This window comes from Solanum lycopersicum, chromosome 3 (genome assembly GCF_036512215.1).
Source record: "Solanum lycopersicum chromosome 3, SLM_r2.1".
NCBI lineage: Eukaryota > Viridiplantae > Streptophyta > Magnoliopsida > Solanales > Solanaceae > Solanum > Solanum lycopersicum.
This window is the reverse complement of record NC_090802.1, coordinates 35720054-35792142: the sequence shown is the minus strand read 5'-3', so window position 1 is coordinate 35792142 and position 72089 is coordinate 35720054. Positions and strand designations below refer to the sequence as shown.

Genomic DNA, 72089 nt, shown 5'->3' with positions numbered 1-72089 from the left:
TACCTTGTTTATTAATAGGCTATGTATTGTTTGGTAATTGAAGTATGAAGGCAATGAAAGGGCAATAAAGTATGAAGATTGATTCTTCTTGAATTCAATTATGAAATATGATTTAGTTAGATAGTAATGCTTCTATGTCTAATGTGTGGTTGTGATGTTGATAGCATATGTTCCTCTTCCTTAATCCTAGAATATTGAATTGGGTATGAAGTATGCAAGCATGTTGAGATATGATTATGATATGATTGAAAGTAACTTTTCATGATTATGATAAAGTGTTGCCTAAAAGGTTTACTCACTCTTATATGGTTTCGTAAAGTAAAAGGGTAGTTCTCACTTATGAATACCTATGAGCTATTATGATGAAATGTTCACGTAGGGGTCTAGAAGAGATAAATGTCATCTTGTATGAAAATTATTATGACTACTAAAGGGAATAAATGCTTAGCACTGAAAGGGCATGTAAATGAGATAGAGTTCTCATGTTTAGTAGGTTCGGCCTCCCATATTGGTTTCTTTGCATTTAGTAAGTTCGGATTCCCAAGATATGTGTTCTCTCATGAGATGGAAATCTACGCATCTAGCAAGTCAAAGTTTCTAGTAACAATCTCTTTGACCCTTAACTATGTGCCATATAGGACTACAACTTAGTGTATCCACCTAGATAGATATATACGAGCGGTTACATCTTAGGCAAGTGTTAACCATCCCTTTTCAGTATGGGAGGAAAACACCGGATTTCATATAGCTCACATGGTCTCATGTCGGTTATTGCACTTTTTTTCCTAATTTAATAAGGTAAATAAATAATTCAAGTATATAAACTATTATTGGGGCTTCTATTAAAGGTTACTACATAGGGTGAGGGAGTGTATGTTGCTTCTCTTACTCATTGCACATGTGGGGTCCTAAGGGAGGGTCTTAGTAGTACTCTTGTGTGATTATTTAGATTAACTATTATGTATGTCAAGTTTATATGAACTTATAATTAATCATGTTATGGTAAAGTATGAAGTTATGTTGTATTCATGTGGTAAGTGACTTAATGTGATGCTTAGATTTGGATAGGGTTTATGGGGTTCTATTCTTGACATTGCACAAGTATTGCTTTATGTTGGTTATATGTTGGGTTAACATCATGTTGGGTTTACTTATAATGTTCCATATATGTTCATGTTGAATTATTGAATATAATACATGGTTTTGACTAGATTGTGACTTTTCTCATGCATTGATGATTTTATGCATTGGAACTATACTTCGTACATATTTTTTGTACTAACCCATATTTCTTCCATTTTTCTCAAATATTGTAGGTTCCAGACATTGAAGAGATTCTAGGCTACTTTTCAATCATACTTGGACTTTTTCCTTCAAGTAGTTGGTGAGTTCTCCAAGTTCGAGGATGGTGCCTTTTGATCTACCCTAGTAGTATTGCTATTGTATAAAGACATTCGGTTCTTCCCTATTATTGAAGACATTTGTTGTAAGCCCTAGGTGGAAAACATGTACTTGTTTAAGGGTTATGTCTAAATGTTGTACTTCGTTTTAGATGGTTTAATGTGGGACAAAAGATTAGACTAATTCATACGTTTTGATTATATCAACTAAATGAGAAGCCTTTATAAGATTTATATACGACGAGTCTAAGTAAACTCCCTATACGATATGTGAGAGCTCTATGTATGCCTCAGTATGTAAAAAGTTTCAAATTTCTCCATATTTTTGACTAATAAAATGTACTGATGAATGGTAAGGCCTAGTCTAAGTCCTTTTCAAGGATGAAGAAGCCGGTTACATCTAGGGGGTGATATCCGGTTATGACAATGTTAAATTGTAATATTAAGTTTGTAACTCAAGAGATTCCGGGAAGGGAAAATTTAGAGTTAGAAGGGGCGTGCAAGCCTAAGCAAGCTAAGATTATATCCTCCATTTAGGCTAGCAAATTAGTAGAGTAGGGTTATTTAGCTTATTTATCTCATATTGAGGATGTTGAGATTGAGTCTCCATCCATTCCTGTGGTGTCTAAGTTTTTTGAAATATTTCCTAATGACTTGTCTTATATGCCTCTGTATAGAGATATAGATTTCTATATTGATCTAGAGCCTAATACTCTTCGGATTTCCATCCTTCCATATCGTATGACTGCAACAGAATTAAGAGAGCTTGGGGATCAAATCCAAGATCTTCTTAATAAGGTATTTATTCATGCGATTTCTTTTCTATTGGTTCTCTAGCTTTTTGTTAAGAAGAAGGATTGTATCATGAAAATGTGTATAGATTACTGACATATGAATAGGGTGACTATCCTAGACAAGTATCTTTTTTCTCGAATAGATGATCTTTTTGACCAATTGCAATGTGCAAAAATTTTCTCTAAGACTGATATATTATGTTGTTACCATCAATTAAAAATTTGGCCTGATGATGTGCACAAAATGACATTCAGAACTCGCTATGGGCACTATGGGTTTTTGGTTATGTCTCTTGGTTTGACCAATACATCTGCAACTTTCATAAGTTTAATGATTAGGGTGCAAGCCATTCCTTTATTTCTTAATAGTCTTTATTAATAATGTCTTGGTTTATTAAAAAAGTGATGAAGATCCTGTCGACCATCTTCATATTGTTTCAGGTGTTCTTGAAAAACAAACTTGTATGGAAAATTTTCATGCCGACCATCTTCATATTTTTCGATATTCTTGAAAAACAAAAGTTATATGCAAAACTTTCTAAGTGTGAATTTTGGTTGAAATCAATTTAATTTTTTGGGGCGTGTAGTTTCAAAAGAAGGAGTGATGGTAGTTACTCATAATATTGAGGTGGTTAAGAAGTGGGTTCGGCATAGCTTTGTGAAGGAAGTTAGGAGTTTTGTGGGACTTCTTAGCTATTATCGTCGATATGTGAAGACTTTGCTTCTATTTCCATCTACTTGAATAACTTGACCAAAAAGGACATATCCTTTGAATGGACCGAAAAATGTGCGGAGAGCTTCCAAAAGCTCAAGACTCTCTTTACCACCGTACATATCCTAGTAGTACCGGTGGAAGGTAAGGATTTTATTGTTTATTGTGATGCTTCACATTATAGTTTTTGTGTTGTGTTAATGCATGATAAGAATGTTATAGCCTATGCATCACGTCAATTGAAGGTGAATGAGAGGAATTATCTAACACGTGATTAGGAATTAGTAGAGGCAGTGCTTGCTCTTAAGATCACACGACATTAACTCTATGGTGTTAAGTGTGAAGTGTTTACTAGATTATCAAAGTTTACAACATGTGTCCACTTAGAAGGATCTGAATTTAAGTCAGCGAAGATGGATGGAGTTACTTAATGATTATGATATGACCATTGAATATCATTCGAGCAAGGCTAGTATGGCGGAAGACCATTGAATAGCTTGCTTGAGTGTATCCCATCGACCGTTGGCTAAAAAAATTCAGATCTTAGAGTCTAAGTTCATGAAGTTGAGCATCTCAAAAAGAGGTGGGCTGTTAGCTAGTATTCAATTAAGGGATACATTCATGCAGGATATCAAGGCCAAACAATTTGAAGGTGATAATTAGAGAAACTTAGAAATAAGATTGCACTTGGTAACACACAAAAGACCGCTCTTGATGTGGTAGGTGTGCTCAATTTTAAAGGGAGAATACATTTTCATAGAGTGGATGAATTAATTGAGAAATTGTTGACAAAATCTCATGGTTTGGGATATTCTATTCATCCAGGTGTGATCAAGATGTATAGAGATCTGAAATTTTTTTATTGATGGCCATGCATGAAGAAAGACATAGCCAGGTTTGTGATGAAGTGTCAAAATTGTCAACAAGTGATGTATGAACATCAAAGGCCTGAGAATTTGCTTCAAATAATGCCAATTTCGGAGTGGAAGTGGGAAATGATAGTGATGCTTCAGTATATGTATCTTTTTATATTTTGTGATTTAACCACACTAACCTACAATTTGAGTGGATACGAATCGAAGCTAGTAAAGTAAACCAACAAAGGGTTGGGGTTGTTTCATAAAAGAGTTGTAGTGAAAGTTGTAGCTACTTAGAATTTCATTCTAAATAGTGGTAGTTTACGAGATTATCAAATAGTAAAACAAAAAAGGTTAATATGTGACACCAAAGTGTCAAATATCAAGAAGGGGGTTTGTCGCAGGTAGTAACATTAGCAAACACAAAGGAGAAAACAATTATGTGAAAGAGTTCTTGGGGTGTGACCACAATATATGTTGATACAAATGAATGGGTACATGCTTTTGATAGGAAAATTTGCAAGACAATGGTGACTAGGCTAAGCTTTAGGTGAAAGTAAATTCCCCCTCGGACAACTTACCCTATATCGAATGGGTTCTTCTCAGAAACCCACTCGTCTAAACTAACCATCCTACGCCTTATCCACACCCTAATCATTCGATAGAGGATGTTTGGATATGGGACTACGGTAACCCTTTCCGCCTGAACCTTATGTCAGCCCACTCCTTCGGCCATCAGTCTAGAGATCTTGGGTTCACCATCTCCCTCTCGGGCAAGCCAAAAACACATGGGTGTTTTTGTATTTGAAACTACAAACCCATTAAATTAAACAATACCCACTAGGTGAAATCACCATTAAAATGCATCTAACCTTATCAACAAGCAAGACCCAATAATAATATCAACACATATTTGCTAAGACACAACCCAAGAATGGGGGGGTTTTAGCCACACATCAAGCAATAATCAAATATACATATAATTACAAAAATCAATAGGGTATAAGATATTAAACCTAAAAAGTAGAACACGAAGGTAAATGGAGAAGACCCACTTCCAAGATTGGAAAAAGAACTTATTACTTCAAGTTTTCTCAAAACCCTCTCCAAACTTGAGATAAAACTTTAGAACAAAGTTTCTAAAATAAAATATCAAGTGAAGAATATATCACTCTCTAAATTTTATATATCTAATAATAAAAGAGTTCAGTATTTATAACCTTTAGATTTAGTGCTGGTGGATTCATTCGACGTCTTTAGTCATAAGTCGCCGAATGATTCAATGATTTGTCCTTTGTCTGGTTCTTCGCCATTAATTTCTTGACTTTATGCCCATGCATATTGTAACGTTTAGCGGAATAACTCTGTTTCGTGGAACTATTCAGTGAAGTGTCGATTGCTTCTTTCTGTCGCCTTTTGATCCACTTCTTTCGGGCTCACTTGTTGTAACAGAAGGCAGAACTTTTCTATATGTTGTATCGCCAAGTATGCTTGGTGATGAGTAATTTGCATTTTCAGCTCTTTTCTTCCGTTTTGCTTCCATTTTGCGTCTAAGTGTCCATGCTCCTACCAAATCTTCAAGTACCTGAAACTTTGAAGTTTTTATCAGATATTGAGATAAAATACATAATTGAGGACACTATTTGCATCAAAATAATCAATAAATGAGTCAAATTTGAGGACTCACCAACACCCTCAGCTTAAACTTTTTCTTGTCCTCAAGTAAAACTCAATTTTAGCAATTCAAATAGGATGTCTCAAATAGTGATACACAAGACTCAATCATGAATGTACACAACAACACTCAATTACTCATGCATAGATCAATTTTACACTTAAAAGAGTTTAGTTGTGACACACCATTACTAAAGATTCTTGAGTTCACAAAATTTTCTACTAATGCAAGTTCAAGCTCAAAACAAAATCTACATGCCCTCACAGAAAGAATGATTCCTTTTTCACACATAGATTCATTAACTTCACATCAGGAATCTGATGCAACGCTTACACTCACAAAAAGGAACACAATGTATGTCTTTAGATAACTGAAATGTGATCGAAAAAACTTGGTCCTCGCAAGCGTACCATGACATATTGATGGTTGTCATGCCATCCATAATTTGGACTGCCACCGCATATATATGCTGCATTAGTCCTCCAGGTGGGAGTTGTTTAACTACCCCTTTGTTGACCGAGTCTAGGCTCCAATAAAAGTATTGGAGGAGGACCTTATTGGTAAGACCATGTGTTTGGAATTAAAGTACAAGATTTTTAAATCGGTGCAAAGTTTCATGAAAAAGTTCTCCATTCAAATGCTTAAAGCCTTGGATACTATCCAGAGTGGTCATCATCTTCGAAAGGGGAAAGAATTGTATGTTGTAAGTTGTAACTAGTTCCTCGCATGAAGTAATTGAGTTGCGTGAAAACTCATGTAACCACTTACAAGCTTCTCTCCTCAATGAGAAATGAAATAGTCTCAATCGAACTAGTTCCTCACATATGTTTTTGAACGAGAATCGTCTACACACATTCACAAAATTTTGTAAGTTCTCATGCGAGTCCTCGTGATCTAATCTAGTAAAAAGTCACTTAGTTGCAAAAGTTGCAACGTGGTACTAGTTATGTGGAATATTGGTTTCCCTCCGCTGAAGATAAGTGGATGGCCCCGAAACCTCCCATGAGATATGGTTGTTGATGTTGGGCTCATGGACATCGTTCAGATTGCCAATGTCGTCCTGATGGCCTACATGACTTCCATTGCTACCATTGGAACTCATGCTTCCTGGTAATTTTAAACAACAATAAAAGAAAAATAAACATGAAATTAGTGGAAACTACACTACAAAGAACTAACAAGTCTAAATAATTACATCTTCAATGACACCACTCCCTAGAAGCGGCACAATTCTGATGCTTCAATATGTGTATCTTTTTATATTTCATTATCAACGACACTAACCTATATTTTGAGTGTCTAAGAGTAAAAAATAATAAAGTAACCCAACTAAGGGTTGGGGTTGGGGTCGTGTCCCAAGGGAGTGGTAATGAAAGTTGAAGCTACTCAGAATTTCATTCTAAATAATGGTAGTTTAAGACATTTTCAAATATTAAAACAAAACATGTTTAATTTGTGACACCAAAGTGTCAAATATAAAGAGGGGTGGTGGTGGTTGTCACAAGTAGTAAAATTAGCAAAATCAAAGGAGAAAAAAAGTATGGGAGACAGTTCTTGGAGTGTGACCGCAATATGTTTTGATACAAACTAATGGTACATGCTTTAGATAGGAAAATTCACAAGACAATGGTGTCTAGGCTAAGCTTTAGGTGAAATTAAATTCAATCTTGGAAAACTTACCCCATATCAAATGGGTCTCTCTCTCACACCTACTCGTCTAAACTAACCAGCCTATGTCTTACCCTCACCCTGACCATTCAATAAAGGCTGCTTGGACATGGGACTCACCCTTTCGGGCTGAACCTCATGTTGACCTACTACTTAGGCCATCAGTCTAGTGGTCTTGGTTCGACGACCTCCCTCTTGGGCAAGCCGAAAACACATAGGTGATTTTATATTTGCAACTACAAATCCATTAAATTAAACCACAATCACTAGGTAAAATCACTATTAAAATACATCTAACCCTATCATCAAGCAAGATCCAACAATAACATCAACACATATTTGCTAAATCACACACCAACAATGGGTTGTTACCCACATATCAAGCAATAATCAAATATCTTTAAAATGATATAAGAATCAAGTGGATATAAGAGATTAATCCTTAATAGTAGAAAAGGAAGGTATATGAATAAGACCCACTTCCAAGATTGGAAGAAGAGCTTCTTTCTTCAAGCTTCCACAAAACTCTCTCCAAACATGAGAGTAAACTTAAGAACAAGGTTTCTAAAATAAAATATCAAGTGTAGAATATTTCATTCTCTAAATTTATATATATAAATATCAAAGAGTTATATATTTATGGACTTCAGATTAAGTATTGGTGGATCCATTCGACGTCTTTAGTAATAAATCATCGAGTGATTCGATGATTCACCATTTCTATGGTTCGTTGTTATTTGTGACATTCCTTTATATCCATGCATGTTGTAACGTTGGATGAACTAACTATTTTCGTAAAACTATTCGAGAAAGTGCCAACTGCTTCTATGATTCGCCTTTAAATCCACTTCTTTTGGGCTCAATTGTTGTAACATAAGGCGGAACTATGATATACGGCGCATCGCCAAGTGTGCTTCGTGATGCACACTTTGCATCTTTATCTATTTTCTTTCGTTTTGCACCTAAGTGTCCATGTGTCACATCCGGGTTATCCCGTGGACGTAATCGGCGTCGTAGTCCTTTTTAAGGACTAAGACTAGCCTCTTAGTTTCATGTCATTACATTCATAGGTTGAAAAATGTGAAAAAATTTAAAACTTTTATTGTTTCTACTAGGAGGTTTACATAGGCCTCTACATACACAATATATATATTCATATCGAGTATACATAGACCCTTCTTATAGGAAGGTTACATAGCCTTCTACTTTTATTTCCCATATGTATATAAAAATATAGAAATAGTCTCAACAATTGTCTCGTCTCATACCATCTAAACAGATATCACAATATGGGCATAGCCCTTACATAAATTCAACAAGACCATGTATAGGTCATACGAAAGTACAATATTCAAATAATAAGGAAAGAAATGATAGAGTCAATAAGATCATAACAAAATACAAAGCTAGAAGATGGCATTTCCCTCTAAAGTTGAGGACATACCCCGCTTGGATGAAAGGACGAATCCAAGCCTTCAACCATATCGCCTTCCAAATTCTTCAACGACTTGAACCTAAAATGTTTTGGACTAGGGAAGAAAACGGGGTTAGTACTCCACATGTACTAAGTATGAGATCTTATGCACATACACAACCAAAACATGCTAAAAGGGACTTTTTATCAAAGCATGCCATTTTACCCCTTTTAGGGACTTAATGCAATGTCAAGTAAGTCATATTAGTCAACAAAACATGCTTACTATCTCAACAAGCAATACTTATCCAACAACACTTGAAACCATGATTTACTACAACCCTAACATCAAGGAATAATATCTCAAGAATGAATAAGGGTTAAACATATGATAATAAGGAAGACAACTACTCAAAATTCCTTATCAAGTCAACAAGTGCAATGCCCATGCAATGCCCCATAACCTTGCTCAATCAAGTATCCTCAACAAGAAAACATGACTAATGTCCAAGTTTACATATCATAATGCATAGTCTTGTTTTCCATCATGTATTATCACTATAACTCAAAGAATATTCATAAATGAAATAATCAACATATAGTATCAACACTGTGCGATGGACATAATATATACATCATATATTGTCATAACATAAACATACATAAGAACCTCCTCTTAAGACTCCCCTCAAGGCTAACTAGTGTAATGTCTAGGTAGAGTCTCATACCCCTACCTAGACTAAGCTATACCTCTTAGGTAATCCAAGTTAGAGTTCAAGTCCTTTAATTAGTTTAACCTTTAAGGAACATCTTGCCCTAACCGACATAGAACACATGAGCTAGTGTGAAATCTGGTATCATAAAACCCTACACTGAAAGAAGGCAGACTACATGCCAAGGTAGTACCAAAACATAAAACATAGCAACTACGTGGATGCACTAGCTAGTATTTCTATGGGAGAAACATAGTTCAAGAACTAGGAGATTTAGTTGGGACCCTCTTTATGATCCATGCATTATAGTATCCAATATCGAGAGTTATGTAGTGTTCCTACCTTCCCTATGTGGGAAGGGACACTCCTATATCTAGTTCACTCAATCCTAAGCTAGAGTTCCTTTTTGAAATGTCTTAAAGCCTTTAGTACCATTCATAACTTAATTTAGGACATAGGGTCTACCCCATGTATAATCAACATCATGAATATCTCAGTAAAAACTGTATGAGTATAATTCCTTCAATCACAATTCACATAAGTCAGGTTAACACATTAGCGTTTCATAACATATTAAGGCACACTTATAGTTTTCACCATCCTTAAATCACATACACCTAAATCAACCTCACAACATAGTCAAAACAATTCAATTCAACATCATACCACCCTATAGTTTTAGTATAATTTATACTCTAATGTAATATCATGACTTAACAACAATTAATCACAATTATATCAACAACCAACTTAATTGAATGATCACAATACAATATAGGTTAAGATCATTAGCTAGGGTTAGGGATAGAGGATCATATTCTTCAATTTAGACAAAACCATTAATAATTACCATAAAAAAATTGAACGACATGTTAATCTACTCAATATAACCCTAATAATTCAATAACAAATCAATCCATAACTTAAATTTTGTAATTGAATGAAACCCATAAGAAAACTCAACTTCTTAAAATCTCTTTTGAAGGAACCCTTTGAGGAAAGAATCTCAAAGGTGAATAGAACCCATACCTCAATGTTTCTCAACAATTTGATGAAGAATCCACCCTTTTTTCCAGCCCTCAAACCCTAGTTCTTTCTAACTTTTAATGGTGAGTTCATTTAGAGAGAGAAATAAGAGAGAAGGAAGAGAGTTAATTTTGAGAGTTTTCTTTAGGTTAATGAGTGTTAAGGGTACTCATAATGGGGCTTAATTAACTTAATTAGTCTCCCTTTAATCACTAACTAACCCCTAAACCACTTAATTACTTAAATGAAGTCATTTGAAATTTAACAGTGCAATTCGACCCCGATCGACGGTCCGCTGGTGAGTCGACGAACAATCGCCCCTCCGTCCTTCACTCCGTCGTCTCGATCAAAGACTTTGTAGGCGAGGTCTTCCTCCAATTTTTTTTAGTTTGGGATGACGGTGTCCTCGACGCCCCATCGAGCCATTGATGCCCCGTCAACCCCCTTCCGTCGCGTGTAATATTAGCTAGGTAAGCAAGAGCCTTCACAAATCTTTCTAAGTGTGGGATGACGGTGTCGTTGATGACCCGTCGAGACACACACGGACCATCATCTGTCCCATCGATGCACACTGCTAGGCACCGCTGCATCAAGCTGCAGGGGTCCTCGTCTAGGAATTCTTGATTGGTCCTTGGGGAGTTGTACCCAGACGTTTCAATCATGAAACAACTCAAACACCAATTATCTATCTTTCCACCCATTTTCGTACATTTCCGACTCCTAAAAGTTAGTCAAAAGTCTAAGGTTCACTAACATCTCTTCAAACCAACTTCCCGGACGTTTTTGTTCTTAAATATTTAAAATTACATATACTAATTAAAAGTGGACTTAGAAACAATGTTTATACTTTATGACACCTATGTAAGGACTTAAAGTGAGTCTTGGATTTTCAAGGTGTTACACCATGCTCCTACCAAATCCACAAAAACCTGAAACTTAAATATTTTATCAGATATCTAGATAAATACACAATCAAGGACACTATTTGAATTAAAAAAAGGCCCTAGATGAGTCCAATTTAAGGACTCGTCAGATAACCATGGTATTTCTTGGTTGTCTTCCCAAGACTTTGGAAAAGTTTAATTCTATTTGGGTTGTGGTTGAGAGATTTACCAAGCCAACCCATTTTATTCCGGAAAGAATAGATTATAAAATGATTTGCTAAGGTCTATGTGAATAAGATAAAGGGTTTCCATTTATATCATCTCAGTTCGTGGTACCCAATTCACTTTCAAATTCTTGAGGAAATTGCATGATGATTTGGTCACACAACTCAGATTTCGTAAGCCCTCCATCTACAGACAAACGTGCAGTCAGAGAGGACTATTCAAGTGTTAGAAGATATAATAAGAGAATGTGTGATTGATTTTGGTGGGTATTGAGATAAGTTTCTACTTTTATGTGAATTATCTTATAATAATATTTATCACTCTAGCATAGATATAAAACCATTAGAGGTATTCCATAGGAGGGGATGTACCTCACCAATATGATGTTTTGAGGCTGGAGATGTGAAACATTTGGGTGTTGATTTGGTGAATCATGTTCAATATAAGCTAAAAAGTATTCAAGCTAAGTTTCTACCAGCCAGTGTAGACAGAAGAAGTATGCAAACCATAAGGTAAGAGACATGGTATTTCAATCTAGTGAAATGTTCTTCTTAAGTTATAACTCATGAAAAGGGTGATGTGATACGGCAAGAAAAGCAAGCTAAGTCTGCGATACATTTGTCCCTTTATGTTTCTTGAATGTGTAGGTCTAGATGTTTATAGATTGGATCTACCACCTAATCTATCGGGCGTTCATCCGGTATTTCATGTGTCATCATTGAAGATATATCATAGTGACGATGATTACAATCATTAAGTGAGACCTAATTGTGATAGGAAAAACATTCAATATGAGGAGGAACCAATTTAAATACTTGATCATGATGTGCATAAGTTGAGGACCAAGGATATTAAGTTCATGAAGGTTAAATGGAAGCATCGTCCATTTGAAGAAGCCACTGGGGAAATCGAGAAGGACATGCCACACAAGTATCTTAATTGTTCGTTGATTGAATAACTTCTTTATTTCTTGCTTAGCCTGTTTTTCCTAAGTTTGTCACTTCGGGATGAGTGATGGGTAAATTGATATCTATTGTAATGAAGGGATTTCGTTGTTATAGAAAAGCCAACGGTGAGAAAATTTTGGGTTGAAAAACTTTATCGTAGTAACTTGAGATTTCCTAACGTAATCCAGATTTAAATAAGATCAAAGTCATTAAGGAGTAGGGAAATCTAGTATCCGTCGGGAGATTTATTTATAATCTTGATTGAAAGAGAGGATAGATACCTTGTTAAGGAATCCATACGACTTTACAAAATTTAATTCGGGTTAATAGAACTCTCAAAACTGATATTTGCATGAAAGGTATTCTTTGAGTGTCGTTATTTAGAGGTGTTTTCGTGAATTAAGGTCTTTGTATTTTTTAAATAGCTCACTACCTCGAGTAACCCGCTCTGGCGGGGATTTATGCCGCTACAACGGGATAAGGTTTGTCTTGGTGGGCTCGACACAATTTAAGGTCGTTAATAAACCACTAAATGACCTCATCATGCACTTTTCAACTTTTTTAACTAAGGAATGAACCGGAGGCGACTACTACTCTTTTTCACTATTCATTAGCTAAAGGTAAGCTTTCCATATCCCAAATCCATTTTTTGATCTATAAAAAGTAATAGAATTGGTAAATATTGATAGGGGAGGTTTTGCTATAGATTCTATTGTTGAAACAACCCCAAATTGCATACTTGGGATCATTGATATGATCTAGGGTTCATAGAATTGTTAGTTTTTTGGGTAACTAGTGATTGTTTATTGATTCCTGTATTATTATGATTGTTTGTAGACCAAGAACAAGCAAAACGAATCTGAAAAGGGAAAGATCAAGATTCTTAGGGTTCAAGTTTGTTTCGAGGTAAGTTATGGTTGTGATTTTATGATTCTGTGATGTATTATTGTTATTGTCTCATTGTGAGGCATGTATATATGTGAATTTTGCATTATTGATTCACACTTGTTGTAAATAAGATAGATGAATAATTATATGTCATGAATTACTTATTGATTGTATGATTATTGAGAATATAACTTCTGAATGTGATTGTGGTGAGTTGATGGATCTACCGTCATGTTCCGACATAACTAATTGAGATTGGTTGCCATATTGCGATATAAAAATGGGATTGAATTTTCACTTTTTTTGCATAATAATGGGATCGAATATCATGTTCCGGTGCACTAATATATAGAGTTTGGGTTCCATGAGAGGATCAACTATTTTTGATAAATGTGTATTGTTGAAGCATGTGACATTTAATTTTGTATATGTTCGATATATTGCATGCTTATATTATTGTATTAACTTGTTTTTAATACAATACATGGTAATTGTGTACTAATTCTGTACTTGCTTTTAGTTTTATTAAGTATGGGACATCTTCCGGCGGCTATTGATAGATCTCACTTAGAAGATCTGTGTTTGTCAATTCAGATTCAAGGGTGAGCAAGCATTTTCCAAGCTGCTTTGGATTCTTTTGAGTTTATTTCCACATTTCTGACTTAGACTTTTTCTAATTATTTAATTAATTCACTAGTGGGGGTTCTGACCCTTCTTGTTTTAGACTTGATTTATCATTTAGTAATTTTTGTACATTGACTTTCAGGATGTGAAAGTTATATTCTTCCGCATTTATTTAGTTCATAGACTTTTTTTAAAGTTTATGGGAGTTCTATTTATTCCGAGAGCATTTAAATTTCATTCGTAACTTTAATTTCTTAGTTTTTGGTTTAGTTTCTTGTTTGGGTGGTAGTAGTGGCTCTCCCTCGTAGTGTTAGAGCCTGTTTGGATGGACTTAAAAGCTAGTCTAACTGACTTAAAAGTCAGTTTTTGACTCATTCGAGTGTTTGACAATTATCAAAGTGACTTTTAAGTCAAAAATGACTTATTTTAAGTCAAAAGTTAAAAGCTAGGTGAGGAGTGCATTTTTTTCCAACTTAAAAGCCATTGTATGTTGACCATGTATATTACCTTTTTACCCTTAGTTCTTTTTTTATTTTTAATTTTATTGTTATTATTATTATTATTATTATTATTAAAGTATTATTATCATTAATATTTATTTATTATTATTATTACTATTTATTTTATTATTCTTCATTATTATTATATATTATTATTATTATTATATATTATTATTATTATTATGATTTTATTTATTTTATTATTATTATTCTTTATATTATTCTTTATTATTATTATATATTATTATTATTATAAATTATTATTATTATTATTTTCAAATTTATTATTATTATTATTATTATATATTATTATTATTAAATACTATATAAATAATAATAATAATAATAATATTTATTAATATTTTATTTATTTATTATTATTATTTATTGTATTATATTATTATTATTTATTATTATTATTATTATTTATTATTATATATTATTGTTATTATAATTATTATTATTTACAAACAATTTGTGATAATAAATAAATATGTTAATGATAGAAAAATATAATTACTTATGGATGCAAAATATAAATTAATTTAGTTTTATTTTTAAGTATAAAAACCTTAAATTAATCAATTTTTATCATGTTAACATCTTTTAAGAGTATTTAAGACATTTTGAAAAAAAAAGTCTTTACCAGCACTTATTTGTCAAACACATCATCAATTTTTTTACAACAACACTCTTATCCAAACACATAACTACTAATTTTAAAAATATATTTCAGCACTTTCAAAGTACTTTTAAAAGCTATTTTTTAAGCTCATCCAAACGGGCTCTTAGTGTAGGTGCCAATCATGATGGTTTGGGTTGTCAAAATAATTAATAAGGATAAAATAATAAACTCACTATATCAATAATTTCTTTATTTATAGGTGTGTCCGTTCAAAAATGAACAACTAATTAGGGACACAGGGAACTCTTTTCTACGTGCCATGTTGACAATTTTGTTGAGCATGGGCCTTATTGCATTTCTTTCATACCTCTTCTGTTTCACATTATCATTGTCCCTAATTAGTTGTCCACTATTAAGTTGATATACCAAATAAAATAATAATTCATATAGTGAGTTTACTATTTTACCCCTTTTAATTATGAAGTGGATGAATTAAAAACGTACTAGTTTCAAGAAGTTTTACCTTTTTAAAAGTAATTAACGGAGGAAATAATAGGTTAAAAATTGTTATTTCTTGATTTTTCAAGGATAAGTGATTAGGGACAATTGAAAGAAGAAAACTGGACAAGTTATTAGGAACAAAAGGAGTATTAGTTGATCACCTTTTTATAAATAGTTGTCTCATATAAGTTGTCCACCTTATTAAATAAAATGATCATTAATTATTTTTTTCCTATCGATTTTTTTAATTAATTCTTCTTTAAAGTGTTCACATTTGTTTATGATATTTTCAAAAAGGTTTTTAATGAGTTAATGAGTAAAATTATCTATAATATGTAATTATGTGTGTAAAAAATAATCAACTAATACAAGATGTTATCGTAGATGGGTTTTTGAAGCCTTATCTTTCTTTGAGATTTATTGGTCCGACTTTAATATTTGATTATTATATTCTTTGTGTTCTTATTTACTTGTCAATGTTTTGACACACGTGAAAGAAAATAATAATTGACATAGAGAATATATCATTTTATCTCTATTAATTTGTCACATCCGGGGAGCACCCCCTAAGAAGTAACATGGCATACATGACCTCTCGAAGGTCATATACAAACTCATAGTTATCATTCATCGCATTTTTATAGTAAATTTAGCGGAAAATCTAAAACTTTTCATAGCACATCATATGCTAGAAACTTAACATCATATATATAAAATATATTTCATAATACATATTTAGACTCTAAGTCTCTTTGCCATCTTAGACTCAACAACATTAGAGTACATTAGGGATACGACCCTTAAAACATAAGACATAACTAAATAATATTTAATACACTTTATAGTATGTAAACATTAGGACATCCTTGGACTTAAAGAGTCCTTTCTTTGAGCTTGAGAATCATCTATCTAGCTCCTCACCATTTAAAATATCCTTTAAGCATCCATAACCTACACTTTGTGTAAAAAGTAGAGAAGAATGGGATTAGAACAAGAATGCACTAAGTATGGCAACCATGCAAAATCATGCATTTAAAAGGGACATTTTATTGAAATCATACATCATGACTTTTGGATTAAATCTTCATAAAACTTTATATAATAGCATTTATACCATTCACATACTTCATATAGACATATTTAAAGGCCAAACAAAACATAAGATCACATATAGAATTTATGACATTTGCAAGTCACATTATAGTGAGCTAACTTCCCTTAACAGTGAGTATTCCTTTCTTTTATTCACTAACCTCCCAAGTAACCCTATAGTGATACTTGGTTCAATGCATCACCTTAAGGCACAAGGAAACTATATACATAACATACATAAACCAACACATATCATCACACAAGCATAATATATCAAAGACACATTTAGTCAAGATTCCTTTGGCTTTACATAAGCTACTTCCATTTCTACCTATTTTTACTTCTTTTCATATACACCATTATAAGACCTTGTTCATGACCCTAATATTAGTGTATTACTGCAATGCACATGTGAAACCCCATAACCCCACACATGCTTAGTAAACCCTTCATGAGACCACAAACCTTAACATTCAATTCATACATAAATAAGTAAGTGAAGACAACGTTATTCATGTCAATACAAGACCTTCATCATGTAGTCATTTAGAACAACATAATAAGGATATGATCACATATTATAGATTTATACCATGCACATCTTCATAACAAGTAGGAAAATACTACAAAGTCATGCATATGGACATAAGCATAAGCATACACATTAGGTCATCTTCCTAAGACTTCCTAAGGAGCTACTTGTGCAATGTCTAGATGGGTTCATTACTTCCACCTATCCTAAGTAAACTTCCTTAAGTCCTCCTAGTTAGGATCATATTCATTTTCTTCCATTGTCCATTTTACTTTAGGGAAACTATAGCCTCAACCAACATTAAAACCATGGGTGCTAAACAAGGAATTTTGTGTTGTCCCCTCACACCAAAAATACGGAATATTACTTTCCAAGGTAAGACATGAGTATCATAATATCATATTAGGTGATATCACTTACTAGATGCTATGTGGCAAACATAGTTTATGGAAGTTGGATGTACATGTGAAAACCCTTTTTATGCCAAGATGGGGCATTATGGTTATTCACTTATGGAAACATCATTCTAACACCTTTTTGGTTCATGAGGCTATCAACCCCTTGAGGTTTATGGTGACCTACCTTCCCACATTAGGAAGGGACACACACTCATATTCAAGTTCACTTGGTGCTAAGCTAAGTCCCCTTTATTAAAAGCCTTCATTAACATTACTTTAAAAAATATAGAATTAGGAGATTCATCCCCTCATGTGCTTATCTCATAGGTCATAGATGAATGTTCATCAACCTAAAGTATGTTAGAAGATCCTTTTACATGTACATAGCATAAGTATTAGCACTATCTAGTTTAGGATACACTTTAACACACCTTTCAAGGCTCCTCTATTGACTAGATCATCATTTATGTGTCTGTGTACATATATGTGAGGAAACCTTTAACATAACACATAAAGGTCATATATGTTCATATATAAATGCATAAATCTATATGTGTGCCTATATAAGCAATTCTTTCATATTAACACTCCAAGAAAGTATGCAAATTCATACTTCACCATATCATATACTTAATCATCATACAATATAATTCATATTCATAACACGTTCATATAATCCTCTGCATGTCCTTAGAAGACCAAACTAGGAACTATCCATCAAGGTGTCATATGCAATGCACAGTCAAAGTACCATACCCTTGCCTATGCTAGTACATATAGCAGTTCATCCTAGTGAATGATACGTCACATAACATCATAGAATGGTTAGCATAGCATAAGACTCATTTATTTAAGACTTAAAACATTCTTACAGTAAGCTTTAGTCTTTATCTACCTATTTAGTTTTACATCACATATGGAATTATAAAATCTCATCATAGGCATCAAGTACATATAACCTTAACCTAGACATTTACATGCTCATAACAATAGTAACATCATGTAGATTCACAACTAGAGAAGAAGACTAGGCACAATTAGACATAAGTTAATCATCATATATAGGGTAGTAGCTACATGTACTTTAATCATAAAAGAAACCATATAAAAGTTTCTACAAGATCATCCAATAACATAATACAAGGCATCTCACATGTACTAGAGGGTAGAGAGTCTTGTATCACTTACTAATATGCTTTTTGTTTTGGTTACCATAGATAACACTCATAATATACCAATAATGCCAACTTAGTAAGTATTTAAAGTCATAAAGATCACGTCTAACTCATGCTTCATCAAACGTAGAACTTAGATTTCATCATGTTCATTACAACATTCAAATTGTAGGCTGTAAGAACTTAGATCAATTCATGCCAAAACATTTTTTATTTGATAATCAAGAGTTAATACCCACAATTCATTAATATCATCAATATAAGGCAGTAGTTAAGGACACTATAATCTACACGAAATCCTACTACAATTTGGTATAACCTCTAGATCAAAGTTAACATGTTATTTTAGACATCAATGGAAAATAGAAGAATCATAAGCTAATCGACATTGATCCACATGAATAACTTATTTACAATTCATCAATAGCATCTAAGTAAGGAAGTAGATACAAACATCCCTACACAATCGAATTCGACATTAACTCATTAAAACGTCAATGTTAGAGTTAATCATGGAAAACTAAGCTAAGCATGTCCAAACCTTTATATATTGATACACATCGATTTTTCATCATCAATTCAACATCAATTCACGTAAATAACATGATATATAACCACTTCAACATAATAGAATCACAATTCAATCGATAACAAACCAAGATCACAAAGCCCATGCAAGGACTAAATCGTTTTAGGGAGGGAACATGGGTTCATCATGCAATTGGATTAAAATCATGTTCAAAACAATACATTAACATAAATTTATCATGATTTAACCATTTAAAACATTTTTATAAATAACCTATGGATCGATTGAAGAAGAAGAACTTTGATCATATTTTCTCTTTGAAAACTTTGAGATTAACTCTAAGGATAACTAGAGATGACGGGTCACCATACCTTTATCTTCATGAAGACCTTAAAAAATAATGAATAAATCATAGGAATCCATGATCCAAGCTTTTCTTAAGCTTCAACAATGATGGAGGTTTCTAGGGAGAAAATTTTTGGAGGGAGAGTTCAATTTCGTGTAGAGGGAATCGGGAATTGGTTTTTCACGTGTTTGATCCCTTATATGCACCCAAATATAGGTAAATTAATCAATTAGAGTCAGGTTAGGACGTAAGGTAAATTTTCCGTTCACCCCTTAAATAAAACAATCATAATGCAGCAGTTACAGGCCATCATTGACGAATCACCATCAACTGGTCATTGTTATATCAACTGGTCGTCTGTGGCTTCTTTCAATTGGATCTTGGCCTGTTTTTGGATTGAGACTTGACCAGGTTAAGTTTCCATCGATGATACCTCATCAACCGGACATTGGTCAACCAAGTGGCCGTCGTTTGGTTCATCAATTGACACTGCAAAGAGAGTGTCTCGACCAGCCTTGGGTCCTTCTTGAGGGCCCTTTTGTGGGGACTTTTAGAAGTTGTACCCTGACGTTTTCAATGTAAATACAAACCATTACAAGTTGTAGACCTCCCACATCAGTTTCAACCAAAAAAATACACTTAACACATCTAAACAGGATAGGCCACATCAAGACACTTAAGGGCTAACTTTCGAACGTCTTGGATGTTTGACTTCAAAACTTCTCTAAACCCGATATACAATATTTAATGATCGTTATAACTCATTTATAGGCTTCATAATATCATGACATATTATATATAAGCATGTATAGACACATGAGGCACATAGGTAACTAGTCTTCGAACGTCTTGGTTGTCCTTTGACGTTTGACTTCCAAATCACCTCAAACTTTACAGACTGCCTCTAAACCATATTATAATTCATTTTACAACCCTGTAACCTTAAGAAAAATATGTTAGGCTCTAGACACCCTAACTTATTTTGGGGGTCTTACAATATCCCCCAGTTGGGAACATTCATCCTCGAATGACATTTAGAATACTTAAATCACAACAAGGACTTCAATGCATCATAGGGAAGTTAATCAAATTTATAACATCATCAAATCATTTTAGCACTAAATGCACACAAGCAAGCAAAAATTTTATTCGCTCACTCTTTAATGCATCAAACACAAAGGCTCTTATCATGTTCATAGGAGGAACATCCTTCTCCTAATCATAACATGGTCATTACACTTTGATTCGTTAAGAGCTCATTTTGTAACTACTCTTTAAGTCACACTTAAAAAGATTTCAACAACACTCAAGAAGCAATTAGACACTAATACTTCAATGCACCTAGACTTGAGTGAATTGAAACAACAAAATCTTTATTAGTTAGACCTAGTGCCATGACGGTCCTACTCAACCATACCATACTTAGTGGTATCCATGGAGGAATATACTTCTCCTCAACACACTTTCATGTATCATGAGTTCACACCTAAGAAAAATACAAGGTCAATTTCCTCTTGAAATGAGAAATTCTCAACTTTTAAACCAAGGCATGCTCATGTTTCCTTCCTAGTGAAGTCTAAATGATAAGTCACACCAAGCACATCATAACAAATAAGAAGTAGTTTCACAAAATGTCAATTTCTAATATAGTACTCACCTTCACAGTAAGCATCATTTTTAAAAAACAATACAAATCGTACGCACAGACATGAATACTTAGCTACACTTGCTTTCATCTTTTAAGAGTGAGACTACAATCATGCTTCCCAAACCATAAAAGTCATATAATTTTCAAGATACTCAACATATTTCATTTTAAAGAGACTCAACTTTTCATTATAAGGCTAAACATTACACCTCACAAGTGAGTATTACCATGTTTCTTATCTTATCTCACGTAGTCAAATGCATAACTAGCATATCAAGTTGCAAATCAAAATAAGAAAACATGGATTTTATCAAATTTTTCTTTCATTAACTTTGGAATCTTCAGAATATCTTTAAGGTGATGTCAATCAATACATACCAAACATATAAAGGTCATGCAATTCATAATTTATGCAAGACTATATTCATGAACAAGCTTACTAAGAACTCATTAGTTTTCATTTTCAAGAAAAATAGAAGGACGGGGTAGAATAATATCTACAACCTTACTACTCCATCACCATCCCCCACTTAGGGTAAACCCAATTAGGAGAAACTTAACCCAAACTTAAAAGGATCTTAACCCTTCATTTTCATCACTTAAAAGTGATTACAACTTTAAAAGCAATTTACAGTAAATTAACCAAGGAATTCTAAACCTTATCATGTTAGGAAAATTATCCTCCAATTATCCAGTTAGGTCAAACCATTTAATCACATAAGGTTTTTACGCAATACAATAGACACCATGGTCATACATCATTAGGGGAAACAATAGAGGAGACTTAGTCTTAAGGACTCTTTCTTTTCTTTGAACACTAAGGTAAGGTAACTTCTAGGTCAATCAAACCCACATAATTACACTAAAAAGATAAGAATACAATCCTCAATTCTAAAGGGAAAACATCAATTCCACAACATCTAGGGAATCACAACACAATAAGAAGTTAGAAACAAATCTACAACTAATCATTCCATAAGAATCTCATTCTTCATCCCAAATAGAAAATCTCCTTGTTACATTCATTATCATGTTCAAATGCATCAATTCTACACATATATTTCAACAACATCTATTCAATGAACAATTTAGTTGATTTCCCAAAAATCTTACAGTAAGCTGCCTAGCTTGAAGTGAACATGACTCAACATTCCAAAAAAAAAACACTTAGGCAATTGATGGGAAAAGCATGACAATATGATATAGAAGACTTTACCAAGACAAGAATACTACCATCACACCTAGGATCAAGTCTATACAAAGGACTCCAATCCATTCTAGGCTATTTATCAACGACCACATTTATACAAAGAGAAACATTGAACACTTTTAAGCATATATTCTTAAGGTAGCATGCCTCCATAGGTTGTCACTAAACATTTCAAGTTCAAATCATATCATTAGGCTACCATCATGCAAAACTGTATAGTAACACATTATTTCAAAAGAAACTCATGTCAACCATAATAAATTCTAACATGCTTTAACTATATCATGACATACATTTCTCAATATGACATGCTATTTCACATAAATTTCCTATATATCCATAATTGGCATCACATCATCAAAATATGCCAAAATTCACCTTCACACATACTTATTCAACCATAAAACCAAGATAAGCATTTAAACTCACCTTTTCTCCCTCAAGTATAGAGAACAATATCATCCAAGCAATCAGATATAAAAACACCATCGGACAAGAAAACATAAGAAAGAGATCTTATAGAGTTATGTTCTATGGCACGATATAAGAATGATGAAGAAAGGAAAATTTATCATCCTATATCCTCTCGTACCCTTTGATGTATCGCGAATCACAACCAATGATACAAGACTTTACTAGACGTGGCAATATAAGAGTTCTTGAACCTAAACAACTTTTAAAAACCTCATGCTCTAATACCACGTTTTCCAATCTGGGGAGCACCCCCTAGAAGTAACATGGTGTACTTAACCTCTCGGAGATCTTATACAATCCATAGTTATCATTCATTGCATTGTCATAGTAAATTTAGCGGAAAATTTTAAACTTTTCATAGCACATCATATGTTAGAAACTTAACTTCATATATATAAAATATAAGTCATAATACATATTTAGACTCTAAGTATCTTTGCCATCTTAGACTCAACAACATTAGAGTACATTAGGGACATAAACCTTAATATATAAGACATAACTATATAATATTTAATACACTTTATAGTAAGTAAGCAGTAGGACATCCTTGGGCGTAAGGATCTCTTTTCTTGAGCTTGGAAATCATCTATCAAGTTCCTCACCATTTAAAACATCCTTTAAGCATTCATACCCTATACTTTGTGTAAAAAGCAGAGAAGAATGGGATAAGTAAAAGAATGCAATAAGTATGACAACCATGCAAAAACATACATCTAAATGATACATTTTCTTGAAATCCTACATCATGCCTTTTTGAGTAAATCTTCATAAAACCATTATACAATAACATTTATATCATTCACATACTTCATATAGACATATTTAAAGGCCAAACATAACATAAGATCATATATAAAATTGATGACATTTTCAAGTCACATTACAGTGAGCTATCGTCCCTTAACAGTGAGTACTCCTTTCTTATATTAACTAACTTCCCAAGTAACCCTCTAGTGATACTTTGTACAATGCATCACCTTAAGTCCATAAGGAAAATATACACATGACTGACATAAGCCAACACATATCATCACACAAGAATAATATATCAAAGACACATTTAGTCAAGATTCATTTGGCTTTACAGTAAGCTATTACCATTTGTACCTAATTTAATTCTTTTCATATACCTCATTATAAGAACTTGTTCATGACCCAATATTAGTCTACTAGTGAAATGCACATGCGAAGCCCCATAACCCCACACATGCTTAGTAAACCCTTCGTGAGACCACAAACCAAAACATTCAATTAAAACATAAACAAGTAAGTGAAGACAACTTTATTCATGTCAATACAAGACCTTTGTCATATAGTCATTTTCACCAACATAGCGCATACAATAATAGGATCACAACTCATATATTTATATCACGCACATCTTCATAACAAGTAGACAAATACCACAAAGTCATGCATATGGACATAAGCATAAACATACAAATTAGGTCACCTTCCTAGGACTTCCTAAGGAGCTACTTGTGCAATGTCTAGATGGGTTCATTACTTCCACCTATCCTAAATAAACTCCCTTAAGTCCTCCTATTTAGGATCATATTCATTTTCTTCCATTGTCCATTTTTCTCTGGGGAAACTATAGCCTTAACCGACATTAAGACCATGGGTGCTAAAAATGGAATTTGGTGTTGTACCCTCACACCAAAAAGAGGGAATCTTACTTTCCAAGGTAATACATGAGTATCATAATAGCATATTAGGTGATATCACTTATTATATCATATGTGGCAAACATAGTTTATGGAACTTGAGGGTACATGTGAAAACCCTCTTTATGCAAAGATGGGGCATTATGGTTATTCAATTATGGAAACATCATTCTAACAACTTTTTGGGTCATGAGGCTATCCACCACTTGAGGTTTATGGTGACCTACCTTCCCACATTAGGAAGGGACACACACTCACATTCAAGTTCACTTAATTCTAAGCTAAGTTCACTTTATTAAAAGCCTTCATTATCATTATTTTATGAAATATAGGCTTAGGAGATTCATCCCTCATATGCTTAGGTCATAGGTCATATATGAAAGTTCATCAACCTAAATCGTGTGAGAAAATCCTTTCACATGGACATAGCATAATTATTAGAACTATCTAGTTTAGGATACTCTTGAGCACACCATTTAGGGATCCTTTAATGACTAGATCATCATTCATATGTGTGTGTATACATATATGTGAGAAAAACTTTAACATAACACATAAAGGTCACACATGTTCATATATCAATGAATAAGTCTATATGTGTATGTACATGAGCAATCCTTTCATATAAACACTCCAAGACACTATGCACATTAATACTTCACCATATCATATACTTAATCATCATAGCATATAAGTCATATTCATAACATGTTCATACAATCCTATGCATTTCCTTAGAAGACCAACTTAAGAACTATCCCAACAAGGTGTACATGTGCAATGCACAGTCAAAGTACCATACCCTTGCCTATGCTAGTACATACAATAATTCATCCTAGTGAATGATACATCACACAAACTCATAGAATGGTTAGCATAGCATAAGACTCATTTATTTAAGACTTACAACATTCTTACAGTAAGTTTTAATATTAATGTACCCATCTTATATTTACATCACATATGGAATTATAAAACCTCATCATAGGCATCATGTACATATAATCTTAACCTAGCCATTTACATGATCATAACAATAGTAACATCACCTAGATTTACAAATAGAGAAGAAGACTAGGCACAATTACACATAAGCTAATCATCATAACCACTCATTAATATGTTCATTAATTTTCCTTCAAGGCTATGGTCAACACATATATAATGAAAATAAGGTAAACACCGCCACCATAAGTGGACCCTACCACACAATGCCATTTCATCAACATTACTATAAAGAAAGTAGTGGAGATAAGCATTCTTACAAATTTCCCACCCTTTGATCATCATTGATGAATAAACCTTGTTTATGAACAATTCATATATAGGGAATTATCTTTATTTACTTTAATCATAAAAGAAACCATGTACAAATCGCTACAAGATCATGCTATAACATAATACAAGGCATGTCAAATGTACAAGAGGGTAGAGAGTCTAATATCACTTACTAATATGCATTACTTTGCTTACCATAGCTAACACTCATGATATATCAATAATGCCAACTTAGGGAAGTATCTAAAGTCATAAAGATCACGTCTAAGTCATTCTTCATCAAACATAGAACTTAGATTTAATCATGTTCATTACAACATTCAAATTGTAGGCTACAAGAACCTAGATAAATTCATGCCAAGACTCCTTTTGTTTGATCATAAAGAGTTCACACCCGTAATTCAGTAATATCATCAATATGAGGCAGTAGTTAAGGACAACATAATCTACACGAAATCCTACTACAATTTACCATAACCACTAGATCACAGTGAACATGCTATGTTAGATATCAATGGAAGATAGAAGAATCATAGGCTATTCAACATTGATCCACATGAATAACTTATTTACAGTTCATCAATAACATCCAAGTAAGGCAGTAGATACAACCATCCCTACACAATCGAATTCCACATTAAATCATTAAAACGTCAATGTTATAATGAATTATGGAAAACTAACCTAAGCATGTCCAAACCATCATATATTGTATTCATCATCAATTCAACATCAACTCACATAAATAACAGTAGATATAACCACTTCAACGTAAAAGAATCATAATTCAATCGATAACAAGCCAAGATCACAAAGCCCATGCAAGGACTAAATCATTTTAGGGAGTAAACATGAGTTCATTATGCAATTGGATTAAAATAACATTCAAAACAATACCATAACATCAATTAACCATGATTTAACCATTTAAATTTTTTTTTAGAAAAAACCATGGATAGATAGAAGAAGAAGAACTTTGATCATATTTTCTGTTTGAAAACTTTGAGATTAACTCTCTAGATGGAAGGATAACTACATATGAAGGATAACCATAATTTTATCTATATGAAAACCTTTAAAACATGATAAATAAACCATAGGAATCCATGATCCAAGCTTTTATTGAGCTTCACAAACAATGGAGGATTCTAGGGAGAAGATTTGTGGAGGGAAAGTTCAATTTCGTGTAGAGGGAATTAGGAATGTGTTGTTCACGTGTTTGATCCCTTATATACACCCAAATATAGGTAAATTAATAAATTAGATTCAGGTTAGGATGTGGGGTGAATTACCCATTCACCCCTTCAATAATACCGTCGCAATTCAGCAGTTACAGGCCACCATCGACGAATCACAATCGACTGGTCATTGGTCAATCGACTGGCCGTCTGTGGCTTCCGTCGATTGGTCCTTGGCCCATTTTTGGGTTGAGAATTGCCCAGGATAATTGTACATTGATGAGACCTCACCAACGGGCGTTGGTCAACAAAATGGCGGTTGTTTGGTTCGTCAATTCACAATGCCAAGACTGTGTCTCCACCAGCCTTGGGGTCCTTCTTGTGAGCCTTTTTGTGGGGCCCGTTAGAAGACGTACTCAGACATTTCCAACATAAATACAAACCTTTACAATTTTAATACCTCCCACATCAGTTTCATCCAAAAAAAATACACGTAACACGTCCAAACAAGCTAGGCCCCATCAAGACACACATTGAGCATCTTAAGGGGTATCTTCCGAACAAGTTGGACGTTCTTGGACGTTTGACCTTCAAACTTCACGAAACTGATTATACATTCTTTAAATATCATTATAAATCATTTAAAAGCTTCATTATCTCATGACATACTTTATATAAATATGTATAGACACATAAGGCACATAGGTGACTAGTCGATGAACGTCTTGATCGCCCCTTGACTATACAAACCCTTGTAACAACCCTAAAAATGAATATGCTAAGTAATGTGTATTGTGTCTTGAATGCCTATGATTAGACCGGGTTCATATGGATCGATGTGCATAGAACCAGACCTCTGAACCCTTGATACATACAACCCAACGAGTTAGTTGAACTAGGAAAGGGTTGTTCCAGCCGTGTAGGGCTCCCGAATATGAAGATTTACCCAGATAAGTCTTTACCGGACTTAAAAAAGAGTAAATCTTATGTTTGGAGGGTCTAGGGGTAAATTGTATTTTTTTCAGGTTAAGGTTAGTATCATAATTACCCTAAATATGTAAAAAATTATTTAATTAATAAGGTTGAGGGGCATTTTGGATAGAAAGGGCCAAAATTGGCCTTTGAGCAAAATCTTGCTCCACCAGGGTTCGAACATAGGTAAGAGCAATTATTTAACTTGATTATTTAAATTGGTGAATTAATTTAACTAAATAATATTTAAATTATTATTTAAGAAAAGGAAAATCATATTATTATTATTAATTAATTAATTAATGGGGCAATTTGGGTCGGGTCATCCCGCAGGGACCCGTTTTCGCGATGGGGACATCATGGGTTTGAACTTCGACGGAAGCAACATTTAAGTGGATTAAATTGAGTTTAATAATATGATTTTTGTAAGGGAATTATGGCCATTTAACATATAATTCAAAAAAATCAGATTTTTAACATTTGAACAAACCTTATTTTGACTAAGTCTCAACTAGAATCCTAACCCTAAGGAACCTCTCTCTTTTTCACGTTTCATCCACTCTCATGATCTGCCTCTCTCTTTCTTTCTTTCACGTTCTCTCTGCCTAACAAGAATACAAGAACATAAAAACTACAAAAGTTCTTCGCACTTGAAGAACTTACACGAAAAATATAACAAACAAGCTAACCAAAAATGTAAAGCAAAGTTCCACCGGGTTTGTGTTGGAGTTTTTTGATTTGGACGTGAGTTTAAATAAGGTTTTTGGGCAGCAATTCGTGGGTAGAACAACATTGAAATCAGGTAAGGGTTTATCCGTTTGACTCCTTTCTTCAATAGAATTTTCTTTCCCATGAATTAAAGGAATCTTGAAACTAGGTTGTTCCCGTTCTTGTCAAACTCCTTGTCCCTAGTATCCCTTTGATCCCAATTTGAAATACGTTAGAGATCGTGTTGTTGATATGTTTGCTAGTAGTTTAAGTATGAATTGTGATTTTCGTGATAATATATTCATGATCATGTGTTTGGAACTGTAGGCATGTTATGTCATGCCAATTGAAAGAATGTGAAAAATGATATGTTTTTATGATTGAATTTTATGTGCGAATGTTGTGTAAATCATGAGGTTTAAAAGGTTTAATGTTTCTGGATGTAATGGTAATACTTGGCTGAATATAATCATAAAAATATTACACTTAAAGACGCACCAAATGATCCACGAAATGCTTTAAGAATTAACATATGAATGATGATAAAAAGAAGCTGAAAATAGTGAGCAACTTCTAGCATTTGGCAGGTTGGGTTCGGCCAAACAAAGTGGTACAAAATGCAATGAAAAATGAGTGTAAAATAAGTCAGATCGCTAAGGATTGAACCTAAGACATCATTACATGAATGCTACAAAAAAATAAACAAAAGATTAAGACAAAAATGAATTGGAAGAGACTAAATTTCTAGCCTGCTGGAAATTGTAATCTCGACCAACTTTTTAAAAAATAAACTTCGTTTATTTTTATTAAATTGTGAGGTAATTGTGGATTGCACTCATGATCTCACCAAATGAAAGTTTCATAAAAATTTCGTGACAAAAATGAAAGGAAAAATAGATGTTGTGAGTGGGGATTGAACGCACAACCTATTGAATGGATGAGAGAGTTAGGAGAAAAATAATGGAGAAAATAAATATGGAGAGCGGGGGTTGAACCCACAAACTCTTGGATAGGTGAGAAAGTTAAGAGATAAATTAAAAGAAAAATAATGAGCTTGTGGGGGATTGAACCCACAACTTTCTTGACTTATACAAAAAAGAAGAGGAGAAAAAGCAAGGAAATATTATGGGGTTGATGAGGATCGAACTAGGGTCCCCCAAATCTGAAGAATGCAATTATCAAGTTTAAAATAAGATTAAGTGTTGGCCAATGGATTCGAAATAATGTTCCCTTGCCAAAATTCCGTATTGACACATAAGTTACACGTAAGTAAATATTTAATGAATGTTGCCTCTAAAGATCAAAATCAATATCTTGGCATATCTACAAGATGTATAAGTCTTATACCACATAATTTGGGGTAAACATGAATCACTTAGACAAACTATGAATGAAGCCTCATGGCTTGTATGTAAGGACTTATAAGTCTAGCGTACGTTTAAAAGTAAGTGAGCCTAAGATGTATGTGATAAAATGATGTTACCCTAGAAGGGTTAAGTATGAGTGTGAAACACACTAAATGGCCAAGTGCATTGGCGTATGATGAAATTAAATGTCACGTGAAGGGGTGAGTAACTATGAATAGAAAATGTGTTGAAGTGAAAGAATGAGGTGATAATATGATAAGAGGCTAATGTGAAAGATGAGAGCAATCTCAAATGAGCCTAAGAAAATGTTACCAAAACGTACTCACCTATGAGAGTGTAAAGATAATGAAGAGACCAGTCTATAAACACTCTAATGAAAGTATTGAAGTTAATGCATACTCAATACTAATTATGAGATGAGAAATCAGCTAATTAGCTATGATATCTTCATGCTAGAAGCCAACTTCCATGATGTATGAGTTGAATGTAATGAAACTTTATATTTAGCACCGATAGGCTAGCTATGAGCGGTGATGCATTCCTTCAAAAAGGGTGGAGGTTCACATAACTCTCATGAGATGAGACTGTCTTGCATGCCGTGTATGGGGATCCTTATATCTCCTAGTCTTTGAACCTATACATCCAATATAGGCATCTAGTAGGGTTCAATTCCCTATATACACTAGCATGTTTTGAATCCTTTTGGCCGGTGATTCCACGTTTTTTTGATGTGGGTATTAAACATTGGATTTCATAATGCTCACATGATCTATGTCGGTTAAGGTTAAAGTTCCCAAAGAAAGAATAAGGCCATCCTCAACGAATGCACATAATGAAATAAACGATACCAAAGGTTTTAGGATAGGATAATCAAAAGGTGAGCTAGACTTAAGTAATAACTCTAGGTTATTCTTGGTCATTTCATAGAAAAACCGATGAGAGTCCTAAACTACATCCTAGCTATGACTAGTGGCTGCACTAGTATATGAAAAAATGAATATGAAGTACGTATTAATGAATGAAACAGACTCTATATTTGTTGAAGAAGTCTCCCTAGTTGAGGTCCCATATGTTGAGCCCTCATTTTGGGAAGTTCTAATGTCAAGTCCATGATTCCAAGGTCTCATGGTATACGAAAGAATGATATGAAATATGTGATATAATACATGTAATATGTTATGTGCTGATTGTAAAATGATAAGTATGATGATGCATGTTACTCTCATGGAATGACTTTCCTAATATAAATTTGGCAAGTCCACTGACTTTCCTAATCCAAATTTGGCAAGTCCACTGACTTGACTTTTCATAATTCATATCGTTAGGAGAGAGCTCTTCTTATTCATGCATGTCCTTGGTGTGTGCTTGTATATACCCATACTTAGTACAAGTGTGTACTAATACTTTACAACTTTATATTTTTAGGTGCAGGTGCAGGCGGACGATAGAGCTTACGAAACGACGTTACAGCTATCCGAACGTGGAGCATTCATCCGGACATGGTAGTCCCTCATGCTCTCGAGGATGCTTGCCCATTATATTCTAGCTTAGATATAGGTTTGAGTTAGTGGAGTATGTTCGACTAGTGTTTCATTTTCCATTTCATTTAAGACTTTGTATTGGTGTCGTTTTAGCAAGGATACGTTTAATGCAATTATGAACTACTTCTTTCAGTTGATTATTTCTATATTAGATGTTTTATCTGTGAACGCCTATGATGCTATGTATAATATGTTTCACAGGAAATAAGAAAATAAATAGTTCAAATTTTCTGCTAAAATTAACCTAGATGAAGTAACGATGACGTATCTAGGCTTGTTTACGACCTTTGAGAGGTTAACGATGTTGGTCTCGTCTGGGGTCTAGATTGCGGCATGACATAGTTGGTACCAGAGTTTTAAGTTAAATTCTGAGGAGAATAAGTTCACATCAACCACATTGAGTAGTTTATAAGTCATCGTAGTGAAGTGCACTACTATCCTGAATTAGAGACTGCACGATGCGTAGGAAAATTTCCCTTCTTCTGATCTTATCGTGCCTTTTCCTGATGTTTAAATTCTTGGTGTTATGAGCGTGTCTAAAATCAATCCTTATTATTTTCAGAAAATGAAAACTAGGAGTAACGCTTGTCAGAGGAAAGGAGGAGTAGCTGCTGGGGGTAACCAAGTTCCACCCTAGGCTCCAGCTGAAGGAGTGACCATGCCAGTTAACCCTGCTGGGTTGACTGATGCAGAGGTGCGCACCGCTTTGGCTAAGATAGCTCAAGCAATCACTATGCGGCCCAGCCTATGATGATGTAGAGCAACAGATTGAATGTTCAGAGGGAGGAACCACCGATAAGTAGCATGGCTGACAGGCTACGAGACTTCACGAGGATGAATCCTCCTATTTTCAAAGGGTCTAAGACTTCAGAGCATTCCCAGGAGTTCATGGATGAGGTACACACAATTTTGGTGGCCATAGGGGCCACAAATACTGAGAAGGCTGAGCTGGCTGCCTATCAGCTCAAGGATGTTTCACAGACTTGGTGCAAGATGTGGCAGGATAGCCGATCTCAGGGAGGAGTTCCGCTCACTACAGAACTGTTTAAGACAGTCTTCCTAGAGAGATTCTTCCCCATGGAAATGAGAGAGGCCAAGGTTGAGCAATTTATTAACCTTAAGCAGAAATCTATGATAGTCAGGGAGTATTCCTTGAAGTTTTTAAAACTTTCTAGGTATTCCACTTACCTTGTGTCTATCATTAGGGAAGAGATGAGCTGATTCTTCACAGGAATTACCTGAGATCCGGAGGAGGAGTGTCGAGTTGCGATGCTCCACGATAACATTGACATCTCCAAGCTAATGGTGCATGTCCAACTGTTAGAGGATAGCCGGAAGAACAGGGGCCTTCGTGATGCTAGGAAGCCTAAGCGATCTGATCAGACAAATCCTAGAAATTGTGGCAACGGGAACAAATTCAGCGTCCGTGAGCATCCCAGATTCAAAAAGGGCCATCAGAGTTTAGGAAAATCTAACTTTCAGAGGAGTGCAACACCTAGAAAAGGCAAACCCGAGCTCGAGAAGGGCAATGGATAAGGTGTGCAGCATCCCAGAGAAGAGTATGTGAAGTGTGGACATTCTAACAATGGAGAGTGAATACATGACACTAATATCTGCTTCGGTTGCGGAAAGAACGGGCACATGGTTATGGACTGCCCACTCAATAGGGGTCAGGCTGGTGGTAATGCTCAGCCTAGGCCTAATCCACAGGTTGCAGCAGCAGCCGAGCCTCCTAAGAGGTACAGGTTCTACGCCCTGAAGGGCAGGGAGGTGCAGGAGAAGTCAGCTCATGTGGTCACAGGTAGACTATAAGTATTCTCAACTTCTGTTTATGCCTTACTTAATCTAGGGTCTATGCTTTCCTTTGTAGCTCCTTTGCTTGCTCTCAGTTTTAAAATATTGCCTGAAGTTTTGCATGATCCTATAGTGGTTCATACACCTTTAGGAGAAAATGTAAGAATTGATAGATTATACAAGGACTGCCCAATAGTTGTATGAGGTCATACTTCCTACTCTTAAGTCTAAGTTTCCTTATCTCTCCATTATTTGATGTTGTTGCTTGATTGTGAATAGTGACTATGTAATGATATTACTGATGTTGTGCTAGATAATAAGAAGTGTCATTCGGGGACGAATGCTTCTAGGGGGGGGGATAATGTAACAACCCTAATAATGAATATGCTAAATAATGTTTAGTGTGTCTAGAATGCCTACGATTAGACCAGGTTCACACGGATTGATGCGCGTAGAACCTGACGTCTAAACCCTTGCGACAGCTAAGCCAACTAACTTGGGGAGTTATTTTAGATAGGAAAGGTTGGGTCCATCCATGTAAGGCTCCTAAATATGAAGATTTACCAGGATGAGTCTTTACCAGATTTTAAAAGGGGAAATCTTATGTTTGGAAGGTCCACGGTTGAAATGTTATTTTTCCAGGATAAGGGTAGTATCATAATTATCCTAAATATATAATTAATTATTTAATTTATAAGTTGTAGGGGCATTTTGGGTAGAAAGGGCCGAAATTGGCCTTTGAGAAAATCCTGCTCCACCCAGGTTCGAACCTAGGTGGGAGCAATGATTTAAATTGATTATATAAATTGGTAAATTAATTTAATTTAATTAAATAATATTTAAATTCTTATTTGAGAAAAAGGAAAATCAGATTATTATTATTAATTAATTAATTAATTAATTAATGGAGCGGTTTAGGTCAGGTCGACCCGCAGGGACCCATTTTTGCGATGGAGACATCATGGGTTTGAACCTCGACGGAAGAAACATTTAAGTGGATTAAATTGAAGTTTATAATTTGATGTTTGTGAGGACATTCTGGTCATTTAACATATAATTCAAAAAAATCTGATTTTTAACATTTGAACAAACCTTATTTTGACTAAGTCTCAACTAGAATACTAATGCCAAGGAACCTCTCTCTTATACACGTTTCATCCACTCTCACGATCTCCCTCTCTCTCTCTCTCTCTCATTCATTCCCGTTCTCTCTGCCTAACCAAAATACAAGAACAGAAAAACTACAAAAGTTCTTCACACTTGAAGAACTTACACGAAAAATAGAAACAAACAAGCTAACCAAAAACGTAAATCAAAGTTCCATCGGGTTTTAAGTTGGAGTTTCAGGATTTGGACGTGAGTTTGGAGAAGGTTTTTGGGCAGCAAGTCGTGGGTTGAACAACATTGAAATCAGGTCTGGGTTTCTCTCCTTGACTCTTTTATCCAAGAGAATTTTCTTTCTCATGAATTCAACGCATCTTGAAACTAGGTTGTTCCCGTTCTTGTCGAACTCCTTGTCCCTAGTATCCCTTTGATCACAATGTGAAATAGGTTAGAGATCATGTTGTTGGTATATTTGCTGGTATTTTAAGTATGAAGTGTGATTTTCGTGATAATGTGTTCATGATTATGTGTTTGGAATTGTAAGCATGTTAAGTTATGTCAACCAAAAGTATGTGAAAAATATTATGTTTTTATTGTTGAATTTTATGTGCGAATGTTGTGTAAATCATGAGGTGTAAAAGTGGTGTAATGTTGCTAGATGTAATGGTAATTCTTGTCTGAATATATCTTAACAATAATACACTTAAATATGCACCAAAGGATCCACGAAATGCCTTAAGAACTAACGTATGAATGATAATAAAAAGAAGCTGAAAATAGTGAACAAATTTCCAGCATTTGGTAGGTTGGGTTCGGCCAAACAATGTGGTAAAAAATGCAATGAAAAATGAATGTAAAATAAGTTAAATCACTAAGATTGAACCCAAAACATCATTACATAAAAGCTACAAAAAAATCAACAAAAGATTAAGAAAAAAATGGATTGGAAGAGAACTTTTAAAGAAATGAACTTCGTTTAAATTTTTTTAAAAAATGTGAGGTCATTGGGGATTGAACCCATGACCTCACTAAATGAAAGTTTTATAAAATATTCATGAGAAAAATGCAAGGAAAAATACATGTGGTGGGTGGGGATTGAACCCACAACCTCTTGAATGGATGAGAGAGTTAGGAGAAAAATAAAGGAGAGAATAAATGTGGAGAGTGGGGATTGTACCCACAACCTCTTGGATAGGTGAGAAAGTTAAGATATTATTAAAAAGAAAAATAATGATCTTGTGGGGGATTAAACCCACAACCTTCTTGACTTAAACGTAAAAGAAGAGGAGAAAAAGAAAGAAAATATTATGGGGTTGATGGGGATCGAACTAGGATCCCCTAAATCAGAAAAAGGCAATTATCAAGTTTAAAATAAGATTACGTGTTTTCCAAGGGATACGAAATCGAGTTCCCTTGCCCAAATTCTATATTGACACATAAGTCATACGTAAGTAAGTATTTAATCAATGCTGCCTCTAAAGATCAAAATCAATATCTTGGCATATCTACAAGATGTATAAGTCTTGTACCTCATAATCTTGGGTAAAATGAATCGCTTAGACAAACTATGAATGAAGCCTCATGAATTGTATGTGTGGACTCATAAGTCTAGCATACGTTTAAAAGTAGGTGAGCCTAAGATGTATGTGATAAAATGATGTAACCGTTGAAAGGTTAAGTAAGAGTGTGGAAGACACTAAATGGCAAAGTTCATTGGCGTATGATGAAATGAATATTCACGTGAACGAATGAGTAATTATGAAAAGCAAATGTGTTAAAGTTAATGAATGAGGTAAAAATATGATGAGAGGCTAATGTGAAAGATGAGAGCAATCTCCAATGAGCCTAAGTAAATTTTACCAAAACGTACTCACCTCCATACCTTGTCAATCCTTAGATATTTGTCATGGAAAGACTTGAAGCCTTATAGAAAGCTTCATATTCTTCTTCAATGAGGGTCTTGAGATGAGAGAAAATTCTAGAGAGAAGTCGGAGTCTAGGGGTTTTGGAATTTTGAAGTTTGAATAATTTTTTAATGACTTAAAATCCCCTAATATAATTAAAATAAATAAATTATACCAACCCTAACATAAATAAAAACGGTGCCCATGATTGACGGTCTGTTATTCTATGTACGGACATCTTGGCTATCGTGATTTGGGTCAGAATGTCCTCAAATGGATCCAAGCTCTATAATTCTATGTATGGACTCACGACCTCCATTGAAGGGGGCATCAGTCTATCAACGGACCGTTGTTGCACTCGTCAAGTGCAAGTTGTCTTTTGACAACTTTCGGGTCAAATGTTTGGGTCCTCCTTGAGGGACCTTAGGGTGGTAATGGGGGACTAGAACCTGAACTTTTTGACCCTAAACATGAACTAAGGTTTACTATATTCATTCTTACTATGTTTGACCTTCAAACTACTCTTCAAACCCCTTCCAAAACCTAACGTCACACTAGGTCAGTTTCACTTGTCTCTAGATGTCGTGATCGTTTCTTGACGTTTAGGCTTTAATAATTCCTAATCAACTTAATTACCTTTGTTTAGTCCTGTAAACACCATTTTAAAAACTGTTGACTAGGTGAGGCTCTATCCTAGGTCCTTGGACATTTGATGTATAACAATATCCCCCCTTGGGGAACATTCGTCCTCGAATGACACTTTAAACATCGTTTTGAAAACTATGACTTAAGACTAGAAGCCCAACAAACATATGTCACATTAGAATAAATCAATGATCAAAGGAGGAATCATTCACTCCATTCTCAAAAACAACAAAGCATCATTTATTAGATAGACACTATGCCAACTACCAATCATGCACACACTGCATTATTACACATTTTTGCAAGGAGGAACGTCCTTCTCCTTCTCATATATCTTAAAATGTTCTATATAGAGCAATAAACCATTTCATCACTTCACACGTGAGCAATTTCACAACAAGAAATAATACAGAACTCAACTATACCAACAATATAACAACATATTATCAAGTATGAAAAACATGTAACTTGAAACACATATGAAACATGAATTTTCACAAGAACATGCATATTGAAGAGAAATCATAGAACTTTAGGACACACATATGGTATTTTATAAAAGAAAATAGGAGAAGTCACTAAACTTAACCTTAACTAAAAAAAGAAGGAAAAAGATGAGGATATCGGGACATCATGTCTCCCTCTCCTTCCAAGCATATTTTACTAGGTGGTTCTTCCAAAGAACCTTTACAGAAGCTACTTCTTTATTCCTAAACTTCTTCACTTTCCGGTCTAAAATTTCAACCAGGACCTCTTAGTAGGAAAGGTTAGCATCAACCTCCAAACATTCTAGAGGAAAGATAGACACCGGATGGTCTATGCCCTTTTGAGCATTGACACATGGAACACTAAATGCACCAGAAAAAACTCAATGGGTAATTTCAACTCATAGGAAACACTTCCAACGTGTTTCACAACCTCATATGACCCACATACTTGGGACTATGTTTTCCCTTTTTACCAAACCTAATCCCCACTTTTATGGCTGATATTTTCAAATAGACTAAGTCACCTATTATAAACTCAAGGTCCCTCTTTCTATTGTCGGCATAAGATTTTTTACGACTTTGGGCCAGCTTCAATCTATCCCTTATGAGGCAAACTTTTTCTACAGCCTCATAGAATTATTCGGGACCTATTAGAGCAAACTCATCTACCTTAAACTACGTAGTCGTAGATCTACATCTCCTATCGTAAAGGGCCTCACAGGGTGCCATGGAAATACTCGAATGATAATTATTATTGTAGGAAAATTCAATCAATGGTAGATGGTCATCCCAATTACGCTTGAAGTCAATAACACGTAACGTCAACATGTCCTCCAATGTTTGGATAGTTCATTCCTCCAAACCATCCTTTTGTGGATGAAATGTGCTACTAAGTGTCACATTGGTACCTACACTTTGGAATGCCTTCCAAAACCTAGAAGTGAATTGGGGACCCATATCCGAGATGATACACAAGGGAACCACATGCATCCTCACAATCTCATTAAGATTCACCTTAGCATATTCTTCTTCCAAGTAAGTAGCTTTGAAGGGAATAAAATGGGTAGATTTGGTCAACCTAGCAACAATAACCCAAATCAAATCATGTTGGACGAAAACCCATAACAAATTCCATGTTGGCATCTTCCTACTTCCTATTAGGAATACCTATATCTTGAGTTAAACCTCCTACTCTTTGATGTTCGGCCTTGACTTATTGACAATTTGGACATTTGGCCAAAAAATCTTCTCTATCCTTCTTCAAAAGATTCAACCAATAGATCTATTGTTGGTCACGATACATTTTGGTGGCACTTGGACGAATGGAATATCGAGAACCATGAGCCACTTCAAAAATTTGTCTTCTTAGGTCATCAACATCCGACACACACAACCTACCTTGGTACCTAAGTACCCCATCCACCCCTTGAGAGAATGATTCATTGAACTTACTAATAGATGATTCCTTTAATTCTATCAGTGGAGGACCAAGATTTTGCTTAGATCACCTCCACAACTAAAGATGATCCGGAGTTATGATGAACCATGAAGCCTCCTTTTGGAGAATCTTCTTGCCGAACACACCATCGGTCCAATATACGTACCTCTTTCACTAACTATTTCTTACTATCGGGGGTAAGATCCAAGCTACCCAATTACATTCGACTTAAAGTGTCCACAACCACATTAGCTTTCCTGAGGTGGTATAGGACACTCATATCATAGTCTTTTAAATGCTCTAACCACCTCTTGTCGGAGATTTGACTCTTTTTGAGTGAAAACAAATTGGAGACTCTTATGGTAAGCGAACACATCCACATGTACTCCATATAGATTATGTATCCATATTTTTAAAGCAAAAACTACGATGTTAGTTCAAGATCATGTTGGATAGTTCTTCTCATGTGCCTTGAATTGTCTAGAGGCAAATGCTATCACCATACCATGTTTCATGAGGACACAACCCAAACCTACTTGAAAAGTGTCATGATACTCAACAAATCTTTTTTTTACCCTCCGGTAAAGTCAACACCAAAGCAGAGGTAAGCTTATCTTTGAAATTTTTGAATCCTTTATCACAAGCTTCTGTCCATTCAAACTTGACTTTATTTTGGGTTATGGTAGTTAATGGAGAAACGATGAATTCAAATCCATCAACCAATATCTTATAATACCCCGCTAAACTTAAAATATCGATTGGAGTCAAAGGTGTATGCCAATTCTTAACCGCGTCCGTTTTCTTCGAATTGGCTTCTATACCCGCACCTGAAATAATGTGACCAGGAAAATCCACCGACCTTAGCAAAAATTTTCACTTCCTATATTTAGCAAAAAGTTGATGTTCCTTAAGGACTTGCAATACTATCCTAATGTGACCCATGTGTTTATCCTCACTCTTCGAATATACCAAGATATCTATCATCAAAAAAGAAAATTACAAATAAATCAAGAGTATTTCGGAACACCCTATTCATAAGTTCCATAAAAGTCGTCGCGCATTAGTTAGACCAAAACATTTGACTAAAAACTCATAATGACCATGCCTTGTTCACAAAGCCATTTTAGAAATGTCAACTCCTCTAAATCTAAGTTGATGATAACCCGACCTCAAGTCTGTTTTTGAAAAGTAACTCCCACATTGGAGTTGATAAAATAAATCATCAATTCGAGGAAGAGAATACTAATTCTTTATAGTGATCTTGTTTAATTGTCGGTAGTCAATACACATTCTAAGAGACCCATATTTTTCACGAATAATATCGGTGCGCCCCATGGAGATATGCATTGTTGTATAAAACCTTTATGTAGAAAAACCATGAGTTGAGACATCAATTCGTTCAACTCGGACGGAGACATTTTGTAAGGAGGAATTTGTATGGGTTTAGTATCCGATATCAAATCAATGCCAAAATCGATTTTTAGTTCGGGAGGAATTGCGAGCAAATAATCGGGGAAGACTTCCGGAATGTCCTTCACTATGGGGACCAATTCCAAAGGAGGAGCTTCAGACTCAAGGTTCTTGACACTCACAATGTCATAGAGATATCCCTTAGAAATCATCTTACAAGATTTTAGATATGAAATTATTTGACCCCTAGGAATTTAGTTTTCCCCCATCCATTCTAAAATGGGTTCATTGTAAAATCATAAAACTACTCTTGTTCTACAATCAATTGAAGCAAAACAAACATGTAACCAATCCATCCCTAATATGACATAAATGTGCAACATATCAAGTTCTACCAAATCAACCAATGTAACTCTATTGGACAATAATATGGGACAACTCCTATAAACTCTTTTAGCAATAACAGAATCACCCACCAAGGTGGAAACTGAAAAAGGTTTAACTAAGACATCGGGGAGCACATCAAACTTCATAGCCACCAAAGGAGTTAAAGGAGATAAAGTGGAACCTGTATCTAGAAATGCATAAACATTAATTCAAAATACTTGCAACATAATGGTAATAAAATTGGGAGAATCCTCTTGATGACCCCTAGATTTGAGAGAATAGAAGTGGTTCTTCTTAGGAGCATCATAATTTAGACCATTTTCTTGTTCTTGATTACTTTCCCTTCCTTGAGTCATGGCCATGGATCAATCTTTCATCATGTGTCCATTCTATCCACAACCAAAAAAATTATTCGTTCCCATTAAACATTTATCCATATGCATATTGCCGCATTTGGTATATTGTGGGATCTCACTTGTTGAACCTCTACCTTTTTCCCATTGCGACCTACTGTTAGACACCACTTCCTTACGATCATTTGAGACATTTGGAGGATCTTGGTTGGAGAATCTCTTCTTAAAGTTGGCTTTGTATTGAATCTCGAACTTACTTTTAGAAGTACCTCTATCATAGGGACTTGCCCTCTTGACCTCCCTATTTTTCCTCTTAAGCCTACTCTCCTCAACTTTTCGATCATGCACACCATCAAACGAGAAATATTCATGTTGTCATGAAGCATTGCCGCATGACACTCTTCCACAAGATCATTGGACACGCCGTAACAAAATGACTCATTTTATCTATAGGATTAGAAACTAAAGAAGAGGCATATTTAGACAACTTAGTGAATTTCAAAGAATATTCTTGGACACTCATACCTCCTTGATGAAGGTTGATGAACTCTTCCACTTTTGCCTCTCTTTTCTCCCTTGGGAAGAATATATCAAGAAATTCCCACAAAAAGGCTTCCCAACTTATGAAACACTCTCAAAGCCCTATTGTCCTTCCATTGAGTAAACCACGTTTGAGCCACATCCTGGAGTTGATAAACGACTAGGTTGACTTTCTTATTTGAACTCACCCCATAACATAAAAGATCTTATAAACCTCATCGAGAAAGTCTTGGGAATATTCATTCACCTTTGACCTAAAGAACATTAGAGGGTTCATCCTTGTGAAGTCCCTCAAGCGAGAAGCCATGGTACTAGCATTTTGATTCAGAGGGGATGCAACTTCCCGATCTTATTGAGCCATCATGGCTTGAGCTTGAGTAGTTACGACTTGATCTTGAGTAGTCATGAATTGATCCAAGTTTAGGAAAGCCATTTTTATCTCTCTATCCATCAGGGATGGAGAATTGATCGGAGCTTGGTCACCTAGATGAGCTTGTTCTTGAAGTGGAGCTTTGTCACCTAGAGGAGCTTGTTCTTGAAGTGGAGCTTGGTTGTCTTGGGGATGGACTCCTTCATTAGAAGTCTACTCTTCAACCCTTCTTGCGGATGAATTCTAGAAATCATATCCTATAACCAAAAGAAAAGGATTAGAAGAATAGGACACACATAGAGTTTAGACTCTTGAGGCACGACTTAAGAATACAAAAAAATGAAAATTTCCTAAGCATCACATAGCCTGTCATTAAAAAGTGTGGCGCGCTTCACAATTATGAACAAGATTCTACATTGATGTGGTTTTATGAGACATTATTACTATGATTATTTCACCACATCGTCTGACATGAAGTTTGTCACAACCAGAGAGTACCCCCTAGACATAAGCGGTGTCTTCGTTCTCGGAGAGACCTTAGACAAGCACTTAGCATATATCATTATATTATAGATAGAAAATTTTAAAACTTTTTTTGAAGTTAAACTTCACTTCACATATATAAAAATAACATCAATAGTTGTCTCACATGACCATCTTCTTATAAGAGTAAGAGAAATGAGACTTAGCCCTTACATCATTACAATATATCTCATAACACAATACAACATAGTTATTGAAATAAGTGAAATAGAACAATGTCTTTAAACACATTAAAAAGACATAAGCTAGATTCATAGGCTTCGTCCTCTGACTCGAGAACTCACCCACTTAGGAACAATTCAAGCTTCTTTAAGAATGAAATTGAATCACCTCAATGGCCTGAACCTATATTTTTAGAAATAAATATGGGTTAGTACAAATCACATGTACTAAGTACGGAGACATATGCAAGTAAATCATTTGAAGATATGCACAAAGGGACATCTATAGTATGAATATGCTAAAATCACTTTGAAAGCATTTAATCACATTCTATGAACATATACACATCCATACCACAACAACAATAATGCATAGTCATATTCATATTCAAGATTAACATCATCATAAAGACATAATCATTATTTTGATACTTTAGAATCCATTTAATTAATACATCACAAGACCTTACTCATAATCCTAATTCAAGTCAACTAGTGTAATGTGTATGAGAAGCCCCATAACCCCAAATAGACCATGTAAACCAGCAAAGAGACCATAAGTATTTCCTTTATAGCTTATAACATCATAACAAGAGTGATCAACATCATACATAAAAATTTAGACCAACATCATATGCATCAAGTAAAACCAACATCATATATATCAAGTGCAACCAACAACATATATATAATGTGCAACCAACATCATATAAGATCAACATTATATAAGACCAACATTATGAATTGCATTCAACATACATGTACATACCAGCCAAACGGTTCACTTGTGCAATGTATAGGTAATGTCCCATAACCTTAACTACAGTAACTAGCACTTCTTAAGTAATCCTAGTTAGTGTTCATCTTCTTACTTTCATTCATTCATTTTACTTTCAAAAAACTTTACCATAACCGACATGACACAATGTGAGCTAGACATGGAATGCGGTGTCAATCCCTAACATCGAAAGGAGGGCATCCGACTTACCAAGGTAGAACATATACATCATAATAGTGTCTAGGTGGATCCACTATCTAAGGTTCATATGAGGGTAAATAGTTAAGGAACTAGGATATTGTTAGTAGAAACCCTCTTTATGCTAATTCTCATTGTATTTTCCACCTAATGAGAATATTTGGTGAACCTACCTTCCCTTTGGGAATGGACACCTCTCACTGTCAAGTTTACTCGGTGCTAAGCTAAATTTCCTTTTTAATGTGTCTTTTAGTCTTCCTTAAAATTAATTCATAATATAGGTCTTAGGAGTTTAGCCTTTCATATAAAATTTTAATAGATCCTAGGTTCTAAGATGAGAAATTTCTTCCATCACCACCGAATCATAATGTGAGAACATTACATCATAAAATAGTAATAAGATGTGCATAGGAATCATTTCCAATTCCTCATAATAATACACCTATATCATCTCACATCCATAATATTCATAGCATAATCATGCATTCATAACATCATCATTCATGCTTCAATTGAGCAACATTACCAAAAATAGACCAACATTAATACAATAAAGTTTTCATGACCTTGAAAGTCTTCCCAATAGCCTCCAAGAATCTCATACAATTACTTCACCCCTAATCATTAATCAACCTAATACATAAGTGAGGGTTAGGAGAAAAGGGATATTCACGGGTCTTTTAGGAAATTAGGTCAAATCTTCAGGTAAGAAATCAGTACATTCATAAACAATCATAATCCATCATTATTAATCAAATAAAGACCAAATCATTCAAGATAGAAGGAACACCCACGAAATTATGTCAAAACGTAGTTTTTGAAGAACATTGAATCCAAATTTTGAAGAACCTCTTGGGTAAAGGATTCTAAGAGTGAATAGCCTCCATAAATTGTCAATCCTTAAAGACTTTTAATGGAAATCCTTGTTCTTGAAGCCCTATAGAAATATTAATCTTCTTCAATAGGGGTCTTGAGTTGAGAGAAAAAATTCTAGAGAGAAGTGGGAGTCTTGGGTTTTTTGGATTTGTAAGTGTGAAGACTTGTTTAATGAGTTAAAATCCATCAATACACCTAATATAACTAAAATATACCGACCTTACATTTAAATGGCCAATGGTGGAATTTACCGAACCACCCTTGTCTTGTTTGTGTGTTGTACCAATGTGCAGGAACCAAACAACGCCCATGATTGACGGTCCATTATTCCTTGTACGGACAGTTCGGGCAATCAGGGTTTGGGTCATCGAGTCATAAAATGAATACAAGGTACCATAATTAAATGTATGGAATCACGACCCATTGACAGGGTGCGATTCCATCAACGGACCGCCGTCGCACTCATAAAGTGAAAGCTATTTTTTGACAGCTTTTGGGTCAAATGTTTGGGTCCTCCTTGACGGCCCATTGGGTGGTCCTAAGGGATTCATACCCAAAACATTAGACCCTAAACCTGCACTAAGGTGTACTGTAAGCATTTTTACAAGGTTTGACCTTCAAACAATTCTTCAAACCCTTTACAAAATTTAAAAAGACACTAGGTCACTTTCACTAGTCTCTGAACATCGTGGTAGTTTCTTGACAGTTAGGCTTTAATACTTAATAATCACGAAATTAAGGGTCATGAAAAGTTGGTATAAGAACCCTAGGTTAATTGACCTCATTGTACCAAAATAGAGTCTTACAAAACGGTACAAAAACGTATGTACTTTCTTTTATAAGCTATAACACTTTAAGAAAAACTCACTTCTTTATATTCTTTCATTCTATAATTTAATTGAATTGGTATCTGGGTGATACAAATTAGTATATTTCATCATTCACTCTATGGTCTGAACTAGAGCAACAAATGTGGTAACAACATCACTAACAAGAGAGGATGTGTATAGACTACCGATTGTTAAATAGGGTCACCACTCGAAACAATTATCCACTGCCTTGAATAAATAATCTTTTGACTTATTGCAGGATGCATCGGTTTACATATTTTTTGTACTGGAGATTGGTAATGACAATGTATAGAACAAACTAGTTTAGAAACCGAGCTTTTCTATGAATTGTAACTTGAAAACTGTGAATGCGTGTTCCTTGTCACCTGAATTAGTGGTGAATTTGGGAGTTGTATTTGCTTGTATGTGATAATATGATCATTTGGCAAAATAAGTGTGGGTCTGAAGTTTTATTAGTGTAATATGCTGGATGAATTGAATGGGACTATGCTAGTTGTAACTGCTAAGTATTGTAAAACTTCTTGTGAAAAGAAGGTCTCAACTATGTTTGATGTAGGGGTCTAGAAAATGTAGAAGGTGATTCATAAGAAAGATATAGACGTTTCTTATGCTTGAGTAATAACCGCGTGAGTGTTTTGGTGTCCTGGGGATGTGTGGGTAATGTTGTTGAATTAATGATACTGAGTTGGATTATGTATTGTTAAATTGACTCGAGGTGGACAATGATTATCCTAGTTCAAATGATTATCCTAAATTGCTCTGTAAAGTTGAAGACCTTTGGGAGATTGATAAATGAGAAAAACTGCTGAATATTTATTGCTTGGGTACCGTTTATGCTAGGCTGCCAGATTGGAAATTCCCCACCAGAGACGGATAGGGCGAAATAAAACATTAGACTTGTCTTATCTGCTTTTTCCCAAGTCTCTTTATAGAACTCAAATTGAATCCGAACTAACTTAACCCCTGCAATCTAATCAGTGTTTAACAATCTAAGATATACTATAAAACCTTGTAATAAATAAAATTCTGCCAAAAATAGCAGAAAACTAGCATTCATGTGATTACAAGAAACAAAAAGGGGTGTGCAAAATTTTCCAAGTGTATATTTTGGTTGACTCTAGTTGCTTTTTTGGGGCATGTAGTTTCAAGTGATGGGGTAATGGTAAATCCTCAAATGATTGAAGAAGTCAGGAATTGGGTGCGGCCTATTTCTGTGATTAAAATTAAGACTTTGGTGGGTATCGCTAGCTATTATCGTGTCTTGTCAACGGATTAAGGTCAGATTTGCAAATTTAAGTTTATAGGTTACAAAATTCAAAGAAGTTTTAGGAAGGGATAGTAAGATAATGAACACCATTACATTGGAAAATGCATTTAGTATTGATGTGATAGCATGTATGAGTTGTTTGGTGAATGATGAAATTATGTTATGTCAATTGGGGTTAGAAGCTATACTATGATTTCATGGATTAATGTTATATCAAGATGACATAGCTCAATTTTATGCCTTTCCGGGCAAGATCGAGGCTGAGGGTCTGACATAGTGATCCCAAGTACTATTTTTATTTGTTATCGTATTTCTAATGTATTGTTTGATACGATTCTATTATTCTTATGTGTCTGAGATTTTCCTCAAAATTTGATATTATTTATGATATACTTGATTTCCTCATCCATGTTTCCTTCTAGTTGAAGAGTTAGTCATAATCACCCATGTATATCGTGTGGTCTTGTTATGTTGTGGTTTTTCATATTTGGGTTGATTTGGTTATCTTTGATATGACTGGCTTGATATAATATTAGGAATGCCTTGGTTTTCAATTATTATGTTGTGGTTAATGCTAATTCTAAGTCGATAACTCTGGAGATCCCGGGTATGGAAAGGTTGGAGGGGGAAGGGGTAAAATCCTAAGTTATCTAAGGTCATATCTTTCGTGCGGATTAGGAAACTGGAGGAGCAGGATTGTTTGGAATAATTGCCTCATATTCGAGATGTTGAGGTCAAATCCCCCTCTATTGAGTCTATTCCTCTGGTGTCAGATTTGATAGAGCTTACAACTAAAATCCAGGAAATTTCTAGATTAAGGTTTCATCCCTCATAGTACTTCCCCGTGGGGTGTTCCTATCTTGTTTATTCAGAAAAAGAATGGTAGTATGTGTACTGGTGATTTTATATTAAGCTATAAAAGAAATGTAGTGATACCAGAATGACAAGCTTATGGATAAAAGAAGTCTCATTGAGTATACTAGGGGAAGGCAATTGAAGTATTTTAGTAAGAAAGTGCATTATTGGATTGGTCCTTTGATTTTGATGAGTATGCATGAGTTTGAGGTGTCATATTGATGAAAAGGTTAACTTCATAGTGATAGTCAAGTTTGACTAAGCATAATGGTAGAAAGAATGTGTGATGGATTATTGTGAATGCAACTATATTATAAGATCATTGGCTAAGCGAATTTCGTATAGTAATTACAACATGTGCGTATCTAAGGTTGTGAATTTCTAATATTATGTTAATAACGTGTTTGTATGGGAAGTTCTAAGAGATGCTGGGAATCCAGTCGAATAAATTCTTAAAGAGCTAAGTATAATGGGATGTAGTAAAGACTTTACCGATAGGCGAGAGCAAAAATATTTTATTTGATTACAAAGAATGAAGAGATATGTAAGAGGGGTAGATAATTGGGTTCACACATGCATGATTTTGTTCGTCTTTTATGGCTATGGTAATAGTGCCACGAGTCCTTAAGATTGGTTAAAAACTATTGGAAAAGACTTGAAGAAGGAGTGTACATACATTAGCTCGAGTGTTATGATAAGTACTTTGTCTCTAATTTGAGTTTAGTAATGAGTACAATTGAACTTTTAGCGAAAGGTATTGTAAGATCGATGAAGAGGCGATCAATAATAAGAGAAGATCGATGAATTCATAAAAATCTTCAAGGTATAAGCTAATGTTGATAGATAAGAGGATTGTGTTAATAGGTCGAATTTACAATTTATATTTTCATTGTAAATCTACATTCTTTGTGATCTATCAAGGTATGAATTGGAAAGATGATAAATGATTAATTGTATCTTGTATTGAGCATTTTAAAGGACTTACACTTGGGTTGAGTCGTAATGTTTATTACTATTAGTTTGTTAAGTTCATAAGAAAGGTTTTCATTTAAAAAGTTTTGTTTAGAGTAAGGTAAGTGATGGAGTTGTTATGATGCTTGCTAGTGTTGAGAGTGTGGGCTTGAGTATAATAATGTGAAGACCATATAGAGTTAAGTGAATGTAAATGGCTATATCGACTCTTCATAGGAAAACCTTTAGTGTTATTCCATAAAATGCTTATGTGACCATTTATTTGGTTTTGTATAGGGTAGTGAATATGTTTCACTAGCTAGGATTGCGTGTATTTTCACTTTGTGGTTTGATCCTTGTGGTGGATCATGGGTTCCAATCATGCGATGTTCCCTTGATAAAGTGGAGAGATTTGGAAGATTTTGTTATTTCAAATGACATATTTGGTGATGTCTTGGAGTTATTAAATTATTTAGTGGTTCTACATGTACCACCTTGATTATGAGAATTTATAAAAGAGTTACCATACGAAATTATGGTTGTTTTGAAATATTAATATTCATCTTATTGTTGAGGTCATGTATCGATTGTGTGTGATTGAATGTGGGAATCACTAGGTCCAATTCTACTTTTCTTAAGAGGTAATATACAATTACTAAATCTAGCATTTCGATAATGTTTTTGGAGGGTTTGTATGCTTGGACATATCGCTTTATGAATATCTGATTTCTAAATACCAAACTTCTGTAACATAAAATCATGGTAAAATGGGTTGTGAGATGGGGATGTTGATAGGAACTATGATTTTTTTGGGTAATATGATTGTGTGTTGGTTAGTTCAAGTTCAACTCTAATTGTAGAATGTTTTGACTTAAGATTTTATCATGGTTATGTGAGACATGATTCATCATGATGTTTTTGTAAAAGTCCTTGATAACATGTCACAGATATGTGTACGATCAAGTTTGATGGTTATTGAGAATAACTTTGAGGTTAGCTAAGTGTACAAACAACAATAATTATCACTCGAGTATTCTGATGACTTTATTTAAGCAATGTATGGAAGAATCTATAGGTATTCAATTGGTTGGCTGGGGACTCACTTTTATAAAACAAGACTTCGATATGAGGAAGAAACGGTTGAAATTTTTTATCATGGTGTCTGAAAGTTAAGGATATGTGAGACAATTATCCCAGTAATTCAACGTTTCAGATACTACTCTACCCTTACTTTAGCCAGTCATTCCTAGTTGATTACTCGCGGATGAGTGATGTTAAATTGGCAAGAATTATAAAGATCTGATTTTCGTCATTAGGGAAAATCTAAGACGTTAAGGAACCTATACGACTTCACGAAATTGAATCTGAAAGAGTAAAACTCATGAAACTGATCTTAACATGAACGGGTATTTTCTGAGTGTCGTGGGATAATGTTGCATTGTGAAATCAGGTCTGAAATTATTAAATTTGCTCATTGTTTTCGTTCAATCCATTTTGGAGAGATTATTCCCACAAGGACAGGGTCATTGTCGCAGGCTTGGGCCGCAATAACAGGGCAGACGCGACTTAAGTCAGAAATAAGATCCCTAAAACATTTTATTCTACGCTTTTCAACTTTTAGAGTTAAGGAACGAGCCCAAGTGTGTCTTGACGGTTTTTTTATGATTATTAAATCTAAAGGTAAGGTTTTACTTCTATAATATATGTTTTGATTCATAATGCTTAGTTATTTAGGTAATTATCAATGAGGGGATGGGGGATTCAATATGGGAATTATTGTGGAAAATCCCTAATTTGGGTATGTGGATCATGGGTTTAATCTAGTTGTCACGACCGGTGAGCACCCCCAGACGTAAAGACGTAGTCGTCCTTGGATAGGACTTGGACAAGTCCTTAGAATTTGTCATAACATGTCATAGGTCAAAAACGTGCAATATTAAAAACATTTACATAGGGAAGTATACATAGACCTCTCACATATCATATATAGAGTTTTCATAGACTCTTCGCTTATGAAGCTTATGCTTCTCGTTTAGAGAACACAACTAATACATAGGACATAGTATAATAACATTGTCTCACATTAAACCATCTAAAGAGTATTACAATGTTTGGGCATAGCCCATACTTCATTACAATGAGTCACATATAGGCTTACCACAATAGTCTCAAAGATCAAGGAATTAACAAATGTCTTTAGCCATAACAACTTCATAGCTAGAATAGTGAAACGGTAACATCCCCCAGAACATTGAGTCCCTACCAATAACTGGGGAATTAGTTCCAAATCTTCTTGAAAAGTGGTCTCCTATACATTAATGGCCTGAACCTAGATTGGTTAGGAAGGGATAGAATATGGGTTAGTACAAACTACATGTACGAAGTATGGAAACATCTGCACATAATGACTTCGAAATCTGGCATAAAGGTACATTTTTCTCAAAACCATGGTAAGTCACTTTTAGAAGACAATATGCACAATTAAGAACATACACAAGACAATAAGCATAACATCACTTAAGACAAGTTCATATTTAACACAACAACAACACCATCATAAAGTCAAGTCAACATGCATATCATCAACATAAAGTGATATAAAAAAGAATAACATCAACATTAAGTCATAAGAACATTTCATGTAGTAGAGTTCATAACTTTATAGCATAAAAGACCCTTACCAACAATCTCATCCCAACCCTACAACTTCAATGCTCATGTGAAGCCCCATAACCCCACATGATCAAGTAAACAAGGAAAGAGATCATAAGTAATGTCTTGCTTTATATATCATAACATCTGTAGTCATCATTATATATAGTAATTTAGACCAATAGCATGTTCATAAATGAAACTAACAACACATAGGGTCATAAACATGTAAAGTCAACATTTGAATTTCATTTATATCATAAGTAGAAAAGAACATCCTAGGACTTCCCTCTGGTCAACTTGTGCAATGTATAAGTAGAGTTCCATTACCCTACCTACAGTAAGTAGAACCCTTATGTCACCCTAGTTAGTGTTTATATTCATTACTTCATTCATTCATTTTACTTTCGCGAACAATCATTTTAACCGGTAATAGACAATGTGAGCTAAACATGAAATCTGGTGTCATGAAACCCTACACCAAAAGAAGGTGCTCTACTTACCATGGTAGAACTTAAACATCAACATGGCATTATAGGTGGATCCACTAACTAGTATTCCTATGGAGGCAGTATAGTTAAGGAACTAGGATATATGTTTTGAACCTCTACATGCCTTTTATCATCGTAGACTTCATCTCATGAGAACATTGGTCAACCTCTCTTCCATTAGGGAGTCAGCAACTCTTATTGTAAAGTTCACTCAGTGCTAAGCTAAAGTCCCTTTTTGAAATGTGTTTATACCTTTCTTAATCATAATATCTTGTAAAGTCCATAGGAGACTAACCCCTTATATATAACGTCATTAGCTCATAAGGTATTACATGAGAATTTCTTTTCATAATAACCCTTTATTTGTGAGATCAACACATCATAGTCATATCATAGTAAGACACACAAGTGATTCATATTAAACCTTGAATTTTCATATCCTTAACATGATCTCACAATTCAACATACTCAAGACAATTCATCATAATCATCATATTGTCATCTACTTAATAAAATCACATAATAACACTTCAATTGAAGATCATCATCAAGTATAAACCATCATCATTGAAGTAAAGAACTCATAATCATAAAGGTCTTACCAAATAGCCTTAAAAAACATCTTCAAGATCATACCATCAATTCATCAATATTATCTAATGATCCACCCATTATCATCATAACATAGTGAATTAAACAATAGCATAATCAATTCCAACAACCCTAATCATCTACAAGTGCAATTCATAGCAAGGGTTAGGGAAAGGGTTCATCCATGAATTCTTCCAAGAAGTAGATTCAATCCCAACAATTCATGACAATAAGAAGTCCATGAATGGAATAGCATAGGTAACACAAGTCTAACTACCAATGTATTCAATACTTCCAATCAATACATAAGCAAGATCCAAGACTTGGGGAAATTTTGGAAAGGAAATGGATCAAACAAAATTCCCATTGATCAACATCAATTACTCAACAATAAACACAAAGTAGCCATAGGTAATCCCAATTCATCATAATTAATCATCAATTTCATGTTTAGAAGAACACCCATTTACAGAGAAAAACCCTTAGAATCGGGTGATTTTGAAATCAACTTCGAAGGGACCCCTTAAGGAAAGTAATCCCAAGACTGAACAATTCATACCTTTGTAAATACTACATCCACGAATTTGACAAGAATAGTTAAGAACTTCGTCTTTTTCTCCAAGCTTTCAATGCTCTTTAATGGAGGTTGAGTTAGAGAGACAATGTAGAGTGAAGTGAGAGTGTTTTTGGGGATTAATTTGGATCGGTAAAAATGACTAAAAACTGACCCTAAATCAATCTAAATTACCCAAAATACCCCTCACTTAGGTCTTTTTGTGAAGTAAAATTTACTTGAAAACAAAGCGAACGAATATGGGAAGTGGCTGCTATTCGTGGGGGCCGTTCCAAATGTTTTTAAAAAAAACTGGCTTGAGGCAATGAGCCTTGTGATGTCCCCGCGCAATTTTTTCCCTCCATGTGCTTGCTGCGCGACGCATTACAGCCCTCATATCTTGGCTGCACGCAGGCTGCTTTGGCAGCCTGCTTGCCAATGTTCGGGTCTTCCTCAACGACTTTTTGGATGGTCCTTGGGAAGTCGTGATTGGATGTTTTGACCCTATAAATGTTATTCTACCTATTTAATGTCTTTGTACAAGTTTTATACGTCATTTGGCACTGCCAAACCTTCACAAAACAGAGGGACGTCTACTAGTTCAATTTCGCTAGTTTATGGACGTCAAGGTCTTCCTTTGACATTTAGGCTCTAATACTTCTAATTCAACTTTATTACATTATGTAGGTGTGGAAACATAATTTTAGTCATTATTTAATACATTAGTCTCAATTCTAGTTCATTGGACTTCCGAGGTGTTACATTATCCCCCCCCCCCTTTAGTAACATTCATCCTCGAATGACACCTAAATCTTTTTATAAGATATGACTCAAGACAAGCAGCCCAACCAACAACAACGACATAAAATCATTATGAGTCACATCCCATAGGAGTACTTCACAACTCCATTCCACACATAACATGACATTTACACATAGCAAATCAAATCGCAATTCAACATATAGGAGTTCAACATACCCAACTTTTTTCCAAAAAACTTTAACATGCTCACTATCATTTCATAAAGACAACATTACAAATCACAATAAGTGCAAGTTAAGCAAAAGAGCATTTTTACAAGAAAAATCATTTTTGCATGAACCTTCACCAATAATATGCAAAATTTTGAAAATCAAGCCGAATTCAACATTATTAATTAGTTCTTCTCATGCAACATGAGTTGTCTAGAGGCATACGCTACCACCTTACCATGTTACATAAGGACACCACCCAAACTTACTGTGGAAGCGTCGCAATACAGCACAAAACCTTGGTTACCCTCTGATAAGGTCAACAATGGAGTGGAGGTAAGCCTATCATTCAACACTTGAAAGATTCCTTCACAAGCATCCGACCACTTAAACTTAACACTCTTTTGGGTCAAGGTATTCAAAGGAGAAACAATGGATGCAAACCTATCCACAAACCTCCTAAAGTACCCGAATAGACCCAAAAAACTTCTAATATAGGTTTGAGTCAATGTTTAGACCAATTCATAACCGCTTCCGTTTTCCTCAAATCGGCCACAATACCCTCACTTGAGATAATATATCCAAGAAACGGCACCAATCTCAACACAAATTCACACTTATTATACTTGGAAAACAATTGATGTTCCCTGAGGACTTCCTATATGAACCTCAAATGGTCCATATGTTCACCCTCATTCTTGAATATACCATGATATCATTAATGAAGACAATCACAAAGGAATCAAGGTAAATCCGGCACACTTTATTCAGAAATTCCATAAAAGTTATCGGGGTATTAGTGAGACTGAAAGACATCACTAACAACTCATAATGACCATACCTAGTTCGGAAATAAATTTTAGGTATGTCTTCACCTGTCACCCTAAATTTGTGATACCCCGACATCTAATAAATTTTTCAAAAGTAGTTTTACCTTGGAGTTAATGAAGCAAGTCGTCAATCCTTGGGAGAGGATACTTCTTCTATATAGTGACCTTATAAAGTTGATGATAATCAATGCACATCCTAAGGGAACCATCCTTATCCTTAACAAACAATACCGGAGCTCGCCATGGAGAAATACTAGGCTTTATAAAACCCTTGTCCAATAAGTCTTTGAATTGAAACATTAGATATTTACACTCGACCGTAGCCATTTGGTAAGGAGGGATTGAAATAGAATTCGTATCCGGTAACAAGTCTATACCGAAGTCTATTTCCCATTTGGGAGGAATTCCGGGCTAGTCATCGAGAAAGACTTCCACAAAATCCTTCACTACTAGGACCGACTCTAAAGGAAGAATGTCAAACTCAATATACTTGACCCTTAAAATATTCTAGAGACACCCCTTAGAGATCATTTTATAAGCTTTTATACAGGAAATGATTCGACCTCTAGGGATTGAGTTACCCCCTTCCATTCTAAGACAAGTTCATTAGTGATTTGGAACATAACTACCCTTGTTCTACAACCAATAGAATCAAAACAAGCATTCAACCAATCCATTCCCAAGATGACATCAAAATCAACCATACCAAGTTCTACCAAATCCACCCATGTAACTCTATTGGGCAAAGATAAAAAACAACTCCTAAAAACTCTTCTAGACACAACGGAGTCACCCACCGGCGTAGTAACCAAAAAAGGTTCAACTAGAATATCGGGTAGAACATCAAATTATTTAGCAACTAGAGGATTTAAAAATTATAAAATTGGACCTGGGTCAAGTAAAGCATAGACATCAATAATGGACATTTTTACATACCAGTGACGACATTGGGAGAATCCTCTTGTTCACCCCTAGAGTAGAGAGCATAGAAGTGGTTCTTCTTAGGAGCATCGGGATTACGACCACTTTCTTGAGATTGTCTACTCTCTTTCCCTCTAGCCTTAATCATGCAACAATATTTAACCTTATGGACATTTTTTCCATAACCAAATCAATTACCCATTCCCCCCAAGCATTCACCCATATACTTCTTATCACACTTGGTACAAGTAGGTTTCTTACTTAGTGATTCTTCCACTTGAGGACTTGGGTTAGACACCCTATCCTTGCTAGTATTAGAAAATTTAGTAGGAACTTGGTTGGAGAACCTCTTCTTGAACTTAGGCTTGTCTTGGATTTCAAGCCTACCTTTAGAAGCACCTCCATCATAAAACCTTTCCCTCTTAGCATACCTATTCTTCCTATTTATCCTAGTCTCATCAACTTGTTTTGCATGCAACATCTAACAAGAAATGTCCATATTGTCATCAAGCATTTCCGAATGACACTCTTCAACTAGATCATCGGTCACAACTATCACAAAGTGTCTCATCTCATCTATAGGATTGGATACGAAATAAGGATCATACTTGAACAATTTAGTGAACTTTAGGGAGTAATCTTGCACATTCATACCTCCTTTATGAAGTTTAATGAAATCTTCCACTTTTGCCTCTCTTTTATCTTTGGAAAGAACCTATCAACAAAGGCCTTCTAAGCACCTCCCAAGTTATAGGACCCGCTCTCAAAGCCCTATTATCTCTCCATTGGTTATACCAAGTTAAGGCCACATCCTTGAGTTTAAATGAGGCAAGTTCAACCTTCTCACTAGAACTAACTCCCATGGAATATAGGATCTTGTAGACCTCATCAAAAGAATATTGGGGGTATTCATTCACTTTTGACCTAAATAACATTGGAGGGTTCAACCCTGTAAAGTCCCTCAAGTGAAAAGCTATGGTACTAACATTTTGTTGAACACCGGGTCTGTAGCATTTCAAAAATTCAAGACGAGGCTTAAAGCCTAACATAGGTGCCATGGGGTCTACAAAATTTTGTAATACCTATTATAATTAATATAGGTCATTTATCAGGTTTAGAAACCAAAATGTCTAAAAACGTCCATTACGTTTGGAAATTTGGTTCAAGGACATACTAGCATGCCTTGGCCTATTTGACTAGCTTTTAGGAGTCAAAAATTCATGAAATTAGGTAGAAGGGTTTATACAATGTGATTAAGGTGATCCGTGGTAGAAACTTCGTGGTAAGACTCCCTAAGGACAAACCAAGGGCCCTTGAGGAGGACCCTAGCACATAGGAGGCAACACTACTTGGGCAATGTGCAACCACGAAAGGAAAACGACAGCTCGTGTGTGGATCGACGTGGCGTTGATGCCAACCATCATCTCACACTTACCCAAAATGGTAAATCCCTCACCTTCACAAGTATCTGACCAAAATGACGAGTGTGCGGGATGGAGGGGGACCAAGTCGTGGACTCACAGACGGCCCATCGACGAAGTTTCGTCTGTGAAAGTCAAGTTTTCCTGCACGTTTTTAAGTTGGTTCATTTCATTATTTAAGGAGTTATATGGTTATTTAGGGGTTTAAGGGAGTTTAATTAGGTTATTTAACCCCCACATAATGACCCCAACCCTTATTAGTCTAAACACACCTCACAGAATAAACTCTCTCCCTTCTCTCTTCTTTCTCTCTCTATTTATAAGACACCATTGAAGAATGTCCAAGGGAGGATTTAGGGGCAGAAAAGGGAAGATTTCACCATTCAATATTCATCAACCCTTGAGGTATGAGATCTAATTCACCTTTCACACTTCTTTCCTCAAAGGGCTCCTTCAAAGTATTTCTAAAGTTTGGATTATCAAGAGGGTTTCATTCAATTATGAATTTTGATGTTATGAACTGAGTTGTTTGTAGTTTATTTAGGATATACTGAATACATTAACATCTGTTATAACTTGATTATTATAATTTGTGATGGTTTTATCTAAATAGAAGAACATGATCCTTAACTGTCAAGCCTAGGTTTGATCTTGATGTGAATTAGGTTGTGATTGATTCAATTTACTTTATCATTGGATAAATCACTATTAGATGATGTTGTTACACTAATAATGTAAAAATTAGTTTGATTTGTATCCTTTCATACTATTTCTTGAGAAATGATCTAGGTTATGAGAATTGACCTAAGAATTTTGTCTTAAGCTTTGAGTTAGTATTGAATTATGGTGTAGTGACTCTTCTAGCCTTGTTACCACGTTGATCATTGAATTATAATGATGGTGTGACTGAATTGGGTCGAATAAAGGGTGATGGAAAGTCCTTGATGATGAATTATGTAGGAGGCTTGGTAAGTCTTAAAATCCCTATTATTTACTTTCAACTTGTGGTTAATTGTTATTAAGTCATGATGTTGTGTCGGAGTATGCCTTATTTAGGATTGATAAGGTGGTATGATGTTGAATTGAAATGTCTTGGTTATGGTGGTGAGGTTGATTAAGATGTAAATGATATAAGGATGGTGATACTTACCAATGTGCCTTATTATGAAATGATACAAAATGTGTTAAACCTCACTTATATTAATTGTGATGGAAGGATTATACTCATGCAATTCTTATTGAGCTATGCTGATGATTATTATACAAGGGATATACTCTATGACCTAAACTAAGTTATGATTGTTAATAACATTTCAATAAAGACACCTAGCTTAGCACCGAGTAATCTTGTATATGAGGGGGTGCCACTTTCCCACGGAGAGATGGTAGGTTCACTACGGTCCTCAAGGGGTGGATAGACTCATGACCCAAATAGGTTGTAGAGTGAGGTTTCCAAGACAGCCCCCCAAGTTCCATAAACTATTTTACAACCATAGAATACAAGCTAGTTGATCCACCTAGAAAGCTACATTTATGTTTGGTTTTACTTTGGCCGGTAGACCTCCTTCCATCGATGTAAGGTTTTACAACACCAGATTCGACACATAGATCGTGTGGTCTATCTCGGTTAAGGAAAGTGTCCCCTAAACTAAAATAATGTAATGAAGTATAAACTACTGAGTTGACTTGAGAGGCTTGACTTATCTTAGGTAGGGGTATGAGACTCTACTTATGCATTGCACTAAGTGGGACTTAATGGAAGATTTAGGAAGTTGATATTATGTATGTACATAATAATGATGTATATGATGATAATATGTTGATGTTACACTATAAATTGTATTATATGATGACGATTATCCTTATGAACATGTATTTGGATTATGTTATTATAGTTGAACATTGGTTATCATTTCTTGTTGGGACTACTTGCTTCAGTAAGGTTATGGGGCCTTACCTAGTCATTGCACTTCTTGACTTGATGAGGATTCATAAGTAATTTTCTTGTTTATTATGATATGGTGAACTCTTATTCATGCTTGTGATGTCATTCCCTGTTGATAGGGTTATAGTAGATTATGGATTCAAGTATGATGATATGCATATTACTTGTTTGAGTTAGTAAGCATGTTTTGTTACTTGGTATGACTTGCTTGATTATGAATAAGAATTTTAAAGGAAAAAATAGCATGGTTTAACTAAATTTCCCCTTTTAGAATGTTCTAATCATTTATGTGCATGCGGTCTCATACTTAGTATAAGTGGCGTACTAACCCCATTTTCCAAAAAAAATTAGGTTCCAGTCGTTGAAGGTTCATTTGAGACGACTTGAAGAAGACTTGGATATTCTCTACCATTCAAGTGGGTAGGTCCTCACTTTTCGAGTGCAATGCCAATATCTTGCTTATGGAGTTGCTTTATTTTTCTAAAAAAAGACTTTTGTGTTCATTACATTTTTATTTGAGTACGATTCGTATAAGCCTATATGTGGCTTCTTTACATTGATGTAGGGCTATGTCCAAATTGCTATGATTAAATTGATGGTGAGAGGATAAAATCCTTAAGACTATGTTCTATCTTACATATATATATGTGCAATAAAAGTAAAAGTCTCTTTAACCTTCCTATGCGAAGGGTCTATGTATACTCGATACATATTTTATGTGTATGTAGAGGTCTATGTAAACCTCCAAGTAGAAGTCATAAAAGTTTTGAATTTTCCGCTAAATTAGACTTATGAATGTGATGATGTAAACTAAGATGCTAGTCTTAGTCCTTAAATAGGAAGACAACACTTGTTATGTCTAGGGGGTAAAACCGGATGTGACAAACTTGGTATCAGAGCACGAGGTTGAATTATATTAGACTCGATGTCTCTCTCAACCTTGTCAATGTAAGTTTGTGTTTATTGTTGTGAAGTGCGCCACACGTTTGGATAGGAACCTACAAGATGCCTAGGAAACTCTCATTTTCTTGGAAATCTTATATCGTGCCATTAGAGTATACTCATGGTGTGATTTTGAATATAATACTATTATTGTGCTAATAAGAAGAATGAACACTCGAAGGAATGCGGCACAAAGACTTGAAGAGGAAATTTCCAATGCGGGAGCTGTTCCCCGTGGTGAGCAAGTTCCTCCACTTGAATAAGATGCTAATATGGAACAAGCTGCAGTCAATAGTCCACCCTTGATGGATGGAGATATAAGGTCTGCCCTCATCCAATTGGCTCAAGCCGTCACTGTTCAAGCCCAAGCTATGACTGCGCAAGCCAACCAGGAGGTTGTCACTCGTCCTCATCAAGAAGTCACTACTATGGCTTCCTGTCTAAGGGACTTCACTCGAATGAACCCTCTAGCATCTACGGGTCTAGGGTCGAGGAAGACCCCCAAGAATTCATTGATGAATTTCTATAAGATACTTTTAGCTATAGGTTTTCCCACCAGTGAAAAAGTCGAGCTGTTCACTTATCAACTCAAGGACATGGTTCAATCATGGTTTATGCAATGGAGAGATAATAGGCCTTTGAGGGGTGGTCCTTTGACTTGGAAGATCTTCAAAAAAGACTTTTCTTGATCGTTTCATTCCTAGGGAGATGAGGGAATCAAAAGTGGTGGAGTTCATCAACCTTAGCCGACGAGGTATGAGTGTTCATGAATAATCTCTAAAATTCACTAATTTGTCAAAATATGTTCCTTCTTTGGTTTCCTATCCTAGAGATTAAACAAGCTTCTTTGTGATGGTTGTGTCAGATGATTTGCAAGAGGAGTCACTCGGCTATGTTCCATGAGAAAATCAACATTTCTCGTCTTATGGTTCATGCCAAGTATGTGGAAGAGGCAAGGTCTAGAAGGAAGAGTAGAGATGCAAAGAGGGCAATATCTTTTGATGGAGGTTCTTCAAAGAATAGGCTTGAGATACAAGACAAGACTAGATTTAAGAAGCGGGATGCAAATCAAGTTCCATCCAAGTTCCCTAAGGCTAGTGGTGATAAGGTTGCAAACCCAAAATCTTAAAAGGAAAGAGGTACTAGTTCCCCAAGCGACAAGCCAACTTGTGGTGATTGTGGAAAGAAGAAATAGGGTGCTTACCTTATTGGGACGCACAAGTGGTTAAGTTGTGGTAAGATTGGACACAAGGTTTGGGATAGCCCTAATTTGAAGGGCCAAGAAAATGGTGGTCAATCTCAAGCAAGTGATTCAAATGAGGCTTCAAAGAAGAACCATTTTTATGCTCTCTGCTCTAGGGGTGAGCAAGAGACTTCTCCCGACGTGGTGACTGGTATGTTGATAGTTTTTTCTATTTATGTATATGCCTTACTTGATCCTGGTGCTACTATATCCTTTGTTACTCCTCTAGTAGAAAAAAGTTTGATATCTTAACTGATATTTTGCATGAACCTTTTATAGTGTCTACTACCGTGGATAAGTCGGTTGTTGCAAAAAGAGTATATAAAAATTGTCCTATAATGTTGTCCAATAAAGTATCTCATGTTGATCTAGTAGAACTAGATATGCTAGATTTTGATATTATATTGGGTATGGATTGATTGCATGCATGTTTTGCCTCTATTAATTGTAGGACTGATAATATTCAAATATACTTCTTGAAAAGAAATATAAACAATCATATGTAATATATTGACCCAACTATGAGTCGGGGTCGATCCCACAGAGAATATGGAAGAATATTATCAATAGCAAATATTTAATTTGGTAGCCGTTATAATTAAAAGGGGGATTTTAAATTGAAATAAAAATTAAACAAATAAAAAAAAGCTTTGAACTAAGTATTTATTTATATCCAAATTAATAAAAATAACTAGGAATGTGTTCTCCATAAACTCATAATGTGGTAGTCCTAGTAATAGCAATTCTTCTCTAGTGTTATGCATGCAAAGTGATAAGTTATGTATCTTTAAATCCTTGGTCCGACATCTAGAGAATTTCACCCTGTACCTTGGTCTACATTTGTATAATTTACTAAACCTTACCTTTAGCTCATATTGAGCATCATATTCAATGTATGGCTAAGTTACTACTTCACACCAATTGAAACTAGCCTATTAGATAGTATATATTAAATCTATGTTGATAATTCTTTTCTTATTAACTACCTCCTTGGTCCGGCAAGTAGCAACAAGGCAAGTTCTAACGTTGGCCACCATTAAAAAGACTTCTAAACGAAAGAATTATCAATACATGCAATGACCTATTTGAGAATTGCTTAATTACTATTCATACTTTGTTAATCGCTCATGGTTACCACAAACCTAGTTGTGAAGCTTAGCTACTCATTATCTCAAAAACACAATCAAAATTTATTAAAATAAATATGTTTGTGTTAATCATAAAAAATTAAGAACAATAGCCAAACTAATTTTTTATTAATCACGAATACATATAAATAATAAAGGAGAAAAAAGAATCAACCACAACTCTCCGACCTCCACGGCGGCTTTTACGAAGCTCCAAAGGTATAAGAAAATTTATATTATGTCTAGTATCTTATTTCTTTGATTCCCCCCAAATAATAATTTTCCATGCCCTATTTATAGATGTAGAAAATTCTAAATAAAATAATTGAGTCCAAGCAAATTAGAATTCCAAAACCAAAAAGAAAGGAGTACTTTTTTACCTTTTTTTGTCCGCGTTTACAGTAGTCCGGCGTGAAGCCATTGACCACTGCATTGAGAGAATACCACGTGGCATGTTCACTTTTGCAATTCACAATTGCAGAAAATATGCATATTATATGTAAATATATTATTTTATTCACTTTAATCCATTAAGCTGTCTGCTTAAGTTCCTTCTTCAATTTTTCATCCTTAATTTTTTTAGCTCCAAACTTCTCTATTTGCCCAAAAAATTAATCCTACAAATAAAATATACATTTTAGCACAATCCATAAAATTTATGATCAAAACAGAAAAATATAAATAATAAATGTGAGGTAAATAATGATTAAAAATGTGTATTTTGACCTCACATCAACACCCCACACTTGAACTTTTCTTCGTCCTCGAGCAAGCATTAAAGCTCATCTAAAAAGAATTATACTAGCAATGTCATCATTTTGATTAATAAAAACACTTAGGACATATACCTATTTATAATATCAAGTAGACTTCTCAATCATTATGCAAGACATCTAAGTAGACAGCATACCTCTAACCTCCTAACTGGACAGACTTTGAACTAATAAAATTTATGTTTGTCTACCTACTCACATCAAAGAAAATTATTAACATCACCTATCTATCATGAAACATGTGCCCTCACAAAACAAAATAGTACACACACTCGATTCAAAAGATTGAATACAAATTAAGGACTTCAGATGAAGAACAACTTTCACTCTCACAAATAAAATTCACATGTATGCACAAAGAACCATATGATTTGCCCATTATGTACATCTCCACTATTTAAGCATGCTTGAATAGAATCAAATAGGACTTTAACGGGTTGTAATGTAGGCTTGGGGATGGGTAGAAAAAATATATAAATAATGACTTCCACCTCTTAAGCACTTTGCAATTTTTAGACTTCATCACCCATATTTTCTTCTCTTTATTTTAGCCCTCTCTTCAACAATTATTTCACAAGTAATTCTCATCATCACAAGAATATTAATTGATTATTTTTTTTCATAATAGGAACCCTCGACTTGTGTATTTTACATAAGTTAAGGTGCACGATGTCCTTGAAAGGACCAGGGCCATGATCAAGGTAATTTTTTTTATGTCACATTCCAATTGTATATATTTTGTTCACATTCTTTGAAAGAGGGTTTTTAAGAACTTTGTAGCTATCATTGATTACCATTTCACTCATCCAACCCTTTTTCAAAGTATTCTCAAGGAAGCAAGGTGCAAAAAGTAGGGATTCAACAAAAATAGTCAAGGGAAAAATATATCTTATCACAAGCTCAAAAGGGGTAACTAGTGATAAAATATCTGAAAAGGCTAAAATTTATAAGACAAATCAAAGAAACCCTATTATCATATCCTAAACAAGGAAACAATTTTTTTATTTCACTTCAATAACATGCAGGGCAAGTTCTAGACTAAGATGGAAAACATGGAATAAATAAAATTTTACCACACATGGAACAAGTATCAATCGATATGGATCAATTCTACTTCTAACAAAGATAGGATCATAACAAACTAAAAAATAAGTAAGCTATATACAAAGTCAAAACCATGAGCCTAGATGTCAAAATGTTTGCAATTTCACTAGTAATCAAGCATTCACAAGAAAGTACTACTTAAAATTAGGCCCAAATAGTAAGTATCATATAACTTAAAAGGTTTTTTTTTCATTCCAAAAATATTATTTAAAAAAATATTCCTAAAATAAATAAATAAAAGACACTCGATTCAAAAGGGACTATCCTTAGGAAAAGAACCGAAAACAAAAGCCAAGGAACCCATCCTTAAAAAACGTTATAAAACGGCAAAAACTAGGAATTCACTCATCCACCCCACACTTAAAAAGATGTTATGTCCGCAAAACATTAAATAAAATATAAAACAATGCTTAGAAAAACACTTTGAAGCCTTTAAGCCTAGCTAGTAGCACGTTCTCTAAATTTATATCAAAGGTCGTCGCCCCACACTTAAGCTCAAACATGCTCCTTTTTTTTGGAGGGGGGGGGGGGGGCTACTCAGACATCCCCTAATCTGCAAAAACTAGATTAATAATAATAAAAAAAAATTACACCACTAATTAGGTTGCAATACGACACTATCAATTTTACTATTTTTTTTCCACTTTGAAGATATGAATTGCACCACCAATTTTGAAGCAATTTTTCTATTATGCTCAAGGGGTGGTGGTACAAAAAGAAAGGTCCCAAACAACAGATATCGCATTATGCACTTCTTGGATCCTATGTGAGGAATGTAATTTTTTGATGTTGGAACAATAAATTCTAGAATATAGAAACAATTTCCTCCTTCATGCACTCTTCTATATGCTCAGATGACTCGATGATAATAATAATAAAAAATTTAAAACTAATCCTATGAAACAAAAAAAAATACAAGTTAAAATAAATACTAAAGAAAATTTCTAAGCCATATTCACTGGCAGCGGCGCCATTATTTGATAATGTTCAAATATACTTCTTGAAAAGAAATAGGGATAATGCACAAGTACTCCCTCAACCTATGCCCAAAATCTCAGAGACACGTATACTATACAAAGGTCCTTTTACCCCCCTAAACTTATTTTATTAATAACTTTCTATCCCTAGTCGGCCTACGTGGAACTATCTTGTGGGTCCAATGCTGGTTGACTTTTTTTTCAAGTAAGTGCCACGTAGGTCGAAAAGGGGTAAAAAATTACTTATAAAATAAGTTCAGGGGGTAATAGGACCTTATTATAGTATAAGTGTGTCTTTGGGATTTTGGACACAAGTTGAGGGGTACTTGTGCATTTTCCCAAAGAAATTTAAACGATCGTATGTAATATATTTACTCAACTATGAGCCGGAGTAGATCGCACAGAGAATATGGAAGAAAATTATCAATAGCAAATAGATAACTTGATAGTCATTATATTAAAATGGGGGATTTTAAATTGAAATAAAACTAAAAGAAATAAAAATAGCTTTGAACTAAGTATTTATTTATATCAAAATTAAGAAAAATAACTAGGAATGTGTTCTCCATAAGCTCATAACGCGGTAGTCATAGTAATAGCGATTCTTCTCTAGTGTTATGCATGCAAAGTGATAAGTTATGTATCTCTAAATCCTTGGTACGACATCTAGAGAATTTCACCCCATACCCTGGTCCGGATACGTGTGTATAATTTACTAAACCTTACATTTACCCATATTAATCACCATATTCAATGTGTCGCTAAGTTACTACTTCGCACCAATTGAAACTAGCCTATTAAATAGTATAGTCTAAATAAACGTTGATAATTCTTTCTTATTAATTACCTCTTTGGTTTGGCAAGTAGCAACAAGGCAAGTTCTAACGTTGACCACTGTTAAAAAGACTTCTAAGCAAAAGAATTTTCAATACATGAAATAATGTATTCGATAATTGCATAATTACTGTTCATACTTTGTTAATCGCTCATGGTTCGCACAAACCTAGTTGTGAAGCTTAGATACTCATTATCTCAAAAACCCAATCAAAATTTATTAAAATAAACATGTGTGTTTATCATAAAAAGTTAAGAACAATAGCTAAACTATATTTTTATTCATCACGAATACAAATTAATAATAAAGGAGAAGAAAGAATAAATTACAATTCTCCGGCCTCCACAGCGGCTCTTACAAAGCTCCAAAGCTAGAAGAAAATTTATATTATGTCTTGTATCTTGTTTCTGTGCTTCCTCCCAAATAATAAATTTTCATTCTCTATTTATAGATGTAGAAAACCCTAAATAAAATAATTGAGTCCAAACAAATTAGGAATCTAAAACCAAAAAGAATTGAAGTACTTTATTTTTCTTTTTTTTTGTCCGCGTTTACAGTAGTCCGGCATGAAGAGATTTATCGTCGATTGAGAGAATTTTTTTTTCCGCATTTATAGTAGTCTGGCATGAAGTGATTGACCATTGCATTGAGAGAATGCCACGTGACAGGTTCTCTTTTGCAATTCACAATTGCAGAAAATATGCATATAATATATAAATATATTATTTTATTCACTTTAATCCATTAAGTTACCTGCTTGATTTCTTTCTTCAATTTTTCATCTTTAAGCTGTTTTAGCTCCAAACTTCTTCATTTTTCCACCAAATTAACTCAACAAATAAAATACACAATTTAGCACAATCCATAAAATTTATGATCAAAACAGACAAATATAAATAATAAATGTGAGGTAAATAATGATTAAAAAATGTGTATTTTTACCTCACATCAAGGACAACGGTGGTGAGGTTTAACTTTCCAAATGAACCCATTGTTGAATAGAAAGGGGAAAATTTTATTCCTAGAGGTCGTACATCTCTTGTCTAAAAGCATGCAAAATGATCTCTAAAGGTTTTCTATACCATATTGTAAGAGTGGAAGATCTAGACTCTGAAATTCCTCCCATTGATTTGATACCTATAGTGAGTGAATTTCCAGAGGTTTTTCCTAATGACCTTCCTGGTATACCTCCTGAACGGGAAATTGATTTTGGTATTGATTTTCTACTGGATACAAAACCCATTTTAGTGCCTCCTTATCGGATGGCTCTGACCGAATTGAAATATTTGAAGGCACAACTCAAGGATTTACTAGACAAAGGCTTCATAAGACCTACTATTTCTTGATGGGGTGCTCCGATATTATTTGTGAAGAAGAAAAATGGCTCCTTAAGAATGTGTATTGATTACGCCAACTCAATAAGGTCACAATCAAGAACAAGTATCCTCTCCCTCGGATTGACAACTTGTTTGATCAACTCCAATGGGCAAGTTACTTTTCTAGGATGGACTTGAGATCGGGGTATCTTCAAATTAGGGTGAGAGGTGAGGATATACCAAAAATGTCATTCCGGACTAGATATGATCATTATGAGTTCTTAGTAAATGTCGTTTGGTCTCACTAATTCTTCAGTGGTATTTATGGACCTAATGAATAGGGTGTTTCGAAATTACCTAGATTTATTTATCATTGTCTTCATTGACGATATCTTGGTATATTCAAAAAAATGAGAGTGATCACATGGGTCATTTGAGGGTTGTATTCGAAACCCTTAAAGAACATCAATTGTTTGCCAAGTATAGAAAATGTGAGTTTTGGTTGAGGTCGCTGACATTCCTTGGTCATATAATCTCTAGTGAGGGAGTTGAAGTTGATCCAAGGACAACGGAGGCGGTGAAAAAATCGCCTAGACCTTTGAATCCAACCGATATTAGGAGTTTCTTTGGTTTGTGGGTTATTATCAGAGGTTCGTGGATGTTTTTGCATGCATTGAATCTCCATTGACTACTTTGACCCAAAAGAGTAAGAAATTTGAATGGTCGGAGGCATGTGAGAAAAGCTTTCACATGTTGAAACATAGGCTTACTTCTGCTCTGGTATTGACTTTACCGAAGGGTACAAAGGGGTTCGTTGTGTACTGTGATGCATTTCGTGTGGGTCTGGGTGTGTGCTTATGCAACATGGGAAAAAGATAGCCTATTCTTCTAAGCAACTTAAGGTACATGAGCGAAACAATTCAACTTATGACCTTGAGTTAGCGTTCATAGTGTTTGCCTTGAAAATATGGAGGCATTACTAGTACGGGTTCATGTTAATATCTTTACCAACCATAAGAGTCTCCAATATTTGTTTACCCAAAAGAAGTTGAATCTCTGACAACGAAGATAGTTAGAATTGTAGAAAGATTATGAAATGAGCGTCCTCTATCACCCTGACAAGGCTAATGTGGTTGCGGATGCCCAAGTCGTATGACAATGGATAGTGTATCCCACAATGATGAAGCAAAGAAAGACCTAGTGAATGATGTACATAGGTTGGCTAGGTTAGGGGTGAGGTTGGAAAATCTTTAGATGGTGGCTTCATGGTTCATAACAACTCCGAGTCATCATTAGTAGTTGAGGTGAATTCCAAAAAACACCTTGACAAATCATTGATGGAGTTCAAGGAATCGTTCCTTGGAAAGCTTAACGAGACATTCTCCCTAGGGGGGATGGCATTTTAAGGTGCCAAGGATGACTATATGTTCCCAATATAGATGGGTTGAGGGACCAAATCCTTGAGGAAGCCCATGGGTCCCGCTACACAATTCATCAAGGTTTGACAAAAATGTACCATGACCTTAGGGAAGTATATTGGTAGGAATGTATGAAGAAAGACATAGCAGAGTTTGTCGCTAAGTGTCCAAATTGCCAACAAGTAAAAGCCGAACATCAAAAGTCGGGTGGCTTACTACAAGAAATCCAAGTTCCTACTTGGAAGTGGGAAGACATCAATGTGGTTTTTGTAGTGGGTTTACCTTGGACTCAAAAGCAATATTATTGTATATGGGTTGTTGTGGATGGGTTGACCAAGTCCTCTCCCTTTATTCCCATCAAATCTACTTATTCAGCGGAAGATTATGCTAGGATCTTCATAGATGAGATTGTGTGTCGCCATGGTATTCCGTTATCCATCATATCGGATCAAGCTGCACAATTCATATCTATGTTTTGGAGGTCATTGCAAAAAGGGTTGGGTACTAAGGTGAAGTTTAGTACCACTTTTCATACCCAAACGGATGGTCAACAGGAATGTACTACTCAAACCGTTGACAATATGCTTAGTCTTGTATTATTGATTTCAAGGGAAGTTGGGATAAGCATTTGCCTTTGGTAGAATTTGCTTATAATAATAGTTTTTCATTCATCCATTTCCATGGCTCCCTATGAATCCTTGTATTGTAGAAGGTGTAGTTCTCCTATTGGATTGTTCGAAGTGTGAGAGCCTTCGCTTCTTGGTCCCTATTTGGTTTATAAGAGTTTGGAAAAAGCACATATCATAAGGAACCGGTTGCAAATGGCCTATAGTCGACAAAAGTCTTATGCTGATCATAGAAGAAGGAATTTGGAGTTTGCGGAAGGTGATAGGGTGTATTTGAAAAATTCTCCTACGAAGGGGGTGGTTATATTTTGCAAGAAAATAAAGTTGAGTCCTCGTTATGTTGGTCCTTATGAAATATTGCAAAGGGTTGGTAAGGTTGCCTACGAATTAAAATTTCCTAGTGAATTGGCTTGTGTTCATCCGGTTTTCCATGTTACCTTAAAAATGTATTGGTGATCTCAAGTGTATTCTTCCTATTGAGGGTATTGGTGTCAAGGATAACCTTTCTTATTAGAAAGTTCCGCTTCAAATTCTTGATAGGCAAGTCAAGAAGTTAAGGCTAAATTGATGGTTTTCGTAAAAAAGTGGTATGGAAAATCACCTAGTTGAGGATGCAACATGGGAGGCCAAGGTCTACATGAAGTCCTGCTACCCTCATCTTTTTGATAATTAAGGTTATTCATTCTTTTTAATAAGATAAATATGTCGATAAATTTAAGTTTCATGATTTTTGGTGAAGTCTTACAAAAATGTACATTTTTGGGGTGCATTATAGTAAGTTGGTGCCAAAAACATGAAATTTTACTCTTTGGCTTGTTTTGAGTTATGTCATACATTTTGATATCGTGTGTCTTTATGAAATTATATATAGCATGTTGTTTGACTGAAATTTGACATAATTGTCTCATGTAAAGTATGTTGAGGTCATGTTGTTGTTGGAAAAAGGATATTCCTCATAATGTAATGTTGAACCTTATATGTGATAATGGAAGTTTTGAATGTCCTTGTGAAAGTAATATGGTTGATGTTGTTATGTATTGTTGTTGGTTGGACTGCTGGTCTTGAGTCTATTCCTTCCAGAAGAATTTTGTGTTATTTGGGGATGATTGTTCCTAAGGGGTGATAATGTAACATTTCAAAAATTCAAGACGAGTCTTAAAGCCTAACACTGGTTCCATGGGGTTTAAACATTGTTTTAAGACCTATTTTAATTAATATCGGTCATTTAGAAGGTTTAGAAACCAAAATGTCTAAGAAAGTCCATGACGTTTGTAAATTTGGTTCAAGGACGTACTAGCGTGCCTTAGCCTATTTGACTAGCTTTTAGGAGTCAGAAATTTATGAAATTAGGTCCCTTGAGGAGGACCCTAGCACGTAGTAGGCAACACTGCCTAGCTAGTGCGCAACCACGGAAGGCAAACGATGTCTCATGTGTGGATCGACGGGGATTTGATGCCAATCGTCATCCCAAACTTGTCTAAAATGGGAAATCCCTCGCCTGCAAAAGTCTCTGACCAAAACAACGAGTGTGCAAGACGGAGAGGGACCAAGTCGTCGACTCACAGATAGCTCGTCGACAGGGTTCCCTCTGTGAGGCTGAAGTTTTCCTGCACGTTTTGAAGTTAGTTCATTTAATTATTTAAGGGGTTATATGGTTAATTAGGGGTTAAGGGTGTCTAATTAGGTTAACTAACCCCCCCCCCATATAAAGACCCCAACCCTCATTATTCTAAACACACCTCACAAAATAAACTTTCTTCCTTCTCTCTTTTTTCTTTCTCTATTTGGAAGACACCATTGAAGACAAGCTATGGGGAGGTTTTGGGGGCTGAAAAGAGACGATTTGACCATTCAATCTTCATCAACCATTGAGGTATGACATCTAATTCACCTTTCAGAATTCTTTCCTCAAAGGGCTCCTTCAAAGTATTTCTAAAAGTTGGGTTTGCAAGTGGGTTTCATTCAATTACAAATTTGATATTATGAACTGAGTTGTTTATGGTTTCTTTAGGATATAATGAATATATTAACATGTGTTATAACTTTATTATGATAATTTGTGATGGTTTGACCTAAATAGAAGAACATGATCCTTAACCCTTAACCCTAGGTTTGATCTTCATGTGAATTAGGTTGTGATTGATTCAATTTACTTGATCATTGGTTAAATCACTATTAGATGATGTTGTTACACTAATCATTAACAAATTAGGATGATTTGTAGCATTTCATACTAGTTCTTTAGAAGTGAACTAGGTTATGAGAATTGACCTAGGTATCTTGTCTTAAGCTTTGAGTTAGTATTGAATTATGGTGTAGTGACTCTTGTATCCTTGTTATCATGTTTGTCATTGAATTATGATTATGTTATGACATAATTGGGTTGAATAAATGGTGATGGTATAAGTCCTTGATGATGAATTATGATGGAGGCTTGGTAAGTCTTGTAATCCCTATTCTTTACTTCAACTTGTGGTTAATTGTGATTAAGTCATGATGTTGTGTTAGGGTATGCCTTATTTAGGATTGATAGGTGGTATAATGTTGAATTGAAATTTCTTGATTACGGTTGTGAGATTGAGTAAGATGTAAATGTTATAAGGATGGTGATACTTACTTGTGTGCCTTATTATGAAGTGATACAAAATGTGTTAACCTCACTTATATGAATTGTGATGAAAGGATTATACTCATGCAATTCTGATGATGCTGGTTATACAAGAGCTAGACCCTATGACCTAAACTAAATTATGATTGTTAATAAATACTTAAATACATTTCAATAAAGGGAACTAGCTTAGCACCGAGTGATCTTGTATGTGAGGGGGTGACACTTTCCCAAGTAGGCAATTTAGGGTTCACTACGGT

The 72089-nt window shown here is 34.8% G+C and overlaps 1 protein-coding gene across 1 annotated transcript; it reads left to right on the top strand.

Annotated features, from left to right (window-relative positions):
- The first annotated feature begins 32229 nt into the window (after nt 1-32229).
- Nucleotides 32230-32792, top strand: LOC138347551 (uncharacterized). The gene is made up of 2 exons (XM_069295847.1): nt 32230-32265; nt 32352-32792. Exons 1-2 carry the CDS (start codon nt 32230-32232, stop codon nt 32790-32792), a joined length of 477 nt encoding a protein of 158 aa, XP_069151948.1.
- The last annotated feature ends 39297 nt before the right edge of the window (nt 32793-72089 follow it).

Excerpts from the sequence above, each read along its gene's own strand:
- LOC138347551 (XM_069295847.1), top strand. The coding sequence starts at position 32,230 with ATGCCAGTTAACCCTGCTGGGTTGACTGATGCAGAG. Across the intron at positions 32,266-32,351 it reads CTGGGTTGACTGATGCAGAG|AGGGAGGAACCACCGATAAG; the intron begins GTGCGCACCGCT and ends TTGAATGTTCAG.